The sequence below is a fragment of the Schistocerca americana genome, chromosome 7, assembly GCF_021461395.2.
Source record: "Schistocerca americana isolate TAMUIC-IGC-003095 chromosome 7, iqSchAmer2.1, whole genome shotgun sequence".
NCBI lineage: Eukaryota > Metazoa > Arthropoda > Insecta > Orthoptera > Acrididae > Schistocerca > Schistocerca americana.
The window spans coordinates 101,096,482-101,168,570 of NC_060125.1; the positions used below are offsets into that span (position 1 = coordinate 101,096,482).

The window sequence follows — 72,089 nt, forward strand, 5'->3', positions numbered from 1 at the left end:
ATTCTCAAATGTCAGCTGTAATCACAAAACTTACAACATGAGAATTCTTTTCTTACATGCTGCATCAAAACCACCAATACGGCACTTTCATCAGCAAATGACCACCTGTGGTCCTTATCCTCACAGCACTTGGTTACATCAAATGGGCCATCAGCCAGCAACACTTATGACAAAGGAGCTGCCCTGCCACAATCAACATCACGGGACATCACGGGACAACAGTAACATAGTACAAGACAATGTGCAATGCTGACAAACAGCGCTTCCACTACCTGCACCTCCTGTTATCTAGCACATGCAGGTGTGGTTAAATATGATACAATGCAGTGCATAATTATGAGAGAATGTCTGCACAGCTTTCACAAACCACACTGTCTCTGTATAGCAGATCTGGAGATCATAAAGAACGCTACTGATGCTCTGTTAAAAGTGAGGATCTTGCGATTTTTGGACAGTATGTGGGCCTCCAGGATCAAAGTTGTCCCAAAAAAGATGGTACCATGAGGCTCTGTGCTAATTACAGGGTACTTAATTCCAGAACAATTCACGACAGTTACCTGATTCCTAACATGCAACATTTTACTCATCTTTGCAGGTGCCACAGTGTTCACTATCATTGACTGTAAAGGGTCCAATGCACCCAGACGATATTGTGAAAACTGCCATTATTTCTCCATTTGGTATCTTTAAGTACCTAAATACGCCATACAGCCTGAAGAATGCCGCCCAAAAGTGGCAATGATTCATTGATAGGCTTCTGTTGTGCCTCCCCCACTGTTACATGTATTTACATGAAACTGAGGTCTATTCCAATAACCTTGAAAACCCTTAGCTCATTTGGAGCAGATCTTCTTTGTCTTCTGGAAGAGGGGTCTATCATTATGAAGCCTAAATATCGATTTAAACAACCTGAGGTCATGCTCCTGGGCCACACCCTGATGCAGATGGCATCCACCCCGTAGCAAAGCACGTACCTACAGTCTCAAATCTGCCTCTACTGGACATGTACCACAGCTTACATCATTTCTTCAGCAGACTGAATTTTTACAGGCCAAAACTCACCACATATTGCTGCTTCATGATCATGACAGACATGCTGGCTGGAAAGGGCAAAGACAGTAAGAAAAAGGTCGAATGGACTGTAAGCATGAAAGAAGCATACCAGATATTGAAACAATCACTAGTTAACACTGTCGCCCTAGCCCACCCTGACCCTTATGTATGACTCATGCTTAAAACAGATGCTAGCAACACTGCACTAGAGCCTTTCTGCAGCAAATTGTTGATGATATATCACAGTCACTTAGATTCTTCTCCAAGAAGCTGATGCCTCCCAAGTCTAAGTTGTGTACCTTTGACTGTGAGCTGCTTATGAGCTACACTGGAATCAAACATTTTCGAGAGAACATAGAAGAGTGAACTTAATGGTTCACAAAGACAATAAACCACCTGTGGACATAATCAAGAACCTGCCTCTATAAGTCAGTCATCACTGATCCACCACCTAGACTCATTTTGCAATACGCTACTGACATACATCATGTTAAAGGGGCAGACAATGTAATCACAGATTACCTCCTGCAGAGTGGTGCAATTTCTTTCCAATAGAACCATGAACTTATGCACACAGGGCAAGCCAATGATCCTTCCATTTACAAAATCATGACAGATCAGATGACCAATCTTCAAACTGAACACCAAACCTTACCCAATACTGACATAACAATGCTGTGCTATGTGTCATGTCACTCAGTATGCAATGGAAGTGTTCAACAGACAACATAACTTGAGCCACCCAGGAATCAGAAAACCAACAACAACAACAACAACACACCTGGTCCTAGATAGGTTTGTGTTGCACAGGTTTAATCAAAACTACAGAAGCTGGGCTCAGGGCTGGCTAGCCTGTCAATGAAGTAAAAACAGCTGATGTGCAGCCACAGCTCAGATACTTTCCAATACCCAAAGCACATTTCTAACATGTACTTATTGACCTTTCCTTAAACAAAATGCTTTTTCAGACATTGATTTAGATGGGCTGAGGCAGTACTCATCCCCAATATTATAGTGGAAATTACAGCACACACATTTGTAGAATTGTGAATCACATGCTTCAGAACTCCAGAACAGATTGCTACAGACAGGGCTGGCAGTCTGAATCATCCTTTTTCACATCCATATGCTGCCTGTGCAGTATCAGTCACATGTGCACCATATCTTATCACCCTCAAAAGCAACATGCTGGTCAGGAGGCGGCACTGGATTATGAAGGTGACTCTGATGTGCCACAGTATGTCGTGATCCAAGGCACTGCCCTGGGTGCTCCTTGGCATTTGGCCAGCATACAGGATGACGTCCATGCATCACTTTGCTGAGGTCCTATACAGCGAAACCCTATGACTTCCTGTGGACTTGACACAGCTTACGCTCAACACAGCACACTCTGACCTGCCAACATCAGTGGACCAAGTTTGCACACACATTCAGAACATGCCACAATCACCACATATGCAGCTGTAAGTCTTCAGCCACAAGGACCTTTGCCAGTGTGAGTTTGTAATAAGTGATGATACCATATGTCCAGCCCTCCAGCTGCCACACACAGAGCATCACAAGGTGCTGTGCTTCAGCAAACATACATTTGACATACTAGCACACAGTATACCATCAACAGTGTTGCTCACAAGACTCAGACCTGCATGGGTTCTGCAGGACGAACACACTATGCCGCTCCCAATTACAGGTTATACCGACACCTACAATCTCACCCCTGTTACCAGCACCACCTAGTCAGACACTCACGGAGCTACCGTCACTGTCACCTGCACCAGATGCCAGTTCCATATTGGGTTACAGCTGTGTCAGATGGCCACCTCAACAACTCGTGCAAAATCACCTGCACGCTGTTCACCAATATTCCCCTCACCCCTCCGCAGCAGACAACAAATACCTACACAAGCCAAAAGCATCAAACAAGCTCACCACCATTGTATGGCAGTTATCTAACATACTTCTCAATGACAAATGGTCGGAAAGGGTCTTTCTTGTCAACTAGTCAAAGTAGGGTCAGTTTGGCAATCTCGTCCATCACTCACTGTCTATGCAACCCACAGAGCTCTGCACTCCCCACAGGGGCCTCTGTTGGAACATCAAGAGCTTCAAGAGGTTGAAACCTCAGTGATGTCCCAGAGAGAGGATCTTCGGTGGAGAAAAAAAGGGGGACTAGCAGTGGGTTTTTGAAGTTGTAAAGGTGTGGAAATCCTGTAAATTCACTCTGTGCAATAAAATTATTTATGGATAACTGTGTCTTACATCATTCAGTAGTGGTTCTAGTACACTGTAGAACCATACCTCTACTCATCTTTCTCCATCCCATCTTCTCTTTCTGTTATCTAGATTTGTTTCCCAGTCTCTATCTTTTCCATTACCATTGTGATCCCTTGTGTTACCACCATGATCTTCATGTCCAATGTTCTCATGATCTCCTCTTCTAAAATTCTCCTCACTGAACCCAAAAATTTCATCCCCTATGGTGATATTTCTCTTGGCTAAAGTTTTGTTAATTGTTTCTCTCTGTAGCTCTATCTAATTTGTCTACATATTTTAGAAACTGATCCAGCAGATCATCTGGCCCATAAACTAAGCCCCTCTGTAGTCATTCAAGCAATATCCTTTTCAGAGCATCTGTCCAAGACATTTCATCAAACAGTTTATCTAAATGTATTAATTTCTTTAATTGGTTTCTGCAAAAATCTTTCAGTGTTCCATTTCTCACTCTAAAAATGGGCCCATTTAAAAATTCACCCTTCCAAAATTTGTTTAAAAATCTTTTCTCAAAATAGCTAATGTTTACCCACTGGTCAAAATTTTGATTGACTAATGACAATGTCTCCCATTCAAGAAACTTTTTGATAACTTAGTCTTCAAATTTTCTGGAATTTATCTTTGAGGCATTGCAAGAAATCAACAGGATATAAGTTGTCACAAGGAAAATTTTTCACTTGTAAACTGGACTGCATGGTACCATTTTTCATCCAAAAATTTCTGGATACAATGTTTTCCTAAATTGCATTTACCTTTTTATCTAACACATTCACATCTTTCATGACAGTCTGTTCTACCTCAATTATTTTTGCATTTAATTCAGTTATTTTTCCCTGTGTTTCTGTACCTAAATTACTTTCTCCTCTATTGGTTTTTGCACAGTTTTTGACTCTTCAGTATCGTTTCCCTGCTTCAAATTTTGAAAAGAAAACTCATTTTCAGAAACTATTACTCTATTTTCAGCTGCACTTACTGTGTAATCCACACTCTCTGAGTCAGTTTCCACATTATCTTCTAATTCTGATATTTTGTTGGTTATTTGCTGATTATGTCATCCTTGAAACTTACTTATTTTAGATTCCAGTCCAGATTTCAAACAGGTCACTCTTTAATTTTGTTGTAGATTCTATTCCCCCCCCGAATTCTAGATTCCACGTTCTATAATTTGGAGCCTATTTCCCCCATCTGACCTAAAATTGCTCTCAACAAATCACTCTGATCTCCAGAATGAGATTTTCACTCTGCAGCAGAGTGTGCACTGATATGAAACTTTCTGGCAGATTAAAACTGTGTGCCGGACCGAGACTCGAACTCGGGACCTTTGCCTTTCGCGGGCAAGTGCTCTGATCTGGTTTTCTTTCAACCTGTGAATGGTCTGTGTCCTGATTCACATCTGATACTCCTGCTCCATAACTGCCTGTTAACTGTAGGTGCATTTATTGTCATTTTTGTTTTTGTGTTCATGAAACACTTGAGTCAAAAAATGAAGATATAAACTTTATGTACTTATCTTATCTTTTCCTCTGGTACACTTGTTGAAAACCTTCCGTTGGTCTTTTTACTTTCATTCATTGTTAACAGTTGGTCTCATAACAAACTCAACCCATAATGTTCATGTTTAGTTTAAGTGTGAAATATATGCATCCTCTTGCAGCAAATTTCTTTTTTAAAATCATATTTCAGAACAAATTTGTTATAACCTTTAATCACTAATAAATTGCGTGGATATACAAAAGTAGAAACACTAGCGGGTTACATGTTACTAACTCCGTATCTGTCATTCGACTGCCATGCCGTGACATGCAGCCGGCGCCGTTCATAGCCAGGTGGCGCTCCCATGCTCGGCCGAGCTGCGGAGCGCCTCTATCGCAGTGTTTGCGTACTAACGTAGCGGCACTTTTGAATGTCGTGGCACTGTCACAACAAAATTACTTTTCTTTAACTGGAACACAAGATGAAATTAATATCTTCACAACAGCAGAAGGATCCTGGTAAGAGAACAAACTTCTAACACTGTCATTTCCTAAGCCCAAAGTCTTTCTTACAAAATGGTTGGTGATGTTTTTGCATTTTTTCATCAGGACAGACTGACATGTAACTGTTTTGTTGAACAGAACGGGAAACAGCTGTGTAGAAAACCAGATCTAAAATTATTGCTGCAATCAGTAGAAATATTGTTTGATATATTGTTTTGTCATAATATTTGCAGTTCTAGTCATCACCATGACAACGTTTAGGGAATGATTTTCGGGTCCTAGTGAATATACTTACTCATGATGTTAAGATCTTGTGGTTTATGTCCACCTCACATGTGAAAAATAATCAGCTTCACATTTCAGCATTTCGCACTTTGCTAAAGAGTCTTTCACATGACAAAATTATAAATTTTTTCAGATATATATTCAGTTACAAATCACAGCTTTACTTTAAAAAATGTACATGGCACAAGTTTAATTTACAGTACCCAGGCCAAATATACTATGCAACTCTAAAAACACATACTGTTCTGCTCCAGTTGTGAACAAAAACTTGCTTACTACTGTTCCAAACCAATACTGTTCTACTCATACATGGCAGTAAATCAAAGACTGTGTAAACTCTTTGGTTTGGAACACTAATGATATTTATTAATGGTGAAATCTAAATATTTGTAAAAGACAGAATTTTTGTAAAGTATACGAAGCATATTAAAATAACAAATATCTTACACTTTCTTCCATGTGACTTATTTTTTTATGAATAATTATAAATGTTCTTTGTTTAATGGATAGTGAAATGTTATGAGAAATTTTCATAACAAAACATTCCAAAATGTGAAACATGTGCCACTATGGCCAAATGAAACAAACGGAATTTATAGGATCATTAACTTCTTTAAATTCAGAGACAAAAATGGATTTCCAAAATATTACAAAAAATACGAAAAAGAATGAAATTTAAATAAGTGTTTCCACACAATAAATCAAACCCATAGGTTCCCTATTGTAATATCAGATTTTCAATTTCAAATAAAACAAAGGTGAAAAAAGAATGGAATTGAAAATCTGGTCAGTCAAGATAATATTGTCACACAAGAAGCTGAGTAGCACAGTCGCTATAGTGTAGTAGTTATGATACTAGACTGTTGCGTGGATGGTCGTGAGTTCAAAACTCACCTGAACTGTAAAATTTTAGTTTCTATATTCGGCTTGAGTACATTCTAGAAGCATTCACAAATGGCAAGAATCATTGTACTGGAATGTTCTGTAGCTGTATATACGTGTTCTGGCCGGGGGCAGTTCGCTCTGCGCTCTTGTATGTGCGAGTGCTGAATAAGCCTTCGTTAAGTGAAGTTAGTGTTTGTCATTCATCTAATTACACCCTCTTCTACGTGACATTATTCTGGTGGAGACGCTGGGTATTGGAACTTGTGATAGCACACATTATCGACGACACAGTGGCTCCCATCAGGCCACGACAGAGCCGCCGTTTACGTGGCGAGAAACCCGAGTTCGAGCCATATTCAACAGATCACAATCTGTCAGAGACAGAAGAAGAAGACGTTACGATGAGAGCTGTTATATCCTAGCCAGTAATGCCACCCGAGCCCGCTGCCAAAAGGTTGGCAGCATCAAAGTCCGGACGCTGTCCGCATAAGCAGCGCCAGCGAGACAGGAAATCGCCACAAGTCTGCGCGCACCACCGCTGGCTTCTGGTTTCTTAAGTGCTGGAGTCGCGAGAGCTAGGACAGTTCTGTATTCGCCGCTCAGTTGTATACTCGCCACCGAATTGTGTACTTGCTAGTCAGTTGTGTGTTCATCGCAGCAGAGTTGTTGTTTGTCGTCAGCCGACGCTGACCTAGCCGCTCCGACTCGAACTAGACAGATTTCTGTAGACACGGAGTTCACTACTGTGTTGCTGTATCTTCGTTAATAAAGATAAGTACCGAATTTTATTTAATCAGAGTGTTTGGGTTTTCCTCTTTCTGTTCACTGTTCCAGCGGACCGGTCGGCCTGCTACTAAAAGTGTGGCGGTGACTTCGTAAGCCGTTTCTACAGCGAATTGCTTGTCGCTACGAACGCCGCCACAAAACTGGCGACGAGGACTTCCGAACTCGTGTGCAGGGCTGGTTCAACTTGTTTCTTGTTATACTAGTTATAGAGATAAAATTTTGGGGGCTGGTTTACTTTGTGTTCGCTATGTCTGCCGAATTACAACAGTTGATCTTTTTACAGAGTCAGCAAATACAAAGTCTGGTGGAAGCAATCGCCAAACAAGCGGCTAACCCTCCAACACAAAAGGAACAAGCACAGGCAGCACCACCTTTCCGTGCTTTTGATGCATCCAGAGAAGAATGGCGAGAATATTTCGCGCAGTTGCAGGCGCACATGGCAGTCTACAAAATCACAGGTACTGAGCGGCAGCTTTATTTAATTTCCACTGCAGGCGTGGAAATCTATCGACTACTTTGTAAGTTGTTCCCGGAATCCAAGCCAGAAGCTTTAGACTATGACGTTGTTGTTAACAAGCTTGCTGAGTATTTCGAGTCGCGAGTTCATGTGGCAGCAGCCAGATTCAAGTTCTTCAGATTAAAGAAACTGCCACATCAATCTAATAAACAGTGGTTAACAGATTTACGGGGCCTCACCCGTCAGTGCCGATTTAATTGTGTGTGTGGAGCTTCCTACAGTGATGTCATGTTACGAGACGCTATTACTCAAAACATTGCAGATTCTCGTATTCGTGCTGCTATCTTAAAGTTGCCTGACCCGTCATTAGAGACTGTGATGAACATCATTGAAGCCCAAGATACTTTTGACTATGCTGAGTGTGAGTTAGATCAGCCATGCATTTCTCAAATTGCCTGTGCTAAGCAAGTTATGTCACGCCCGCGGCCCCACCGGCAGAGTCAGACTGTAAACACTAGCCGGCCGCGTCATGTTAAACACATTCGTCAGCCGCGTGTGCAAAATGATAGAGTTAAGTCTTGCCCTAAGTGTGTTCTTGCTCATCCTCGTGAACGTTTCCTGTTAAGAAACGCGGTTTGTCACTTTTGTCAAAGGAAAGGACACATCCAGACTGTTTGTTTGCGTAAACGCAAGAACAATTCTAGTGCTGCCCAGCCCATGGATATTCATGTTCTTCAAAGCCAGCCCGCCCAGAAGGTCGCGTTTAAAGACTCTTCCACGGTTCGTGTGGGTAATAAACTTGTTCGCAATAAGCCACCCACCCAGCCCTCTGCTATGCGACCCAAGCGTAATTCAAACGCTGTAAAACGTAATGTACAGACTGCAAGTGAAGCGGGAGTTGTTGTTCCACCCGTCCAACCCACGAGTTGTCGTAAGCAGCGAACACGCGCTAAACGCGCTGATTTTGTGTCTTCCGCCTCCACTGCACCGATCCAGAGACAGTGTAATAAACTATTTGTGAAGCTCCGCATCCAGGATAAGACCTTCAATTTTCAATTAGACACTGGTGCGTCTGTGACTCTCATAAATAGTGCTACGTATGCGGCTATCGGCCGCCCTAAACTTTCAGCGGCAAAACATTCTTTGGCTACTTATAGTGGAGAACAAATTCCTGTGTTAGGTGTATGTAGCGTGCCAGCCACATTCCGTGGCAATACAAAAACAGTTTCATTCACAGTGCTCCGCGCTACAGACAGTGTAAACATTTTCGGATTAGACTGTTTTGACTTGTTTGGCCTGTCTATCCAAGACAATGTGCTGCAAATTAATTCTGTTGTTGTTCCTCAAGACAGCATAACCGATTTGTGTAAACAATACAGTGACATATTTAAAGACGAACTAGGTTGTGCTGCGAACTTTGCCGCTCATATTACGTTAAAAGATAATGCTCAGCCTCGATTTTTTCGTGCTCGTCCAGTGCCTCACGCCCTCCGGGCACCTGTAGCAGATGAACTTCGTCGTTGGCAAAACAACGGTGTTATTCAACCCGTTTCCGCGAGCCAGTGGGCTTCTCCCTTAGTTATTATAAAGAAACCGTCTGGCAAGTTAAGTTTGTGTGCTGATTTTAAGTCGACAGTTAATCCTCAGACTGTCATTGATTCTTTTCCTTTGCCTAGACCGGACGAGCTGATGGATAAGTTAGGGGAAGCTCGTTTCTTTTCCAAAATTGATCTCCGTGAAGCATATTTGCAATTGCCCCTCGACGAGCAATCACAACAGTATTTTGTCATAAACACGTCGTTGGGGTTGTTCCGTTTTCTGCGTTTGCCTTTTGGTTGTGCGTCAGCTCCAGCTGTTTTTCAGCGTTTTTTGTCACAACTTCTGGCTAATGTGCCATCGTGTTGCAACTATTTAGACGATATTGTTGTGTCCGGTCGGACGCCTGCTGAACATTTCCGTAATTTGGAGTGTTTGTTTACAGTGTTGTCTCAGGCAGGCCTACGTTGCAACATCGATAAATCTTCATTTTTCCTTATGGAGATGGAGTATCTGGGACATGTTATTAATGCTCAAGGCATTCATCCCTCCCAGTCACATTTAGCAGCTATTCGTGATTTGCCCGCCCCTCGCAATCTGCAGGAATTGCAAGCAGTTCTTGGCAAATTACATATTATATTAGGTTTATACCTAATGCATCACAGATTGCTGCACCGTTGCATTGTCTCCGCCGTAAGAATGTTCCGTTTGTGTGGTCAGCTGATTGCCAATCAGCCTTTCAGCAGCTTAAAGAGGCTTTACTGAATGATCGTTGTCTGGTCCATTACGACCCTAACAAGCCTCTGGTGTTAGCTTGTGATGCCTCTTCTTTCGGCCTCGGTGCTGTGTTGTCTCACCGAGTCGGTAACACCGAACGTCCTATTGCGTTCGCATCTAAATTGCTAAACAAAGCTCAGTGTAATTATAGCCAATTGGACAAGGAAGCGTTGGCTATTGTGTTCGGTGTCACAAAATTCCATAACTACCTCTATGGTAGACCATTCTATTTAGTAACAGATCACAAGCCCCTGACGTCACTGTTTCATCCGTCTAAACCAGTTCCTCAGTGGACAGCTCAGAGACTACAACGTTGGGCTCTTTTGTTATCACAATACCAGTATGAGATACTGTATCGCCCTACAGCTCAGCATGCAAACGCTGACGCGCTTTCTCGATTGCCGATTGCTGCAGATGATGTCTTCGATTCCTCTGAAGACTCTTGCCATCAGATTGACGCCGATGAGCATCAATCCCTCCGGGATTTTCCGATTGATTATCGTCAGGTGGCACGTGAGACAGCTACGGATCCTCATCTGAGTTTACTATTACGTTTTGTTCAACGTGGTTGGCCGTCCAAGGCAAAGGACATATCGGATCCTGTGGTTCGTCGCTGTTATCCGCAACGTCATCTGTTGTCTGTTTCGCACGGAGTTTTGCTGTTACGCACCGAGAATGACCAGCTTCGTGTCGTGGTTCCCCAAGTGCTCCAATCCAAGGTCCTCGACTTGTTGCATCAAGGTCATTGGGGAGTGGTCCACACCAAGCAGCTTGCCCGCCGTCATTGTACATGGATCGGCATTGATAAGCAGATTACGCAGATGTCTACAGATTGTTCGACGTGTGCCGAACACCAAGCTGCTCCGCCTCAACGCTATTTTGAGTGGGCACGCCCTGCCGGTCCCTGGCAGCGAGTACATATTGATTTCGCTCGTCCATATTGGAATTCTCGTTGGCTCATCGTGATAGATGCATTTAGTAATTTTCCGTTTGTTGTGCCCATGCAGTCTACAACGTCTGCACAAACTATACAGGCGTTGACTTCAATTTTTTGTATTGAGTGTCTTCCAGAAGTTTTAGTGTCTGACAATGGTCCACAATTTACCTCTGCTGAATTTGAAAGTTTTTGTTCTGCCAATGGCATTCGCCATGTTCTTACTTCGCCGTTCCACCCTCAATCGAATGGTGCAGCGGAACATTTTGTACGCACATTCAAGGATCATATGGACCGCCTTCGTGCTACGCACTCTCGTCAGCAGGCCCTCATCACGTTCCTGTCGTCGTACCGGACCACGCCACGCGACGGCCCTTCGCCTGCGGAGCTTCTCCACGGCCGTCGTCATCGCACCCTACTACGGTTGTTGCACCCCCCGGATCGACCCGCCGCTTCTGAGCATCGCACGCGTTTTCAGCGCAACGACGCCGTTTTTTTCAGGGTTTATCACGGTCGCCGTCGTTGGGAACGAGGCACCGTGATAAGTGTCCAGGGTCGCGGTTTTTATACTGTCAAGGTGCTACTGGGGTGCACAGGAGGCATCAGAACCAGTTGCGCCGCGCTGGCCGCCCGGATTCTGCCGCTCGTTCTTTGTCCACAGATTTGGTCCGCGGCGGGTTCCAGCCGCGCCTTCCGACTTCGCTGCCGCCCCCAGGGCAGCAGCAGCAGCCGTCGCCGCTACCACGCCGACAGCCCGTCCCGTTGATGCCCCCCGCGCAGCTTCATCCGGGAGCGCCCCAGGTGGTCGCTCCGGCGCCTGCGGGCCCTCTTCAGTCGCCACCGCCTTCGGAGCTGATGGACGTCGACCACTCAGCCGGGCCGCCTTCCCAAACAGTGGCTGTGCAGCCTGTCCTGCAGCCGCTTTCCTTGGGCACCCCCAAGGAGTCTGACACCGCAGCGCCTTGTCCGGCGCCCACTCAGCAGCCGTCGACGCAGCGTCAGGAGACGCTGCCTCTCTTCGTGGGACCCGACGCCCCGTCGCGTCCAGTACCAGAAGCTGCGCCCGTGGTCACAGGCGTGCACCCTGACCTCGGTTTTCAGTCGGTGTTTCCCGAGGCCCCGCGCAGCCATTGCTGGGGTGCGGACCGGGGACTGCCACCGACAACAGTCTCCGCCCCGGTCTCTTCTGCTACGCCTGCGGCCAGACCCCTCCCCCGCCGGCGACGCTTGCCACGTCATTATTCAACGACGGTGCGGCGATTTGGGGGGGAGGAGTGTTATATCCTAGCCAGTAATGCCACCCAAGCCCGCTGCCAAAAGGCTGGCAGCATCAAAGTCCGACGCCGTCCACATAAGCAGCGCCAGCGAGACAGGAAATCGCCGCAAGTCTGCGCGCGCCACCGCTGGCTTCTGGTTTCTTAAGCGCTGGAGTCGCGAGCGCTAGGACAGTTCTGTATTCGCCGCTCAGTTGTATACTCGCCACCGAATTGTGTACTTGCTAGTCAGTTGTGTGTTCATCGCAGCAGAGTTGTTGTTTGTCGTCAGCCGACGCTGACCTAGCTGCTCCGACTCGAACTAGACAGATTTCTGTAGACACGGAGTTCACTACTGTGTTGCTGTATCTTCGTTAATAAAGATAAGTACCGACTTTTATTTAATCAGAGTGTTTGGGTTTTCATCTTTCTGTTCACTGTTCCAGCGGACCGGTCGGCCCGCTACTAAAAGTGTGGCGGTGACTTCGTAAGCTGTTTCTACAGCGAATTGCTTGTCGCTATGAACGCCGCCACAAAAAGAGCAACTGTGTGCCGCCACATGAGACATCTTTCTGGGGTCACTGGTGATGATGGCCAAGATCCAAACAAGTGGCTGAAGGTATATGAGCGTATAGCCAAATTTAACAAATGGGATGACACCGTGTGTTGGGCTAATGTATTTTTCTACTTGGAGGGCACTGCCAAGCAATGGTATGAGAACAACAAGGAAAAGTTCACAAGCTGGGAAGTATTCCAGGCAGAACTGCGCAAGTATTTCAGCAACACATGACAGAAGTGCAAGGCTGAAAATAAATTAAAGTGCAGGGCACAGCGCCAAGGAGAAACTACAGCATCCTCCATTCAAGACGTCTTGGAGCTGTGTAAAATAGTGGATCCTAGAATGGAGGAGGAAGATAAGATTGCAGATCTCATGAAGGGTGTTGCTGAGGACATGTACCAAGCCCTACTCCTGAAGGTTTTGACAGCAGATGACTTCATAAAATGGTGCCAGTATATCGAGACAATGCATCAAAAAAGAATTACACACAAGAAATTTGAATGGCTTCCAAACGTTGTACTGATGTCTGTGATGGAGGAAGGAACTGATTTCACAAGTGTTCTTCATCAGATAGTGAGAGAGGAAGTTCAGAAGGCACTTGGATCGCATGGCGAGCATAAAACCAAGACACTTCAAGGGAGGAAGTGGAACAGACATTGAACCCAATCTCTCGTCCTTCATTTCCATTTAAAACTGTGAAAAAGTCAAGACCCAGGTGAAGTTATGTTCCTACAATACCGCATGAGGAACCTGTTTGGGCACCAAGGAAGACTGATGTCTGGAGGACCCAGGATAACCGACCAGTATGTTTTCACTGCAGATGATCAGGACGTGTGGTGTGCTATTGTCGAGAAAGGTGGTGAATATTTGATGACACCCGTGACAGAAGACAGCAGACTGATCTTAGCCGGCCGCGGTGGTCTCGCGGTTCTAGGCGCGCAGTCCGGAACCGCGCAACTGCTACGGTCGCAGGTTCGAATCCTGCCTCGGGCATGGATGTGTGTGATGTCCTTAGGTTAGTTAGGTTTAAGTAGTTCTAAGTTCTAGGGGACTGATGACCACAGCTGTTAAGTCCCATAGTGCTCAGAGCCATTTGAACCATTTGAACTGATCTTAGCCAACACCAACTCTGGGACAACAAAGATGAACAAGATGATGTGGGTGCAGGACAATGCAGGTCACCGTCACCGCAAGCTAGCCGCTGGAGAGAATGCTCCCCAACACACCGAACAAGGTCTCCATCACTGTTTAGAAGCTCCACCCGATCACCTAGCCGCTGCAACTGGAAAACGAAAGGGTGCAACCTTCCTTGGAGGTGAGGACACCGAAGAGAGAGATCCTCTGCCATCAATCACTATAAAAATGAAACTATGTCGATATCCTCATGGATGGTTTATCAGCCCAAGCTCTTGTGGACTGTATAGCATCATATTCAGTCATTTCAGAGAAGTACCATCACCAGTTGCAGAAAACCATATTCGTCGACTACAAAACTTCTCTGCTGAAGGTGGCTAATGGGAAATATGTAAAACCTACAGGAAGATGTGCCATTCATTTGGGTATAAATGGTCATACACAGCCCTTAGAATTCATCATCTTGCAAGAGTGTAGTCATGATGTCATTCTCAGATGGAACTTTTTCTTAGGCAATTATAGATGGTGGTCACTCGAAGATTATGTTAGGCGAGATGAGATACTGTGGACAGGAAGATGTGTGGGGACTGTGTGCTGGATGAAGTGATCATTCCTGCAATCAGCGCTAGAAAAGTAACTGTCATGTGTAATAACATGCATTAAACCATGGATCTTGTAGTGGAATGTAAGAGAAGCATACCACTTAAGAATAACTTGGCCATCTCAGCCTCTGTCGTCTCGTTTAAGAATGGATTTGGTGAACTGTGGATAGTTAACTGGCCGGCCGAAGTGGCCGTGCGGTTAAAGGCGCTGCAGTCTGGAACCGCAAGACCGCTACGGTCGCAGGTTTGAATCCTGCCTCGGGCATGGATGTTTGTGATGTCCTTAGGTTAGTTAGGTTTAACTAGTTCTAAGTTCTAGGGGACTAATAACCTCAGCAGTTGAGTCCCATAGTGCTCAGAGCCATTTTTTTTATAGTTAACTGTCGCTGAGAATCGCAGCTCCTTCCAAAAGACATGTGTGTAGCAAATGCTGAGCCCTTAATTGCAGGACAGCTGAGCATCATAAAAACCTCCCATCCAAGTCTGTGGGCGAAATTAGCTCTCCCACTACAAGACAATATCTTCTCGCTCGACTCAGTTCCTCACTAAGGAACATCAGAAGAAGCTACTTGCCATTCATCAAGAGTTCTCTGAATGCTTCAGTCCACAGGTGAAGATCAAATTAGACAAATCGATGGTGAAGCACCGGAGTGGCACTGGAGACCATCACACCAGATTGGCACTGGAGACCATCAACCAATAAGCCAGAGAGCATACAATTTGTCAGCAACAGAATGTCGAATAATTCGTGACGAGGTAGAGAAAGTGATGAAGAATGACATCATTCAGCTTTCACAGAGCCCATGGCCACCACCAGTGGCTCTCGTCAGGAAGAAGGATGGCAGTTCGCACTTTTGAGTTGATTACAGGAAGCTTAATAAGATAACTAAAAAGAATGTTTATCCTCTTCCACGAATTGGTGATCCACTAGATTGTCTGAAGGGAGCTAAGTTTTTCTCAACCATCGACATGTACTCGGGATACTGGCAAATCGAAGCAGATGAGGCTGATTGTGAGAAAACTGCATTCATCACCCCTGAGGGCCTGTATGAGTTTAAGGTAATGCTATTTGGTTTGTCTAATGCACCAGCAACTTTTGAACGGGCGATGGATAATCTTCTAAGTCACCTGAAGTGGATGATGTGTCTTTGTTATTTAGATGACATTATAGTGTTCTCAGAGACATTTGATGAACACATAAAAAGACTGAGGGCCATTCTTAAGTGTCTACCACAAGCCAGACTGAAACTTAATCCAAGAAATTGTCTCTTTGGAGCAAAAGAAATCACAATAGTTGGACACCTTGTGTCAAACAAAGGTGTGCAGCGAGACCCAGAACCTACAGAACTACACACAGATGCCAGTGGCTATGGGATCAGTGCTGTTCTTGTGCAAATTTCGGATAGAAAAGAGAAGGTTATAGCCTATGCTTCTAGGACACTTACAAAAGCCGAGAAAAATTACTCAACTACAGAAAGAGAATGTCTTGCTGTGATCTGGGCCATGTCCAGATTTTGACAGTATCTCTATGGAAGGCTATTCACAGTTGTTACAGACCATCATTTAGTTTGTTGGCTGACAGGTCTTAAGGATCCAAAAGGATGACTCACCAGGTGGGCATTACGTCTTCATGAGTATGACATTACCATAGTGTACAAAAGTGGAAGAAAACACCAAACACCAAGATGTCAACTGTCTCTGTAGAAACCCTGTGCAAGACCACCAAGACTTTGATGAAGATAGTGACTGTCTCGCTGCACCCAGGATCTCTGCTGAGCAGATGAAGGGCGCCAAGATATCTCAAATTATGCATGCCTTAAATCAGTCAGAGGATGTGAAAGGACAATTTAAAAGTAGATAATGGATTACTTTGCAAGAAAAACTTTGATCTGTTTAGAAAGAGGTTCCTACCACTGATTCCTAAACACCTGCGCTTAGATGTTTTACATAAATTCCATGAGACCCCTATGGCCAGACGTTTAGGATTTATTAAGACATATGATAGGATCTGCAAGTGATTTTTCTGACCAGGTTTATTTAGGAGTGTCCGTCACTATGTGTTGCACTGTTGAGAGTGCCAGAGGAGAAAGGCAGTTCCTCAGAAACCAACTGGCCGACTCATACCAATTCCACCAGCCGAAACACCTTCCCAACATGTTGGGATTGACCTCCTTGGATGATTTCCAGTATCTGTTAGTTGCAATAGATGGATTATTGTTTGCACTGATTATCTGACATGCTATGCCATTACAGAAGCCATGAAAACAGCTGAAGCATTTGAGGTAGCCAAATTCATCGTGGAAGACATTGTATTAAAACATGGTGCCCCAAGGTTATTAATTATGGATTGAGGGAAAGCTTTTCAGTCGAATCTTGTGACAGAGATAAACTGTCGGTGCAACATTACTCATCACATGACTGTCCACCATCCGCAAACTATGGGGCTTACTGAATGCCTTAATAAGACCTTGGCTGAGATGCTATCAATGTTTGTCAACGTCAAGCAGAGAAACTGGAATGAGGTGCTACCTTTCGTGACATTTGCCTGCAACACCGCCAAAAAGACACCACTAGATTTACACCATTTTTCCTGGTGCATGGGCATGAGGCAACAACGACGATGGACACTGTGTTTCCATTAGATCCTGATGAAGTGGATGACGACTGCATCAGCCAGGTGTTAACCAGAGCTGAGGAAGCTCAGCAGTTAGCTCAACTCCACACACTGCAGGCTCAAGAAAACAATCGCCAGGGTATGAAGCGAGCCACCGTCCTGTTCTTTACCAGCCTGGTGACCTCGTCTGGATCTTCACTCCTGTTAAGAAAGTTGGGCTCCCTGAGAAGCTCCTCAAGCACTACTCTGGATCTTATAAGGTTGTAAGACAGTTGTGTGATGTTACTTATGAAGTTGAAGATTTCAATCCCAACAAAAGACAACAAAAGATCAGAGATACGGTCCATGTCCTACAAATGAAGCCCTATAAGGATCCTGCAAACCAGGGTAAATTCGAAGCTCCAGTGACAGGCAGCGGGCAGAAAGGTGATGAAGAATGTAGCAGAAAGGTCACCACCAGGGCTAACATCAGTAATTGGGAGTCAGATTATGCAGGATGGATGACTCATTCCCAGACTAGGAGGATGTTAACACTGGAACGCTGTTCTCTTACAGAGGGAGCAATGTCACAGAAAAAGCTGAGTAGCACAGTCGCTGTAGTGTAGTAGTTATGATACTAGACTGTTGCGTGGAGGGTCATGAGTTCAAAACTCACCTGAACTGTAAAATTTTAATTTGTATGTTCGGTTCGAGTATATTCTAGAAGTATCCACAAATGGCAAGAATCATTGTACTGGAATGTTCTGTGGCTGTATATATACCGTATGTGTTCTGGCCAGAGGGAGTTCACTCTGTGCTCTTGTATGTGCAAGTGCTGAACAAACCTTCATTACATGACATAGTGTTTGTCATTCATCTACTTACACCTTCTTCTACGTGACAATATTATATCATCTACTATTGAACGAAGGTCCCTGTAGAACAGAGTTGTTGTTGTTGTTGTTATGGTCTTCAGTCCAGATACTGGTTTGATGCAGCTCTCCATGCTACTCTATCCTGAGCAAGCCTCTTCATCTCCAAGTAAATGCTGCAACTTACATCCTTCTGTATCTACTTGCTGTATTCATCTCTTGACTTCCCTCTATGGTTTTTACCCCCCACACTTCCCTCCAGTACTAAACTGGTGATCCCTTGATGTCTCAGAATGGGTCTTGCCGACTGATCCCTTCTTCTACTCAGGTTGTACCACAAACTTCTCTTCTCCCCAATTCTATTAGTTATGTGATCTACCTATCTAATCTTGAGCATTCTTCTGTAGTGTAACATTTCAAAGCTCTATTCTGTTCTTGTCTAAACTGTTTTTTGCCCATGTTTCACTTCCACACATGTCTACACTCCATACAAATACTTTCAGGAAGGACTTCCTGATGCTTAAATCTACACTCAATGTTAACAAATCTCTCTTCTTCAGAAACACTTTTCTTGCCTTTGCCAGTCTACATTTTATATCCTCCCTCCTTCAACCATCATCGGTTATTTTGGTTCCCAAATAGCAAAACTCATCTACCAGTTTAAATGTCTCGTATCCTAATCTAATTCCCTCAGCATCACCTTATTTAATTTGACAACATTCCATTATCCTCATTTTGCTTTGTTGATGTTCATCTTATATTCTCTTTTCAAGACACTGTCCATTCCATTCAGCTGCTCTTCCAAGTCCTTTGCTGTCTCTGAGATAATTACAATGTCATCAGCAAACCTCAAGGTTTTTATTTCTTCTCTCTGAACTTTAATTCCTACACAAAATATTTCTTTTGGTTCCTTTACTGCTAGCTCATTGTACAGATTGAATAACATTGGGAATAGGCAACAATCCTGTCTCACCCCCCTCTCAACCACTGCTTCTCTTTCGTGCCCCTCAAATCTTATAATTGCCATCTGGTTTCTGTACAAATTGTAAATAGCCTTTTGCTCCCTGAATTTGAAAGAGGGTTCCAGTCAACATTGTCAAAAGCTTTCTCTAAGTCTACAAAGGTTATAAATGTAGGTTTGCCTTTCTTTAACCTATCTTCTATGAGAAGGTGTAGAGTCAGTATTGCCTCATGTGTTTCTCCTGAATCCAAATTGATCTTTTCTGAGGTCAGCTTCTACCAGTTTTTCCATTCTTCTTCTGTAAAGAATTCATGTTAGTATTTGCTACCTTGACTTATCAAACTGATAGTTTGGTAATTTTTACATCTGTCAGCACCTGCTTTCTTTGGAATTGAAACTATTATATTCTTCTTGAACTCCAAGGGTATTTCACCTGTCTCATACCTCTTGCTCACTAGATCGAAGAGTTTTGTCATGGCTGGATCTCCCAAGGTCATCAGTAACTCTAAAGGAATGTTGTCTACTCCTGGGATCTTGTTTTGACTTAAGTCTTTCAATGGTTTATCAAATTCTTCATGCAATATCATATCTCCCATCTCATCTTCATCTACGTCCTCTTGCATTTCCGTTATTTTGCCCGCAAGTACATCTTCCTTGTAGAAACCCTCTATATACTCCTTCCATCTTTTTGCTTTCCCTTCTTTGCCCAGGACTGGTTTTCCATCTGAGCTCTTGATTTTCATACACGTGGTTCTCCTTTCTCCAATGGTCTCTTTAATTTTCTTGTAGGCAGCATCTATCATGATATATGCTTCTACATCCTTAGATTTGTCCTGTAGCCATTCCTGCTTAGCCATTTTGCGCTTCCTGTCAGTCTCATTTTTTATACATTTGTATTCTCTTTCACGTGCTTCATTTATTGTGTTTTTATATTTTATTCTTTCATCAATTGATTTCAATACTCTTGTGTTACACAAGGATTTCTACTAGCCCTCGTCTTTTCATCTACTTGATCCTCTGCTGCCTTCACTATTTCATCTCTCAAAGCTACCCATTCTTCTTCTACTGTATTCCTTTCCCCTGTTCTTGTCAATTGTTCCCTAATGCTATCTCTGAAACTCTCAACAGCCTCTGGTTCTTTCAGTTTATCCAGGTCTCATCTCTGTAAAATCCTGCCTTTTTGCAGTTTCTTCGGTTTTAATCTGCAGCACATAATCAGTAAATTGTAGTCAGAGTCCACAACCCTCAAAATGTCTTACAATTTAAAACCTGGTTCCAAAATCTCAGTCTCACCATTATATAATCTATCTGAAATCTTTCAGTGTCTACAGGTCTCTTCCACATATACAGCCTTCTTCCATGATTCTTAAACAGTGTTAGTTATGATTAAATTGTACTCTGAGCAAAACTCTACCAGTTGGCTTCCTCTTTCATTCCTTTCCCCCAGTCCATATTCACCCATTACTTTTCCTTCTCTTCCTTTTTCTACCATTGAATTCCAGTTCCCCTTGACTATTACAGTTTCATCTCCCTTAACTATCTGAAAATTTTTTATATCTCATCATACATTTCCTCAATCTCTTCCTCATCTGCAGAGCTAGTTGGCATATAAACTTGTACTACTGTGGTGGCTGTGGGATCGGCTACAACAATGTGTTCACTATGCTGTTCATAGTACCTTATCTGCGTTCCTATTTTTTATTCATTATTAAACCTACTCCTGCATTACCCCTATAACCCTGTATTCACCTGACCAGAAGTGCTGTTCCTTCTGCCACCAAACTTCACCAATTCCTGCTATATCTAGCTTCAACCTATCCATTTCCCTTTTTAAATTTTCTAACCTACCTGCTTGATTAAGGGATCTGACACTCCATGCTCCGATCCATAGAATACCAGTTTTGTTTCTCCTGATAACGACATACTCCAAGGTAGTCCCCGCCCAGAGATCCAAATTGGGGACCATTTTATCTCCAGAATATTTTACCCAAGAGGATGCCATTATCATTTAACAATACAGTAAAGCCGCAAGCCCTTGGCCAAAACTATGGCTTCGTTTCCCATTCAGTCGTTCACATCACCAGTACAGCAAGGTTATTTTGGTTGATGTTACAAGGCCAGATCAGTCAATCACCCAGATTGTTGCCCCTGCAACTACCGTATTTACTCGAATCTAAGCCGCACTTTTTTTCCGATTTTTGTAATCCAAAAAACCGCCTGCGGCTTAGAATCGAGTGCAAAGCAAGCGGAAGTTCTGAAAAATGTTGGTAGGTGCCGCCACAACGAACTGCCGTCGAATATATGTAGCGCTACACAGGCATGGTTTGTAGGCACAAAGATAAATACTGGCACCAAAACCTCTGAGTCAGTAAATAAATTTTAAAAAAAAGGTGGAAGACAAGCTTTTTTTCTCCACCCCGAGTTTCAACCACTGCATTTTCATACATTATCCAACAAAGTAAATACAAACTCCGTATTGTGCATCTTCGAATGTAGCAGAATTTCAATGTACTACATCACATGCAGTATTCTCTTCACCATAAGAATAATACGAATATAAACATTTTGCCATGTTTTCTTTCGTGTTTGCTGCTATCTCATTTAAATCCTGCCTGCCTAATTAACTACGAAACTAGAGTGAGACAACAGCAAATGCGGAAGAATATACATATCGTGTCATGTTTATATTCATATTAAGTGATACAGTCAGAAGTGAAGCACGGCAGCTGACTAGATTTTCAAATCTAAGATGATTCTAATTTCTGTGCAGAATTTGATGTACTAAAGAAGCGGCCGCGAAGATTTTCAAACGGAGAAAAATTTTCGCCTAACTCTCATTCAGAACATGTTCTATCATACGCAGTCTATTATTTGGTTCTTGTTGATCTTTATCAAAGAAAGCAGCAGTGTAAGTAACAACAAATAGTAGTCTCTTGCCATTGTTTCACTAATGAGACGATTCCTCTCTCTTTTTTTTTTACTGTTAGCGGCAGTAGCGCGCACAAAAGCAAGCCATGCCGCGAGCGGTGACAGACCGTAAACACGCACTATCAGAATGCAACAAACAATGCATGACACAGTACAGTAATGCATTTTCAGCTTAGAGTGACGTAAACACCTATAACAAAGAAAACGGCACTTATGAAATCGAAGCACAATAAGCAATAGATTCAAAGCAGACAAAGCACGTGAAAAAGGAAGGGTACCCGTATAAATACGGACGGAGCGCCTGACGCATAGCCATGGCTACCTGGTAAAGCTTAACTGCTAAGCTTATGACTCGAACCAAACTACTACAGCTGTATCATCATTCATTCAATCTAAATTGTGTCTCATATTACAATGGACCAACTTTGATTCGATTTGGAGGTGCGGTCTAAGACTTTTCTCTCCCCTTGAATTTTGAGTCTCAAATTTCAGGTGCGGCTTAGATTCAGGAATTTTTTTTTCCTTTATTTTGAGTCTCATTTTTCAGGTGCGGCTTAGATTCGAGTGCGGCTTAGATTCGAGTAAATATGGTATTGAAAAGGCTGCTGCCCCTCTTGGGGAACCACGTGTTTGTCTGACCTCTCAACTGATTATAGATTATTATTATTATTATTATTATTATTAGATCTCAGTCATATATTGTATAGAAAAGGTTCTTAATCATCTTCTGCAGCTTTCCACAAGCAAAAATTAATTTATGCGTCAGTTTACTGATATCTGCTTCTAATTAAGGAATGTTTCCAAGAAAGGTTAATGGCTACTAAATACAAACAACATAAAATAGTTGTTACATGTGGTAGTAAGGAAGATACAAGAAAAAAGAGAAAACAAGTATTTAACTCATAAATAACATAAGATTTGTAACTTATACTGTTAAAACGAATACCAGTCAGGCTAGAGACACACCTTAACAACATTATAACCGGCATACACAGAGATTAAGTAGATTACGGTGTCATCAAAGTAGGAATATCTGATCATGATGGTATGTGACTCAAAACTGACATCATAACTTATGAGAGATTCAAAAGGCTAGCTAACTATGCACCGAGCTAAAAGAACAATGATTGGAAGAATGAGCAACAAACTGAAATTAATCAAATGGCAGAATATACAGACCAATGAGAAAAGTATGAGGGTTGAATGAAAAGTAATGCCTCCACCTTCATTAATTGGGTTTGGATGGGAATATTTTAATAAATCAAATGCATAAATAATCCTTAGAATGTGATCTTTAATTACCAATATTACTTTGCCATATTATCACCAGCCAGTTGGACACATTTCTGCCAAAGATGAACAAGTTCTCTGAAGCTGTCATGGAAGAAGTTGACACTCTGTTTTGCGCAACCACAGTCTCACAGTTCTCTCCACGTCTTCATCAGAAGCATAATGATGTCCCCACAGGTTGTCTTTCATTATCAGGAACAGATGGAAGTCAGACAGTGCTAAATCTGGACTGTGTGGAGGATGCCATACTGTTGTGGCATGTGAAGTGTGTGATCTGGCATTGTCATGCTGCAGGAAAACATTTCCCTTTTCCTTTCAAACCCTTGTTAGCTGTCATTTCAGAATGAGATTTTCACTCTGCAGTGGAGTGTGCGCTCAGGAGTTCGAGTCTCGGTCTGGCGCACAGTTTTAATCTGCCAGGAAGTTTCATATCAGTGCACACTCGGCTGCAGAGTGAAAATCTAATTCTGGAAACATCCCCCAGGCTGTGGCCAAGCCATGTCTCCACAATAGCCTTTCTTTCAGGAGTGCTAGTTCTGCAACATTTGCAGGAGAGCTTCTGTAAAGTTTGGAAAGTAGGGGACGAGGTACTGGCAGAAGTGAAGCTGTGAGGATGAGGCATGAGTCATGCTTAGGTAGCTCAGTTGGTAGAGCACTTGCCCGCGAAAGGCAAAGGTCTCGAGTTCGAGTCTCAGTCTGGCACACAGTTTTAATCTGCCAGGAAGTTTCATGTCATTTCAGAGTTTGCAGCATTGTGATGTAATGCTCTGAATTTTTTGTTGTACCACAATCAAGGAAATCAACATGGATAACACCATCTGTGTCCCAGAACACTGTGTCCATAATTTTTCCAGCTGAGGGCTGCGTCTTGAATTTCTTTTTCTAAGGTGAGTCTTTGTGTCGATATTCCATAGACTGGTGTTTCGTCTCCAGGTTTTAATGGTGTACCCACATTTCGTCTTCTGTCACAATTGAACGGAGAGAGGTGTCACCTTCATTCTCATAATGTGAGAGGAGTTCCTGGCAAATTTCAAGTCTGTGCACTTTCATTTCAGGAGTCAGCATCCAGGGTACCCATCATGCACAGGTATTCCAATAGCCTAGCAAAGCAATAATGTGACCCAGAAGTTCTTGTGAAATGCTGATTGTGCTTGCAATTTCTCTCTGAGTGATACGACAATTGTCCTGAATCAATCTGTCAACATTTTGTTTGTGAAACAGGACATCCAAATCTTTGTTTGTCATGCAGGTCAGATGTTCCCACCTCAATGTCTTTGAATGTACTTGCCCAATGATACACAGTACTCACATTACACAATCACCATAAACTGCTTTCATTCTTTGATGAATCTCCTTTGGGATGACACCTTCTGCTGTCAAGAATTCAATGACTGCACTTTGCTTAAATCACATTGACCAACCGTCTGCAAAGGGTTCCATACTTTACATAGTAACAACACAACTGTTCAATGCTAAGGCTTCCCGCCAACTGGAGCTGTATAGAAGAGGCTACGGAACAAGCCAGTACCTGCCACATACCAATGCTGCCAACTGTTGAAGAGTTACGAAGGTGGAGGCATTACTTTTCAGTCAACCCTCATATTAATGAATACGTCTCTACATGTTTATTTACCTTCAAACTTAATTTGCACAGTAACTGCCCCCTTGTTGCTAAACATTGCAAGACTACCAATACATACAAACCACAACAGACAAAAAGTTGATATTCATTCATTAATTCATCATGTTGCATAGACCCCATCAATGAAGAGAACTTTCAGGCACATGGAATGAGTCTTCGTATACATAACACAAGGCAATAAAATCATACAAGTTTCATGTTTATATTACATTAACAATAAACTGCTCATTGCTATTGGCATTCATGTCACCTACATTTAATCAAGTAAGCTAGATGAGTAGCCCCAACTTTGAAAAAAAAGAAAAAGAAAAAGAGCTGCTGCCTCCTCATTTGTACAATATAGCTGCTGTGTACCTAATATTAATAGCTTAATATTTATTTGATGATATAATCTAAATGGATAAATAAAAAATCTGCTCACCAAGCAGCAGCAGGAAAACACACACACACACACAAATGTTTAATTTTTACAAGCTTTCGGAGCCAGTGGCTTCTTCTTCTGGCAGAAGAATTGATGGGGAAGGAAGAGGGGTGAAGGAAAAGAACTGGAGTGGTTTAGGAAAAGGGGTACAATTCAGAAAAGTCATCCAGAACCCCAGGTCAGGAGAGACTACCGGACAGAATGAGAAGGGAGACTGATTGTTGGGAACTGCACTGGACAAGATTTGAAAACGTGAGAGCTTGATGGTGGAAGACAGGGTAGTATGCAAGATGGAGATGACTACTATACATTCAGCATGAGTTAATAAGAGTGAAAAGCTAAGAGCATTGTATGTAACAGAGTTGGGACGGGGTACGGCAAAAAATAGACAGGTCAGGATATGACAGATGTAGAAAACTGAAATGGAGTGAAGAAAGGAGGAGCTACTGTGAATAAATGCTGAGACAGAAGGAATTAATGTAAACTAAGGCCAGGTGGGTGGCAAGAACCAAGGACAGGTTGTAGTGCTAGTTCTCAAATGGGAGTTCAGGGAAACCAGGTTCTGGGGAAATAATACAGATGGCATGTGTGGTGAAATGGGCACCAAGGTCGTGACTCTCATGTTGTGCTCCATGCTCTGAAACAGGATATTTTGTGTTGCTGGTAAACACCCTCTGCCTATACCCATTCATCTTGACTGATAGCTGGGTGGTAGTCATGCTGATGTAAAAGGCCAAATAGTGTTTACATAACAGCTGATATGACACGTTGTTTCACAGATAGCTCTCCCTTTGATAGTGTATGTTTTAGCAATTACAGGAATGGAATAGATAGTGGTAGGAGGGTGCATAGGGCAATCTTGCAGTGGGGACGGTGTAATCTTACCCTCCCACACATCACTATTAAAATTCTCATTCTTTGCACATATTTTGACGGCTTCGAGAAGCATAAGATATACGGAAGAATAACTTTTTATCTATCTTCTTTATCTCATTGTTGTTGTCGATGGCTCAACATCTTGTCTAGGGGTACATTCTTGCGGCTGAAATTTTTATTTTGTGGGTTCTTGATGACTAAATAACTATGAAGATTTGCCTGTATTATTCTTGAATTTTATTCTTTGTTACATCTTGCAACATCACACCATTTTTACATTTTCCACATTAAAAAAAAAATTACATTGTTGGTGACAAACTTGGGAAACGTCTTCTTCCATCAGAGGCATGCCCACCACTACTTAGATTCTGCGATAGTCTTATAATTCCATAAAGTTTACAAAGGAAAAGAGTTGACAAACTTTCTATTTTACCAAAGAAGAAGCTTCGATAAAATATATCATTATTTTTTAAATCAATCTAGAAATAAATTGAATAGTTAGTATGAGATTGTGCAATCAAAAATATGAATTTTGTAATTTCAATTATTTTTAAAAGAAGAGTAATTTTAACTGTTAGTACATATCAAATGTAACACATTAATTTCTTTTTTATACATTTTAGCAAGAACTATAATATATCATATACAAAATCATTTGAATTCTTTTAGTGGAACAGCTGAGATAATTTTAACCTATGCAAGAATCAATAGTATATATGGTATCAGTTATCTCCATATTAAAAAAAAAAAGGCTAATGTTAGAGGAGGGTGATTCGTTGTAACAGTCACAGGGGTAAGAGCCAAAGAGTAGGGAGATGCATGCAGAAGGAGCACAGGGTCTGACAAGGACATTGCGGAGATTGGGAGGGGAGCAAACAGCTATTCTAGGTGTGGTGGGCACAATCTCAGATAGAATGGATCTCATTTCAGGACATGGTTTTAGGAAGTCATGGGCTTGTTGAAGTAGCTAATTAATACATTCAAGACCAGGATAATACTGAGTGACAGGTGGTGTGCTCTGATGTTGTTTTTTGAAGGGTTCAGAAGAACCAGGATTGGATGTGATGCCTGGGAAATTTACTTTGGAACTAGGCTTTTTGGGTAATTTCATCCAGTGAAGGCAGTGGTGAGAATGGTAGTGTACTGCTGTAAAAAGTCTGCATCCAAACAACTATGTTTACCTGAAATGCCAAGGCTGTGTGGGAGGGAACATCTGACATGGAAAGGATGGTAACTGTTAAAATGTAAGTATTGTTGTTTGTTAGTAGTTTTATGTGGATGGAAGTGTGTAGCTGGCCTTGGGTGAGAGTGAGATCAACATCAAGGAATGTGGAATCAGATTCAGAATAGGACAATGTGAAATATAACTGGGAGAAATATTTAAAAATTTCACGAATTTTAACAGGTCAGCCTGACCATGAGTCCATATGGCAAAGATGTTATCCATGTATCTAAACTAAACTAGGGGCTGAAGGCTTATGGATTGCAGGAAAGCCCCCTCCCAGATAGCTATGAAAAGGATGGCATAGGAAGGAGCCATCCTGATTCCCATGGCCGTATCCCTCATCTGTTTGTATGTCTGCCCCTCAAAGGTGAAGTAATTGTTGGTAAGTATAGAGTTGATTAAGGTGATCAAAAAGTATGTCACAGGTTTGGAATCAGTGGTTATTGACTGAGGAAATGTTTGGCAGCATATATGATTATAATGGTATTTTTCAGAGAAAGTATTTTCTTGTATCGGTAAATAATGAGTCCTGTTTACAGTACAATATCACTTAAGCTTCATAACAAACACTGCTACTCATGACTGTAGATACCCAGACAGTTAGTAGAAAGAGTGGCTAGTGAGACATGTTTTTAATTTTCTTCTGAATTTGTTCAGGTTTCCAACAACTTGGTTTATGGTTTGACACTCACACAATCAGCATATTTATGTTAATGTCTTGTTGTATTATATTCTTAAAATAAGTTTAAAGTGTTTAAGAAGATGCTAATTGTACTTGGGGGAAAAATGAAATTCTTCATGAAAGCCCATGTATTATAATGCGTTATCAGCTTATTGGTTGCACATGGCAACTATATACTTTTTTTTAATTTTATGAAGTCATGTTGAGCCTCCTGCTCCTGTAAAATAATACATTTTTTATCTGAGAAATTGACTTCTCAACATCTAAAGAAGTAGTGGGAGCTAATCTAAAGCATTGAGCTATTGTAATGTTCATTTCTACTGCAATAGAACTGTCACCTTGTAGAGCTTTTGAAATATTTGAGTCTGTAAAGATCAGGATTTTTCAATAACACCATTTCACACTTTTCCCTAAATAAGGAACCTCATTTCCCTTGCACACTCTTCAGTCTTTGCACTGCATCATCCATAATGGGGTTGGGTTGTTTGGGGAAGGAGACCAGACAGCAAGGTCATCCGTCTCATCAGATTAGGGAAGGATGGGGAAGGAAGTCGGCCGTGCCCTTTCAAAGGAACCATCCCGGCATTTACCTGGAGCGATTTAGGGAAATCACGGAAAACCTAAATCAGGATGGCCGGACGCGGGATTGAACCGTCGTCCTCCCAAATGCACATCCATAATGTTCACTGATTTCACCAAAGGCTGCCCTGTTTCGTGAGGCTGGCAGATCAGTTGTGGAAGGAAACCAAACACAGCCCTAATGAAATTTAAACCATTTGTCACTTCTAAAAATTTGAGAAGTTTCTTTGCTGTTACAACTGAAGATGATTCACCCCCCAACGTGATGACTGCCATAGTTATACTCATGAAATCAGAAGCATAGTACACTGTTGCTGAAATACACATCTCTCATCTTTTTATGATAATATTACGAAAAGGAAAGTTGCCACTCACAGTATAGTGGAGCTGCTGAATCACAGATAGGCACAACCAAAAGACTGTCACAAGTAATCTTTCAGCCAACAAGGCCTCTATCAAAAATAGACCACACACACACACACACACACACACACACACACACACAAAGGCACTTTGAAAGTGTCCCAGCCTTTTTCATGTATGGTACAGATCTAAGATGAAAAATTATACATTGTTGTACTGAATTTCTTCAGGCCACAGTAACTGTAATAAATTGGTAAATAATTGTGTGACAGTTGAATTATTAAATTTTTCTAGACATTGTTGTAAGAAGATCCATCTTCTTAAGGATTAAGGATCTAATGGTTCAACAATGATACTGACAAACAAACCGACCCATAGGGTCAAATGACTCATCAACTGAAGTCCAGATCTCTTTATTTTTTTTTTTTTTTTGCTTCAGCTTTAATGATTTTCATTACTTCATAACAACATTCACTTAAGTAGTTCGAGGAACTTGACTCACTAAGTACAAATTTGTCCACATACTTTTTCAAAATCTGTCTTAACATGGGATTCTGTAGTTTCCACAAAGTGATTCTGCCATAAATAACAGTTTTACATAAGCCAAATGCAAATTGCAATTTTCAATTCAATGTTGCAATTGTCACTGGAAGCAGAGAACTCTTCTTCCCATTACCCTTTACAAGTGCATTTTTGTGTTTGGTTGTACTGACATGTTAAGGAATGAAATAATTATTTTTATTGTTCATTGATAGCTCACATTTTTTGCACAGAAGTATTTTACAGCCAGTAAAAAATATGTCAGATCCAAAATTATTAACGTAACTTTACAATTTACTAAATAAAGAAACACTTTATTTTGGTATGTTGGTACCTATCTTTTACAACAAGGTCAGAATGAAAACTGATAGAAAGAGAAATTTAGAACAATAACAAAACCCCATTTTAGCTCTGCCATTCATTCTTGCTCTTGAAGAAGGTATGAACTGATAGGAAGCCAAGTAAACACAAGCCAATACTGAAACCCTTACCTACTGCTACCTTTCTTTATAGGAACACTCATTATTACTTTGAATAACAATGGAATTAATAATAATGAATGTGGCAAAAAGGCATTTCTTTTAGAAACTAGGTGTTTATATAAAAAAGATAGAGAAAGGCAAAATTGAGCTATGGCATTTCTCTCACAAAGATGTATAGGGCTACTACAGTTGATTCATTTATTTTCAAAACTCTATATTTACCAAAATATTACATGTAAAAATATGACTGAAGCTTAAATAGAGACATAAATGCAAGGAGTTTGCATCTGGTACTCTACAAATGTTCTATAAGGGTCCCTCTGGTCACACAACAAACATTGTGATGTAGCAGAATGGGATGGTATAAGAAACAAAGAACAATATTGTATGTTTCAGAGGTATGAAAGACAGCCATCCCTACGGTTACACTGAATTGAAAAATCCCTTTACCAATGTAAGGATGTTCATAAAGGAATATTTTGTACTTAGTGATTAAATATTTTCCTCTTTTCTTGCTCGATAATGATACATAATGGTTCTTTAAACAAAAGTTCTTCAACTTGTCAACAAATTTGAAAATAAATCCCTGGTTCACTTCATTGACATGAAATTTGGGGCTTGTTCTTCTGATAATGCAAGCATAGTCCACTGGAAAAAAAATTCTTTCCATCTTCCTCAAACACTTTTATATATTTCTGAACACTCTGTTGCATGGCATAAAGCTGTGGCCCAGTTCTGGGAATCAATGAACGATCTTCGTAAGGTGGCCACTTTGCACAAGGTAAAACAGGTACTGTGTTAATGAATGATATTTATTTTGTGAGACACAGTTATCAGAAAATAGGTAAGGTATTTTGATATCATGTATTACAACGTGGTTGATGTACTGATGTATATTGACTCATTGGGCATGTTTCTTACTGGTGGTTTCATCACAGAGTTAAAAATCATGTTTCCCAGTCTTACCAGATGAAATCATAAAGTTATAGACCCACAACTAACGTTTATAAAATTCCTCCCCAGAAGGAACTTTGGGGAGGGGCGTATTTTGTTGTTAGTCACAGCACAACAGCTCAGTGTCATTATTACATTGTACAGGTGCCATATTTCATATCTTGATAAAATGAATCTGCCCAACTTCAATGAAGTTGCTTGGCATCATGGAGCTCCTTCATCTCTCATCTGAGATAGAAGAGGCACTGAGTTCATTTTGTATGTAGTCACACTTTTGACACGTGTGTGATCTTGGGTGCCCAAATCTGTTGTTTAAGTGTGTGCTCTTGCACTGCTTTTCATCAACCTTCTGCTGTTATCTTATGTTCCGTTCCCATTGGTCCTTATGCGATTCTTTTTTCCTCTTCAGGGGTCCAACAACTGCATCTCTGCTCCTTGAATCTTCTTCTGAATCAGTAGACATCTCATCTTCACCTGGCTCATAGTTTTCTGAAAAGTCACAACTAAACAGTCCTTCCTCTTCTGATTCACTCATGACAGAAATTGTGAAATCAAAAGATGATGAAGTCACAAAACAGATCGTAAACCTGATAAAAAATATCTCTCACAGAGAACATGCAATGTCTGTCTGCTGAACACTACAAAACATAACCTCCTTCCTGCTATAGTTTGGGGGAAGAACAAGGTAGCTGCCTCTGTTTTCACACAAACTCAGAGTACAGGCAGCTCCATCTATTGGATTTCTCTGGAACTAGAAGATGGAGCTGCCTCCTCCTTGCACAAAATGAAGCAGCCCCTCCCTCCCCCCCTTTTTTAATGTGATAGAATTTTCAACTCAGTAGAGGAAACAGTGGAGCTGCCCCCCCCCCCCCCCCCCCCTCCTTCTTGCAGTCAGTCCCACATCAGCAATTCGTAAGTTTTTGGTCAGTTTTTAGTAAAACATTACATCAATATTGTGTTAATCCTAACGTGATTTTGTTGTATGTCTTTGTAGAATTAAATAGGTAAAACATTAACTCCAACATGTTGATTACATCATTTTAATAGTTACTATACCACAAAAACTGTGTTGATGCACCAAATGAGATACCTTACATGATCCATAAAGATTGATTATTTAACTACTGGAAAGTTAGCCACCCATTCTACAAGAAACAAATATGAAAGTTAACTATTCAAGATTTATCCCAGAAGCACTGAAACATTACAGTGTGGTCAAGATGAGCTGGGATGTAACATCATTATGTCCAAGTTGTTGTCAGGTTCATTCTACACCTCATGTAGCAACATCTTGCTAATGGTAACCGCAGCAGCACTGATACATTCTCTGAGCTGTTTCAGTATTCTTGGCAGAGAATGTATGTAAACACAAGCCTTAATGTACCCACAAAGGAAAAAGTCACAAGGCTTAGGTCATGTGATCTGGGATGTCAAGCAAACATAACCACATCACCTTCACAACTATGCCCAATCCAGCGATGCAGAAGTTTATCATTTATATTTTGACAAAAGTTCAATCTTGATCACACCATTTATGTTTTAATGATATAGGTAACCGGTTTTGGTTATTTTTACATAACCATCATCAGACCCATGGCTCTCTTAGGATGGTAGGCAGAGCTCTCCTCGCTGCTACGCAGAAACCGGTTACCTATATCATTAAAACATAAATGGTGTGATCAAGACTGAACTTTAGTCAAAATATAATAATCAATTGATCACTGTTTTCCAAAAATGTTTACCAAGATTTATCATTTAGGTAGTGACAAACATAGCTGTTCCAATGAGGAGGTGCCCTGTCTTGTTGGAAGATGATATTCTTGGAATTAGAAGTCAGTTAATGAACCAACAACAACAGCAGCAGCAGCAGGTACCCATCGCAGTCTTCTCACAGGAGAAGAGGAGCAAATACAACTTCATCTGTAACGCTGTACAGTAAACATTAACCTTCACTGAATCTCATTCATGTGCCACAATTTCAGAGGATTCTCATAGCATCACACTCTCCTTTGTGGCGATTAGCCTTTAAAGATAAATGGGAAGTCTCACATATTCACATTTTTTCAAGGCACTGCACTTGTAACACCACTGGTGGGCACAATGCAAACTCATTAAGTTTATGACTTTGTTCATATATCAGTCATATTTGCACATGTAATACCTTGGAAAATATAGAACTTCAAAAAAATTAATCATTTACAGCAGCTCTGTAAATCATACAGATTCATATTTAAGTTGAAGATAGGTTAAACACATTTAAAAAGGTGTTCTGCCAAAATTCCAGTCTTTGGTTACATGCTCGGTGAGCACAAGGTCCTGAGCCATGTAGCACTATTTTTTAATTTTGGTTTTCTATGCTGCATCATTCTTCATATATTCTGTTACTATTTCAAAGTTATCACCTTCTGCCATTTGTATTCTCTCTTTACAAGGTAGTAGTATAAATGATATGGAAATTCCATTATTTAACTTCATCTTCGCATTTGTTAAGTTCTAAATACAATCCCCTCATACCATGTGAAATTTTTCTGTAGTTTCTACAAACTGAAACCACTTTTTTGTTTTTATTTATTTATTTATTTATTTATTTATTTTTTTTTTTTTTTTTTTTTTTTTTTTTTTTTTTTTTTTTTTTTTTTTTTTTTTTACCAATATGCTTGCAGTTTGATTGAAGCATAATATGCATTATGATTATGTTTTGTAATAGACTAACGGTAATGTATGCTAATGCTTTAGACCTTTTTGAATAATAATTATATCATGCTTGAAGGGCTTGTATTTTTGTTGAATTAGTTACTGGAAAATGGGGGTCATATTTATTATTTTCATAGCCATTAGTGCAATCAGTGAGCAATCATCTATCTTGTGTTGTTAAGTTTATTGTTAGTATAAAGAGATAGGTAGAATAATATTATGTAGAGCGCATTATATTAATTATCCCATTCATAACACTGTTAAACAGTGGAAGAGGAGAAAAATTTCGTGCTAAGTCAGGCCATATAAAGGAACAAAAATCTTGAAAGAAGTAAGTAATATTTACTCTTGTCTTGATCTGGATGAATTAATGCTAATAAATGCATTAGGTCGAGAATGTTTTGACTAGTGATTCCCAATTTGGGAGTAATTACAACCAGAAGGGATATTTGTGTATGGAGGGCGGGGGAGGGGGGGGGGGGGGGGGCAAGGGGTGAGTAGGTGGCAGGGATGGGGTGGAAAACATATTTACAATTCAGTCATGAAACCAAATTGTTTTAACAAATCAGTATCACTACGTTCAAACAATGGAAACTCCAGGTAGGAATATCTACAATGTAGGAAAAGAAGACACATCAAGTCACAGACAGGTATGAGTACAATTAAAAGACCCTCACATAAATCTTTCAGCCACAGCATTCATCAGCAAAAACACATACACACACACACACACTCACACACACACATACACACACACACACACAATTCACACGCACACATCACACACACATGACCGCCAACTCCAGCATCTCGGGCCGGAATGCAGCTATCATGTGGAGGAGGGGGTAGGGAAGGGGAAGAGATAGTAGCACACTGGTGGGTGGTGAGGGAGAGATGAACATTGTCTGGTGAAGTATGCAGGGACTAGACCACCAACAGGCATAGTGTCAGGAGATTGTGAGGCAGGGACGTGGGCCAAAAATAGGAGCAAAAAAAGGAGAGGAGTGGGGAAAGACAAGCAGGTATGTTGGCAGAGGGCTGCAAATAAACAGGGTGGGAGATGACAATGGGGAGGAGATGATAGGATAGATGGAGTGGAAACTGTTGGGTGGAGGGTGTGGGAACAGTATGTTACCATAGGTTGAGGTCGGGATAAGTACGAGAAAGGAAAATGATGTAAGGATAACTCCTATTTGTGCAGTTCAGAAAAGCTAGTGGTGGAAGGAAGGATCCAGTTGGCTCGGGTAGTGAAGCCTCCATTGAAAGCAAATGTGTTATATTCAGCTGCATGTTGTGCCACAGGGTGGTCTACTTTGCTCTTGGCCACAGTTTGGTGGTGGCTGTTCATCCTGGTGGACATCTGGTTGGTGGTCACACTAATATAAAAAGCTGTGCAATAAAATGCAGCAGATCTGGTAAATGACATGGCTGCTTTCACAGGCGGCCCAGCCCTTGATGGGGTAGAATAAACCTGTGACAGGACTGGAATTGGAAGTGCTGGGTGGATGGATTGGGCAGGTTTTGCATCTGGGTCTTTCACAGAGATACGATCCTTGTGGCGAGGGGTTGGGACTGGGAGTGGCATAGGAATGGACTGGGATGTTGTGGACATTGGGTGTGTGATGGAACACCACATTAGGAGGGGTTGGAAGTATCTTGGGTAGGACACCCTCATTTCAGGACACAATGATAGGTAATCAAGCTCTGACAAAGGATGTGATTCAATTGTTCCAGTCCAGGCTGGTGATGGGTGATGAAGGGGACACTACTTTGTGGCTGGTTCTTGTGGGTGTTGGGAGGATTGGAGTGTGAGGGGAAATGGCATGGGAAATGTGTTTGTGAATGAGGGTGATATTGCATGACTGTGAAGGCCAGCACACTGACCAAGGGAGTTTTTGTCACTGCAGATACACCATCCCCAGGTGGTCAGGCTATATGGGAGGGTTTTCTTGGTGTGGAAGGGATGACAGCTGCCAAAAAGCAGGTACTGTTGGTGGGTTTAATGTGGAAAGAGGTGCGGATGGAGCCATCAGAGAGGAGGAGATCAGCATCTAGGGAGGTGGCACGCTGGGTTGAGTAGGACCACGTGCAGCAGATAGCAGAGAAGGTGTTGAGGTTATGAAGGATTGGCGACAAAGAAGTGCTTCCACTGCAAAGATTGGGAGAAGAAGAGTAGGTCTTTGACAAGTACAGCATAGTTAAATTTAGGTGTAGGGCTAAAGATGAGGCCTTTGGATAGAATGGAAACTTCTGTGGAGCTGGTGGTTTTGGTGGAGAGGATAACAACAGTGTTACAGGAATGTTTTGGTTCTGGATTTCACGGAAAGTTGGTAGGGAGTTTTGGGAGAGGTAGCAAGTTTAAAAGGTCGGATAGGCAGGGTTTAGCTACTATGATGGGTGGATGAGGAGGAACGCTGTGTGGGTACGATACGAGTTGAATAGCGGTGCCCTGAGGTGGCAGTAGGATGTCAGTAGGTTGTCAGCACTTATGGTGGTGGTGTCTGGAATGCTCCTCCAGGTGTTGGAGAGCAAGGGATTCAATTTCAGAGATGGGATGTATGGAGTAGGGACTGCAGAATAGCAGTTTCATATGGAGGGAGCAGAGGTGGCTCTGGGACAAGGAAACGTGGTTTTGCAGTACCAGGTTTGTAAGGGCCAGGGATTGGCAGAATCTGAAAAAGTGTAGGTCCTTGTGAAAGGAGGATGGGACCCAGAGGAAGGAATCTTTATAATTAGGCCATTTGGGGGTTTTCCATGGTTTAGGCAGCATTTGAGAGACAGGATGTGGGACTGGGTTTTAGCCGAGGAAAGGGATACTTTTCTGAACTGGTGCAGAAAGATGGAGCAAGGGTCCACTGTGGCAGTAATAGTATACAGGAAATAAGAATGATTCAGAGATGGGCAAAATCAGTGTTTATGGTTGTGAAAGGAGCTGGTTAAGCAAAAACATACTTAAAGATGTGTAAAAAACGTGAAGACACACAGAAACACACACATATACATGAAACTATGCATAGATATGTAAAAATATGCACAAATACACTCCTGGAAAATTGAAATAAGAACACCGTGAATTCATTGTCCCAGGAAGGGGAAACTTTATTGACACATTCCTGGGGTCAGATACATCACATGATCACACTGACAGAACCACAGGCACATAGACACAGGCAACAGAGCATGCACAATGTCGGCACTAGTACAGTGTATATCCACCTTTCGCAGCAATGCAGGCTGCTATTCTCCCATGGAGACGATCGTAGAGATGCTGGATGTAGTCCTGTGGAACGGCTTGCCATGCCATTTCCACCTGGGGCCTCAGTTGGACCAGCGTTCGTGCTGGACGTGCAGACCGCGTGAGACGACGCTTCATCCAGTCCCAAACATGCTCAATGGGGGACAGATCCAGAGATCTTGCTGGCCAGGGTAGTTGACTTACACCTTCTAGAGCACGTTGGGTGGCACGGGATACATGCGGACGTGCATTGTCCTGTTGGAACAGCAAGTTCCCTTGCCGGTCTAGGAATGGTAGAACGATGGGTTCGATGACGGTTTGGATGTACCGTGCACTATTCAGTGTCCCCTCGACGATCACCAGTGGTGTACGGCCAGTGTAGGAGATCGCTCCCCACACCATGATGCCGGGTGTTGGCCCTGTGTGTCTCGGTCGTATGCAGTCTTGATTGTGGCACTCACCTGCACGGCGCAAACACGCACACGACCATCATTGGCACCAAGGCAGAAGCGACTCTCATCGCTGAAGACGACACGTCTCCATTCGTCCCTCCATTCACGCCTGTCGCGACACCACTGGAGGCGGGCTGCACGATGTTGGGGTGTGAGCGGAAGACGGCCTAACGGTGTGCGGGACCGTAGCCCAGCTTCATGGAGACGGTTGCGAATGGTCCTCGCCGATACCCCAGGAGCATTAGTGTCCCTAATTTGCTGGGAAGTGGCGGTGCGGTCCCCTACGGCACTGCGTAGGATCCTACGGTCTTGGCGTGCATCCGTGCGTCGCTGCGGTCCGGTCCCAGGTCGACGGGCACGTGCACCTTCCGCCGACCACTGGCGACAACATCGATGTACTGTGGAGACCCCACGCCCCACATGTTGAGCTATTTGGCGGTACGTCCACCCGGCCTCCCGCATGCCCACTATACGCCCTCGCTCAAAGTCCGTCAACTGCACATACGGTTCACGTCCATGCTGTCGCGGCATGCTACCAGTGTTAAAGACTGCGATGGAGCTCCGTATGCCACGGCAAACTGGCTGACACTGACGGCGGCGGTGCACAAATGCTGCGCAGCTAGCACCATTCGATGGCCAACACCGCGGTTCCTGGTGTGTCCGCTGTGCCGTGCGTGTGATCATTGCTTGTACAGCCCTCTCGCAGTGTCCGGAGCAAGTATGGTGGGTCTGACACACCGGTGTCAATGTGTTCTTTTTTCCATTTCCAGGAGTGTATGTAAAAATGAGTGAAACCTGATACAAATATGCAAAAATAAGTTATGAACGTCCATCATAAACGTGGCAGGAAAGGAACAATGAGGTATGGGGGAGGTGGGGGGGGGGGGGGGGGTAGGAGAGAGAGAGAGAGAGAGAGAGAGAGAGAGAGAGTGTTGCAATTAGTGAAGAGAGAGGGAAGGCGGTGGGTTAGGTCAGGATTAAAAGTTAGTGTGGTACAGGCAGGTGTGGAAAATAAAATGCTAAAGTACATCAGAATGAGGGATGAAGTGGGATCAATAGGAATAAATATAATTATAATTATGGGAGGAAAGAATCATGGGCATTAAATTCTGCATCGGCAATCCGGGCAATCACGAAGTCTATGTTGTGTGCGGATGATCTTTGATACAGCGTGGCTCGAAAGTAGATGTGCTTTGGAAGGTGGTGAATAAACACTGGAAAGAAGGGAAAGTATGTGCACTGGGAAGAGTAATGCTATAGAGAAGATTAACAGATGAAAATATCACAGGGTTGTAGGATGGAAGAAAGCAGTTCGGTAAAAATAAAAAATAATGGAAACTCCAGGTGGGAATATGAACAATGCCAGAAAAGACAAGATTATTACTTACAGTAAATAAGACATGTCAAGTTGCAGACAGGCACAATTAAAAGACACTCACATAAAGCTTCCGGCCATAGCCTTCATCAGTGAAAGATACACACACACCCGACACACACACGACTGCCAACTCCAACATCTCAGGCCAGTATGCAGCTATTACATGGGATACAAGCAAAAATCTGGAGGGGGCAGGGAAGGGGAAGGGATATTAGTGTACAGGTGGGGAGGGGGACGAACACTGTGTGGCAGAGTGTGCAGGCACTAGACGGCCAACAGGCACAGCATAGGAGGTTGTGGGGCAGGGAGGTGGGCAAAAAAGGAGAGGAGAGGGGAAAGATGAGCAGATACAATGGCAGAGGGCTGCAAATATACAGGTGAGAAATGAGAATGGGGAATAGATGATAGGACAGACGGGGTGGAAACTATTGGGTGGAGGGTGTGGAGACAGTGTGCAACCATAGATTGAGGCCGGAATAATTACAGGAGCAGAGAAAGTGATGTAAGGATAACTCCCATCTGCACAGTTCAGAAACGCTGGTGGAAAAGGGAAGGATTCATACAGCTTGGGTAGTGAAGCAGCCATTGAAATCAAGTGTGTAATGTTCAGCTGCTTGTTGTGTGAGAGGTTGGCCTACTTTGCTCTTGGCCACAGTTTGGTGGTGGCTGTTCATCTTGGTTGGTAGTCATACCAATATAAAAATCTGTGCAATGATTGCAACAGAATTGGTAAATGACATGGCTGCTCTCACAGGTGGCCTGGCCCCTGATGGGGTAGGATAAACCTGTGACAGGACTGGCATGAGAAGTACTGGGTGGATGGGTCTTTCTCAGGGATATGATCCTCATGACAAGGGGTTGGGATTGGGATGGCACAGTGATGGACTAAGATGTTGTGGAGGTTGGGTGTGTGATGGAACACCACTTTAGGAAGGGGTGGAAACCATCTTTGTTAGGATTATCCTCATTTCAGGACATGATGATAGGTAATCAACATCCTGGCAAAGTATGTGGTTCAGTTCTTCCAGTCCAGTGTGGTACTGAGTGATGATGGGGATGCTCCTTTGTGGAAGGATCTGGGGGGGGGGGGGGGGGGGGGAGGTGACGGGAGCATCAGGGGTGGGAGGGGGACTAACATGGCAGATATGTTTGCAGACTAGGTCTGGGGGACAGTGTCTATCTGTGAAGGCCTTGGTGAGTCCCTCTGCATACAGAGCAAGGGAGTTTTTGTCACTGCAGATATAGTGAACCCGAGTGGCCGGGCTATATGGGAGGGATTTTGTGTGTGAAAGAGATGACAGCTGTAAAAACACAGGTACTGTTAGTGGTTGGTGGGTTTAATGTGGACAGAGGTGCAGATGGAGCTATCAGACAGGAGGAAATCAACATTTAGGAAGGTGGCAAACTGAGTTGAGGAGGATTATGTGACGTGGATGGGAGAGGTGTTGAGGTTGTGAAGGGACAAAGATAAGGTGTCTTGGCTCTGAGTCCAGATCATGAAGATATCATCAATGAACCTGAACGAGACTAGGGTCTGAAGTTTTGGGAGGCTTGGAAGGTCTTGTCTAGATAGCCCTTAAAAAGGTTGGCATAAGAGGTGCCATGTTGGTGAACACAGCTGTTCTGCACATTTGTTTATATACTTTTCCTTCAAATGAGAAGTATTTGTGTGTTAGGATAAAGCTATCAGACTGTATGAGGAATGAGGTAGTGGGTTTGGAGTCTGGAGGACGTTGGGAAAACACAGTGGTTAGATCATGGGCATGAGGGATGTTGGTGTATAGGGAGGTGGCACCAACAGTGATGAGTAGCGATCTAGGAGGTAAAGGTTTGGGGATGGTGGTTGGTATCTTTGACATGGGATGCTGCATTATGGGCAATTGGTTGGAGGTGTTTATCAATGAGCACTGATATTCTTTCGGTGGGGTCACAATAACCAGCCACAATTGGACATGCAGGATTGTTTGTTTGTCGGATGGCACCCCCCTAAGCTCCCTTTTATGGGGCTTCTAGAGGAGACCACCCTACCTCCCAAAGCACCAAACCCCTATTCTGGATCAAATTCATTGATGGTATCTCCATGGCCTGGACTCACAGCCAAGACACCCCATCTTTGTTCCTTCTCAACCTCAACACAATCTCTCCTATCCACTTCACATGGTCCTCCTGAACCTAGTGGGCGACATTCCTAGATGTTGACCTCCTCCCCTCTGATGACTCCATTCCTAGATGTTGACCTCTCCCCTCTGATGGCTCCATCTGCACCTTTGTCACATTAAATGCGTCAGCCACCAACATTACCTGTATTTTGACAGCTGTCATCCATACCACACCAAAAAATCTCTCCCATATAGCCTGGCCACCTGGAGATGGCATATCTGCAGTGCCAAAGCTCCCTTGCATAGTATGCTGATGGTTTCACTAAGGTCTTCACAGACAAACCTAGTCCGCAAACAGATCTTGCATGCTATTTCCCCCCACACCCCCAATCCTCCCACCACCCCCAAGAACCAGCCACAAAGAAGTGTCCCCTTCATCACCTAGTACCACCCCAGACAGGGACAAATGAACCACATCCTTTGCCAGGGCTTTCATTACCTGTCATTAAGCCCTAAAATAAATGACATCCTACCCAAGATACTTCTCACCCCTCCTAAAGTGGTGTTCTGACACACTCACAACCTCAACACTATCCTAGTTCATCCCTGTGCCACTCTCAATCCCAATCCCTTGCCACAAGGACCATATCCCTGTGGAAGTCCCCCACACGAAACCTGCCCAGTCAATCCGCCCAGTACTTCTCATGCCAGTCCTGTCACAGGTTTATTCTACCCCATCACGGGCTGGGCCACCTGTGAAAGCAGCCATGTCATTTACCAGCTCTGGTGCAATGATTGCATAGCTTTTTATATTAGTATGACTATTAATCAGCTGTCCACCAGCATTAATAGCCACCAGCAAACAGTGGTCTAGAGCAAAGTAGACTACCCCACTGCACAACATGCAGCTGGATATAACTTCACCACCTGGGCCATCTGGAACCTTCCCTGCAGCTCCAGCTCTTCTGAGCTGCACAGATGGGAGTTATCCTTATAACACATTTTCCGCTCCTATAATTATCCCAGCCTCAACCTACAGTAACATATTGTCCCCCCACCTTCCGCCCAACAGTTTCCACTCCATCTATCCTCTCATCTCCTCCCCATTCTCATCTTCCACCCTGTTTATTTGCAGCCCTCTGCCAATGCACCTGCCTGCCTGTCTTTCCCCACTCCTCTCCTTCTTTGCTCCTATTTTTCTCTCACCTCTATTGCCCCACAACCTCCTGATGCTGCGTCTGTTGGCAGTCTAGTCCCTGCACACTCCACCACACAGTGTTCGTCCCTCTCCCCACCTGTACACTACTATCTACTCCTTTTCCCCACCTCCTCCAGATTGCTGCTTACATCCCAGGTGAGCCGGCCAGAGTGGCGGAGCAGTTCTAAGCACTTCAGTCTGGAACCGCGCGACCCCTACGGTCGCAGGTTTGAATCCTGCCTCGGGCATGGATGTGTGTGATGTCCTTAGGTTAGTTAGGTTTGAGTAATTCTAAAGTTCTAGGGGACTGATGACCTCAGAAGTTAAGTCCCATAGTTCTCAGAGTCACTTGAACCATCCCAGGTGACAGCTGCATTCCGGCCCGAGATGCTGGAGTCAGCAGCTGTGTGTGTGTGGTGTGCGCTTGCTTGTGTGTGTGTGAATGATATGTGTGTGTGTGTGTGTGTGTGTGTGTGTTTGTTTTTCACTGATGATGGCTGTGGTCAAAAGCTTTGTGTGAGTGTCTTTTAATTGTCCCTGTCTGCTACTTGATGGTTGTTTTTTTTTTTTTTTACCACAAGTCAGTATCACTACCTTGCTAGACTCATAATTTGTAGATACGTAACTAATTAGAAAATTGTCAAATATGAGCATTAAGGCATGGTATGATGTTGCGAGGCCTTAGCAAATGCAATGAGTTTATTTAAAATTTGCACACAGTCAATGATAACAGCCACTTGCTTGGTGCAGCATGTCCATTATTGGCTGAATTAAGTTATCACCACGCTCATTGTTTTTCTTTTGTTAGTCTTTTGCTCACCAACATAGCCAACAGATGTGTGAAGTAAATGCATTATGTGGCTCTGATTTCACTACTTCCTTGATGTATTTCAGGCTTTTAGACAAGAAACAGAATCAGGTGAGTGAATTTTTTCCTATTCAAGTGCCAACTACCGGGTAAGAAATTGCTAAATTGCAGCACTGTGTTCCATTTACTACTGTATGTAAATATCTCAGTGGATAAGATGTAAGTAGATGTGTAACTTTTTTCTTATTTGTAGATGTGATGCCATTGAGCAGTAACCATGAAAAGATTACCATAAAATTACTTCACAGTAAGGCCAGAACTGAATTCTGAATATGTGTCTAGCCACATTTTCACTACGAATAAAAATTACGCACATGATTTCAAACATGGACATCATCATAGTTGCAAGCTTGTACAGTAAAGGAAATTTGCAATGATGAAAATCCTTATAGAAATCTGAGACAAAATTAGTTACAATATTACCATTAACATAAAAGAAAAAAACTATAGCTCTACCAGTCGACAAGGACAACGCTCCAGCCCTAATGTCACCTATGAACTATAATAAAAAGACTTTCAGTCTTTTGAATTACATTGGCTCCAGACAGATGTCGATCCTGTGAATAAAATTAAGAGGAAGATGATGACTCTTCTCAATGAATCGGGCTTGCTACGTAATTCTTAGTAACTAGAATGTGTTGTTCTAGCACTGGGAATGTGTGTAGTTTATGTGGTGCCTAACTTTACAAGATATATGCTAATTAAATTTATTATTAATTAGACAACGGAAAATCTATGATGGAATGTAACAGTATTATGAAAAGGAAAGTTTCCACTCACCATATAGTGGAGACTCTAAGTCACAGTTAGGCAGAACAAAAACACTCACAAATAAAGCTTTCGGCCATATAGGCCTTCAACAATAGACTTAGTCACACACACACACACACACACACACACACACGCAACTCCCACACTCAACTGTAGTCTTGGGCAATTGAAACCACACAGCAAGCAGCTGCACCAGTGCATGATGGGAGTGGCGACTGAGTGGGAGTAAGGAGTAGGCTGGGGCAGGGAGGGGGAGGGATAGTATGGTGGGTGGCAGACAGCAAACTGCTGCAGGTTAGATGGTGGGCAGGTGGAGGGGGGGGGGGGGGCGGTAGTGGAAAAGGAGAGAAGTAAAAAGACTGAGTGTGATGATGGAATGACAGCTGTGTAGTGCTGGAATGAGAACAGGGAAGGACTGGATGAGTGAGGATAGTGACTAACGGAGGTTGAGGCCAGGAAGGTTATGGGAACATAAGATGTAACGCAGGGAAAGTTCCCACCTCTGCAATTTAGAAAAGCTGGTGTTGGTGCAAAGAATCCACATGGCACAGGCTGTGAAGCAGTCATTGGAATGAAGGAGGTCATGTTTGGCAGCGTGTTCAGCAACATGCTGGTCCACTTGTTTCTTGGCTACAGTTTGTCGGTGGCCATTCATGAGGACATACAGCTTGTTGGTTGTCATGCTTACATAGGGTGCAGCACAGTGGTTGCAGCTTGGCTTGTAGACCACATGACCGGTTTCACAGGCAGCCCTGCCTTTGATGGGATAGGTGATATTTGTGACCGGACTGGAGTAGATGGTGGTGGGAGGATATATGGGACAGGTCTTGCATCTACGTCTATTACAGGGGTATGAGCCATGATGTAAGGGGTTGGGAGCAGGGGTTGTGTAGGTTCGATGGATGGTGGAATACCACTGTGGGAGGGGTGGGAAGGATATTTCTACTCAAAGAGTGCCCAAAAAATTTCAAAGTGCAGGAGAACATCTTAACTAGACAACACATCCTTCAGTCATAGCAATGTGAAGTTCCTTTGTGTAAGAATGTTTCAAAATTTCTCTGATTTAACCAACTGGATGCAAACTTCGTTTCAAAATTGTATGGGAATTTTGAATGAATAATGAATGAACTTCTCATTAGTACTGCCGTGTAACTACACTTGAAATATACTAGAATATGTACACCTAGTAACTGTTGAAGAAAGTTGTTGACAAACATCCATTACTGGCAACCCTTCCACATTAAAAATTACATTTTCCAAAACTTCTGACCATATTTCATTTTCTAGACTACAAACATAGGCATCCCCCTGGGGTTGGTTGGGGGGGGGGGGGGGGGGGGGTTGGGGAGGGGGATTAAATAAGAGGCATGTGCCTCCTCCTTGAATTTAGATGCAGTCATTATGAAACTCTCACATATTTCTTCTAACAGTTATTATCTGCTACCCTTCAGAATGCCAGGTTTAACACTATCAAGCCTGATGGGAAATTCTGTGACTGGAAATCAATGCACATACCTTGGAATTTTTTGTTATCACACTGTTCATGGGAAATAACACCAGTTCCTATATGTTCTCTCCAGGCCATTGGGAACATTTTAAACTCTATGGGGTTCAAACCAGTGACAAGAGCAGTCGTATAGCTACTAATTCTGTAGACCAAGTGGCCTGAATGAACAACAAAGTGATGAGGGCTCACTTGGTTCAGCCTTAGGCTGTTAAAAGTTGGTTCTACCATCCAATCTCAGGCTGGCATTGGGAAATTTCAAACATTTATCCAGTCAATTCCTGGTCCTGTATTATGATTGCTCCAACGAATATAAAAATGTAACCTTCAAAATAAATTTTATATAATAATTTTTTGTGAATATTAGCTTCCCTGGATGTAACCATTTGATGATGCAATTTTAGGTTGTTGAATATAAAAAGACTGAAATACAGTACACTATGTGATCAAAAGTATCCAGACACCCCCAAAAATATACGTTTTTCAAATTAGTGATCTAAATGATTAATGGAAAATCTCATATAAAGATGTGAAACAAATACTATCAAAGAGGTAGAGGGGCTGGCCAGTACTTACCTCAGCTCAGTACAGCCGATAGATACACAAAACAGAACAGATTTTTACATTCCTAGCTTTCGGAACTTTGTTCCTTCATCGGGGAGGAGAGAGGGGAAAGAAAGGGAAGAAGGGAAAGTGGATTCAGTTACTCACAACCCAGGTTATGAAGCAACAGGGAAAGGAAAACAGGGAGGTTGGCAAGGATGGAAGCATGGTTGTCAGAGGGAAGCCAAAGATATTCTACTGTAAGTACTATACCAGCTTCAAACCAAAGAGGCTGCATACAGAAGTAAAGAGGTATACCTCAGTGCAGCACTATGTGAAGAATGGGCTGACATTCCCCAAGAAACCTTCCAGCACCTGATTGAACATATGCCTGTGAGAGTGGAAGCTGTCATCAAGGGTGGCCAACATCATATTGAATTCCAGCAATACCGATGGTGGTTACCACGAACTTGTAAATCGTTTTCAGCCAGGTGTCCAGATATTTTTGATCACATAGTGTATGTAGATCATTTAGATATTGAAATAGTCTGCCTTAAAAGCACTAAGTGAATAATTGTCAATCATTTGAGATAAATTAGTTTTATACACTTCTCGTCAACATTCCACCCTTGAGGCATGAGATGTTTTCAAACTCAAAATAAGTTATATTGATAACAGAAATTTTGGAATCTTGGCCCCTCTTGGATAAAATTCTGTGGATGCCCATCCATACAAGTGTTCTGAATATCATTTAGCTGGTGTAATTCTATACTTACAATATTATTTCTCATAATTTTCACTTCATCCATTGTAACATCATGTTTAGTGCTTAATTCACTTTTTAATGCATCGATTGTACAGTCTAGCCCATTATTTAAATCTTTTTGACGCTTTTTTTTTATTCTATGTCCTCCCAATTTTGTTATTTATTTCCTCAAAATTGTTATCTTGCTTCTTAAACTGTTCCTGCATAAATGCCATTATCTGTTCAAAAGCATTAATGTTCAATCCTGAAAGTACCCCATGATCAAAGCCTAGGAATGTACTGCAAACACTACAGACGTTCATTCCTCTGATTAATTTTTTCACACAATCTTTCACTACAGTAATGAAGAAGGAAAAACAAAATTCAAAGCACTTATGCTTTTTTATGTTTCCTGATATCCCAAAACTTAATTTCCATTCATTCGATTTGTAACTTTCTGTGTCCATGCATTTGTTTCACTTTTGATCAATAATACTGTCAGTACCATCCTTGTGCATAATTTTGAATTTTGCTTGATATTTTGTTTTTGTGATATATAGACACCTGAAATATAAAATTTAACTAACATAACAGTCCTGACATTTTCCCATATCTCATTGCATTTTTGTTGAGTTAATCAATTAAACAACATAGCCAAAACAGTCAAAATACCTTTAAAACATGTTTATAGCATTACAACACAGATACAACTGACACAGGTTTTGTGCCTAAAACATGATATACGACTGACCCAAAAAATGAAGCAGTATGAGCTTGATTCAGTTACCAACAATGCTCCTTGTATAGTTTTCAACAATTTCAGTTACATTATACATCGCTTCAATCAAACTTATTGGAATTTATGATTATGATTTCAATGCTCATTACAACTGGTTATGGATTTTTTTACAATTCATTGTGATGTTTCTGAAACAATTAGCATATCAAAATATTACAGTTCTCGTATCAAAATTATATGAAATGTATATCCATAACAAATTATTAATTATTTTTGTTATTTTTTTACAAATACAGTTTGTTTTTATTACCTAATATAAATCCTGTGTCTTTCCAGATATTAATACCACTTTTGTATATATGAATGATAAATGGGGCTTTTGTTTACATTATTTTTGGCACTTTTTTCATTTGTAGTTCAACATCTTTATAAATTAATTACAGTTCATCTTAAGCTGACTTATCCTCACTGATATATTACTCCAATGGCATTACAATACAAGCTCTTGCATTTGTGTAGTTTCAAGTAAACTTTATGGGAGCCTTTATATTTTATGAAGTAACAGCTTTTTCATGAGATGAGAAAACATTTTATTTTCCAAGCACAGATCAAAAACTCACAAGAATAAACAACTCGTAACCAAGCCGAGTACGGCCAAAGATAAATATCTATCAGCTGCAGCTTTCACCCGCTGTTTTTGGCACAGTGGATAAATGATGTCGCCACATCAGCCCCCCTCCTTTTGAAACCAGGTGCACCAGGTATGTGGGGAAACTTGCACTTGATTTTTCTACCAGCTCTCGTGAAAACATCTGGTGCAGGCAATGGCTGCTCCTGTTCTGCACTTGCTGCTTCGTTGTCCTCTTCTGAAACCAAGGGCTCAGCGAGACTCTCTGCTGTTTCTTTGGCCTCCACGTTTGAGGGTGATTTTGCAGACCAAGGAAGGAGTGTACCCTCTTCGGTGTAAGCAAGTTTAAGCCGCTCAATTGAGACTGTCTCTTCTTTACCATCCTTATCGATTTTGAAGCTGTGGCTTCCTCTTGTGATTACCTTGTATGGTCTAGAATAAGGCGAAACAAGTGGCGGGCGCACCGTATCATCCCTAAGCCACACATGGGATGTTGCTTGCACGTCTTTAAGTACAAACACTTTCCAGTCTCCATGTCTGACAGGGTTAGTGGGTTTGATGTTTCTCATTCTAATGCTGAGTTGTCTCGTGAATTGCGTGCATAGCTCAGGGGCAAACGGCTGTGTAGATGCTGGAACGATAAATTCTCCAGGAACCCTCAATTGCTTGCCATAAACCAATTCTGTGGAAGAGCATTGTAAGTCCTCCTTCATGGCCGTTCTCGATCCGAGTAGGACCAGCGGTAGTGCTTCAGGCCATGAAGTGAAACTACACATTAATGCAGCTTTGAGCGTGCGATGTAATCATTCCGCCATTCCATTACTAGATGGATGATAGCTTGTGGTGCATAGGTGGTTGCAGCCGCACAGTAGTAAAAGTTCATTGAAAAGTTGGCTTTCAAACTGCCTTCCGCGATCTGTTGTTATGATTTGCGGAACACCAAACCTGGAGAACCATGAATGCAACAGTGCTTTTGCAACCGACTCCGCAGAAATGTCTTGTATTACAACTACTTCTGGCCACCTGGTAAAACGATCAATGATTGTGAGCAAATAGCATTGTTCTGAAGAGCATGATAGCAGGCCCAGAATGTCCACACGTATATGTGATAATCTTGCAGATGGTGTCGGGAAGTCAGCAATAGGTGCAAAGACATGTCTGCTGATTTATTACGCTGGCATGTTAGGCGTGCACGCGCCCATGCACGACAATCTTTTTGTATTCCAGGCCACACTACTTTGGAGGAAACTAACTCTTCTGTAGCTCATACTCCTGGATGTGATAGGTTATGTAGTGCACTATAAATCTCGCGACGATATTGTTCTGGTATGTAAGGTCACTCCTTTCCATTTGCTACATCACACCAAATTCCATCTGAAACATTTGGGACAGACACACGTCTGAGCTGCAGCGCAGTTCTCTGTTCCTCTATTAGACGGTGCAAGAAAGGATCTTCTCGTTGTTTAGACGCTAACTCAGTCCAACAAATTGAATTTAAACTGGCACAATTCCTTGACAGGCAATCTGCGACCAGGTTGTCTTTTCCTGAAATGTGACGCACATCAGTTGTGAACTGTGCAATGTACTTGACTTGCCTGCACTGACGTGGTGAATTGAGCTCTGTGTCTCGTTGAAATATAGCTACTAACGGCTTGTGATCGGTAAAAATTGCAAAGTGCCTCCCTTCGACAGATGTGCGAAAATGCTTTATGGCTAAGTAAATAGCAAGCAACTCACGGTCAATAGCACTCCATTTTTGCTGCTGTCGAGTCAGGTTTTTAGAGAAAAATGCGAGCGGCTGCCATCTGCCATCAACTTCTTGCTGTAGCGCTGCGCCCACTGCTGTTTGGCTCGCATCAACCATGAGCGCTAAAGGAGCGCTCAGTCTTGGATGTACCAGTAGTGTTGCCCGAGAAAGACATTTCTTTGAGTCATGGAAAGCTGCTTCAGCATCTGGACTCCATGGAATTTTACGATTTCCTGTTGTATTTTTACCTGCAAGTAACGTTGTGAGTGGCTCTTGGGTGGCAGCTAATTTAGGTAAGTGACGTATGTAATAGTTGAGCATGCCTAAAAATCTGCAGAGTCCTTTGTAAGTTGTGGGAAGGGGCATCTGTTGTACTGCTTCAACCCGCTCAGGCAAAGGTGACAGGCCTGCTGCTGAAACCAAATATCCCAGGAACTTAACCTCGCGTTTTCCAAACGTGCACTTTGTTTCGTTAATAATAATGCCATACTCTGTCAGACAGCGGAAAAGCTGCCACAGATGTTCGACATGCTGATATACAGAACCAGAGAATACTAAAATGACGTCCATATAACAAAATACGAATGGTAATTCTTGAAGCACCTCATGCATGAATCTTTGCCATGTTTGGGCAGCGTTTCTGAGGCCAAATGGCATAAAATTGTACTCAAACAAACTGAATGGTGTGATAACTGCTGTTTTTTTAATGTCAGATGGAGCCATGGGAATCTGGGAAAATGCTTTGGTGCAATCAATCACACTAAATATTTTGGCATTGCTAATCGTACTGTTAAAATCGGTCACATTGGGTACTGGGTAGTGGTCGGGAATTGTGCAGGCATTGAGCACCCTGTAGTCTCCACATACTCTCCATAAATTGTCTTTTTTATGGACCATGTGAATTGGAGATGCCCATGAACTTCAGACCTACTTACATTACCTGTTTTTAGAAGTCTGTTGAACTCAGCTCACGCCGCGAGCAGCTTCTCTGGAGGCAGACGCCGTGGGCGGAAGGCAACGGTTTGACCTAGTGTCGTGCTGATGTGATGTTGAGTATTGTGTCTGCATTTCCTGGTTGCGTTGACAGGTTCGGTAAGTGCTGGAAAGTCTTGAAGCAGTTTACAAAAAAGTGATTCCTCCGACAGTGCTCTGATATTGCCTACAGTATACGAATCGTTATGACTGTCGGGTGTCTTCCTGCGTGACGCACATGTGTGCGCCCCGCTTAGTTGCGGATACGAAATCGTATCACAATATCCCGATGCGGATGACGCGGTAGAGGAGCCGAAAATCTTCGTGCGGATAGACACGGGCACATCGTACTGCACTTGAACCGACGCGGAAGACGCAGTAGGCGATATCCCTTCTGTGGGAACTGTCACCAAACGACAGTTAACCAGGTCGGGCATAAGTCGGTAGTTCCGTAAAAAGTCCGCTCCAATTATAGGACTTGGCACATCAGCAACCACAAAAGTCCATTTTGGATGGAAGTTGGAATTTAGATGTAATACCAACTGTTTCTCACCATAGGTAGATATTCTGGAATTGTTTGCCGCAGTCAGCACATGTTGCGTTGTTGTCCTGAGTATATCACCTCTCTTTCTTGGATAAACACTGACTTCAGAACCTGTGTCAATCACAAACTTCTCACCTGAAGAGAGGTCCAACACAAACAATCGGTGTGATTGGTTGACTGCAGATACCGTGGCGTTTTCACCTCTTTGAATCATGCTATGACTCGGGCGCCTATGTTGTTGTTGACGAACGTTAGCGCCCTTTAACGCCCGCCTTTTAAGTTTGGGTAGCTGCAAGGTTGAATACATTGATGGGCAGTGTTACCGAAGCGTCTGTGGTACCAGCACCATTGATCTGTCAAATCCTGTTGGATAGCATTTCTTTGTCTTTTCCAACTGCAACTTCGTAGCTGCTGGTGGTGTGAAGTTACTTGCACGTTGAGTTTTGCCACTTGTGCTGCCAGTTGCTGTATGGTTGGTTCGGTCGATGAGCACTGCTGTTGGGAAGTATTATTGCATGTTCCTGGCTCACTGATGTCAGATTCCATCACACTACACGTTCTTGGGCCTCTATCCTGGCTGCAGTTGAATTCAGAACACGCAGAAACTTCGGTTAAGGTGTTTGCGATGGTGTCTGCCTTTTCTGCTAAAACTTGCAATGGTAAGTCTGTTTCTGCTGCAATGATGGCACGGATGTTGGCAGGAAGTTTACGAAGCCATATTAGATGTAAAGACTCTTCAGGTAGGAGTTCCGGGCTGGCTAATGTACGTAAGGCTTTGAGTACTTGTGATGGAGTCTTGTCGTCCAAATCTTCGTATGCGAAAATTTTTTGTAGTCGCAAATCTGGTGACAACGTATAATGCTGTATGAGAGCTTCCTTTAGCACAAAGTAATTTTGTTGTGACAAGGTTTCTTCTACTTGCTCTATCACTTCTAAATTTAGATGTGAAACCACTATATTAAATTTGTCAATGCTGTTAGACACCCCACGCTGCCGAAATATGCATTCAGCCTGCGTAAACCAAAGCTGCGAGCGCGTCGGCCAGAACGCGGAAAGCTTAACATTTCCGTGTCGCGCATAGGTACTCCTATCTTTTGCGTTAACATCTGTCATTCCGTTTTGTGGCAAATCAAAGGGCATGGACCGCGATCCTTGGTCGAACAGACTGTAGTCTTCAATCTTGATTCCACTGCCCCATGCTTTTGTCTCTGAATTCATTATTCTCGTCGTATATATATTTTCTTTATGCTTCTGCTACGATTTTTCGGGGTCACCACTATAGGAGCCTTTATATTTTATGAAGTAACAGCTTTTTCATGAGATGAGAAAACATTTTATTTTCCAAGCACAGATCAAAAACTCACAAGAATAAACAACTCATAACCAAGCCGACTACAGCTAAAGATAAATATCTATCAGCTGCAGCTTTCACCCGCTGTTTTTGGTGCAGTGGATAAATGATGTCGCCACAACTTGATGAGGTAGTGTCACATTCTTTATTATGATCATAGTTTATATTTTGACATACCATTATTTCTCAAACTAAAATCACAAAAGTAGGGGAGATGGGGGCAAGTTGATGAATGGGGCAAGATGACTTATCACACAGTTTGCATCTATTCTACTAGGTAGCACCACATTACAAATACTACTAGTGCTCCTCACAACAGTATACTAGAAACTCAAAAAATTGAGCTGCTCCTGCCAGTTCAGTGTGTGTTAGATGCTTGGTGTCCGTATTACCTGAAATGTTATATTTTTCAAGACATTGGACATAAACTCTTGTGGCCTAACAGTTATGATATTTGGTTATTCTTTGCTATATATTAAGATCTCAGACAATATGTCTTTCACAGCCACTGCTCATTCATGTCTTAGTCTTGCTAACCCTACATTAAATTTAAGATAACTGGGGCATTATTTTGGGGTCAAGTTGCCCCAATTGCCCTCTACTGCTTTCTTTTGGTGATTATATGCTCTTCTTATTTGGAATTGTGCTCTTCTGAGCTTTATGAACCACAAACTGTGCTATAATAGTTTGTAAGGGGTTCTGCAACAGAATATTTTGTAGCTCTGCCATCTGCCTCATTAATTTATGGCACATGCCTTTTGAAATGTGGTGAGCAATTATGAAAAAAATGTCCACTAGTGAAGAATGAGATAAAAATAACATGGCTACTGCTGTGTTAGACATCAAAGAGGAAAGAATGAGTTGCTCAGGTGCAGCAAATGTTTATGGTATTCCCGAAGCAACACTTAGTTTCCATCTGAAGAAAAGTGATAACATAAGAATTGTTTGCACTTATATATATAAGGAGAGGGGAAGACGAAAGGAAGTGGGTTTTAAGGGAGAGGGTAAGGAGTCATTCCAATCCCGGGAGCGGAAAGACTTACCTTAGGGGGAAAAAAGGACAGGTATACACTCGCACACACGCACATATCCATCCACACATACAGACACAAGCTTCCCCTCTCCTTCCCTCTTTCCTGATGAGGCAACAGTCTGTTGCGAAAGCTTGAATTTTGTGTGTATGTTTGTGTTTGTTTGTGTGTCTATCGACCTGCCAGCGCTTTTGTTCGGTAAGTCACCTCATCTTTGTTTTTATATATAATTTTTCCCACGTGGAATGTTTCCTTCCATTTTATATATATATATATATATATATATATATATATATATATATATATATATATATATATATATATATATATATATATCTCTCTCTGTGTGTGTGTGTGTGTGTGTGTGTGCGTGTGTGTGTGTGCTTTATTTATGTAGGCCATCTAAGACCTCAAGATATAAAATTTAAATTCAAACAACATTTATAGGAGATGCCTACACATGGGGGAAGACAGGAAGATTCAGCGAAGTATTCAACACAGGAAACTAGATGATTTGAAGACCTATTTAACAGCCATGGACAAAACGTTTTTTGGTGCGACGAAGAAAACTTTTGTCTGAATAAATTGCAGAATGATGTGAGATTTCTCCTCAGTTAAACAGCATCACATGGTGGCAGGAAAGGACTGGCTAGCAAATTTTATGAAAACACTGAAGTTCAGTATGTGGAAACCAGAGCCAACATCTGTTGCCAGATCAATGGGTTTTGAATTTCCTGCATCTGCCATTTGTAATGTAACTGAATCTGGATTGTCCACTGTGCCTACTAAACTACCAAATGTCATTTCACCCTCAGGAACCAAGAGAGTGCCTAGTGTTGTATCAGCTGAGAGAGGGAGAAATATTACTGTTATTTGTTGCATTAATGCTATGGATGCTAATTGCCCCTTTTCTCATTTCTGCACAGAAACAGATGCTACCTGAACTTGTGGAAAAAGCATCACCAGGAACCATTGGATATATTGCACTGATAATGGGAGGAGCAATTGAACAATATTTGTCTTATTTTTGAAACATTTGAATCTTCATGTAGACTTACCAGTGTATCCTCTCTACTGCTGCTTGTTGACAGTAATAAAATATACATAACACAGGAGGCTATCAACTTTTGCAGGGGAAATCATATTGTCATGGCTGGATTTCCACTGCTCACTACCCACTGGCTGCTACATTTATTTGTCCCCTAAAGGTCTCTTACAGTCAAGCTTGTGATAACTTCATGACTTGCCAAGGACAAGCCTCTACTGACAAAAAGATTGTTGAGCTATTGAGCACTGCTTATTTCAAATCAGCTACAGTTGGTAATGCAGTTAAAGGATTCACAGTATGTGGATCGAACCTGGTGACTCCCTTGTCTTCAGTGAGGATGATTTTGTTGCAGTAAAATCCACAGATTGTGTTCTTGTTATAAACAATACTGAAACTGAAAGTGCTCCTGCTCAGGCTGCAGCATGCGAAGGCCAGCTCACAGAAACTTCTAATGAATCTCTCGATGAACATCAGACAGAACAAAATGAAAATCCAATACCATGAATGAGTGTTGCTTCAGTAAGTCAAAACAATGCTTAAGTATTTGCAATTTTAAACCATTGCATGCACAAAGATCAAGTGTGACAAAACACAAAGATCACTTTATGCCAAATGCAACCATTTTAACAAACTCAGCAATGAAACAGGTATTAGCTGATAAGAAATCACATAAGATGGAACAAGAAAACTAAAGAACAAAGAAAAGAGGCTCAGTATGCAAAGAAAGGCATTGGTACCATGGACTCTAAATATGGTATCTGCAACGAAAAAGCTATGCTGTCTGAAAGTTCTACACCCATGATGTCAACTCACACTTCCAAAGATAGTATAGTGCAGTGTCCTCCATGTAATGAGATCTACACTGATGCTCTATCAGAAGACTGGATAGAGTGTTGCAAATGCCATACATGATGGCATGAGGACTGCTCACACATTTCTGTGTGATTTTTACTAGTAAAAATATAGTTTCTGAGATGTTAATTTTCAACACTATAATCCTCTCATTACATACTATCAGTAAGACCTAATTAGTTATGTTTAATTAACTGATGTACTATCTTTCACCTTCTGAGAACAAAAATGTATTCAGTTAGTAACCAATTGTCACCTTGTCCCATTATCAAAGTCATCTTGCCCCAGTACTGGGACAAAATGACACTTTTCCACTACTGTTTAAAATGGCAAATTAATTGTGATTATAATTATATAAAAATATAATAGAGGGAAACATTCCACATGGGAAAAATATATCTAAAAACAAAGATGATGTAACTTACCAAACGAAAGCACTAGCATGTTGATAGACACACAAACAAACACAAACATACACACAAAATGCAAGCTTTCGCAACCAACGGTTGCTTCATCAGGAAAGAGGGAAGGAGAGGGAAAGATGAAAGGATGTGGGTTTTAAGGGAGAGGGTAAGGAGTCATTCCAATCCCGGGAGCGGAAAGACTTACCTTAGGGGGGAAAAAAGGACAGGTATACACTCGCGCGCACACACACATATCCATCTGCATGTACACAGACACAAGCAGACATTTGTAAAGGCAAAAATATAAAAATATAATAGAGGGAAACATTCCACGTGGGAAAAAGATATCTAAAAACAAAGATGATGTGACTTACCAAACAAAAGTGCTGGCAGGTCGATAGACACACAAACAAACACAAACATACACACAAAATTCAAGCTTTTGCAACAAACTGTTGCCTCATCAGAAAAAGAGGGAAGGAGAGCGAAAGACGAAAGGATGTGGGTTTTAAGGGAGAGGGTAAGGAGTCATTCCAATCCCGGGAGCAGAAAGACTTACCTTAGGGGGAAAAAAGGACGGGTATACACTCGCACACACACACACATATCCATCCACACATATACAGACACCTCAAGATGTATCAAAACCAATTACAATGAACTGTAATTATTTATAAAGAATCAAACCATAAAATGAAAATATGTCAGAATCAACGTAAACAAATGTCTAATTTATCATTCGCAAAATGCATACATGAAAAAATAAAAATAAGTATGATAGAGCTAACTGTAAATTCACAGGATCTATGTTAAAACTATCAACAAAAATAATATTTCACATACTTTCGTCTGTATATGTGTGGATGGATATGTGTGTGTGTGCGAGTGTATACCCGTTTTTTTTCCCCCTAAGGTAAGTCTTTCCGCTCCCGGGATTGGAATGACTCCTTACCCTCTCCCTTAAAACCCACATCCTTTCGTCTTTCCCTCTCCTTCCAAAAATATAAAAAATTATACAACAACATACAGTACAAATTATGGTCATTCTATTAATGTATAGAAAGAAAAATATTTCCCCAAAGATTGTTGTTGCTGTTGTGGTCTTCAGTCCTGAGACTGGTTTGATGCAGCTCTCCATGCTACTCTATCCTGTGCAAGCTTCTTCATCTCCCAGTATATTGCAATGTATTACAAATGGCTAACATCAACATTGTCACCTTGGCCCAGTCTCGCCTACATAGATTTTAATTGTAAGTTTAATCATGTACAATTCAAAAAGTACACAAAAACCTTTGTAATTGTTGCATGTTGCATAAACACCAGCAGCGGTAGCCATATTGCCCCAGTCTTGAATCAGTTTAGTGAACAGTTAATTCATGTCAGTTTTATTCATGATATGGTATAATAACCATACCTTAAAGATATTTTCCTGCATTTTTTATGATGTTATTTGTTGGTGAACACATCACAAAATGTAGCATAACAGAACTACATTTAACTAAAACTACAATTCCAACAACAACGAAATATCTGATAAGGCTACTAAGTCACAAAGTTATGTGAATGAAATATCTTGTATCGTAACATTAATGGATTATTGTATTGATGAAATTAAATCAACTCAAGATGTATCAAAACCAATTACAATGAAGTGTAATTATTTATAAAGAATCAAACCATAAACTGAAAATATGTCAGAACCAATGTAAACAAATGTCTAATTTATCATTCGCAAAATGCATACATGAAAAAATAAAAATAAGTATGATAGAGCTAACTGTAAAGTCACAGGATCTATGTTAAAACTATCAACAAAAATAATATTTCACATACTTTCCTCATGAACATTGTAATATTTCAACATGCTAACTTACTCAAAAACAAGTAAAGAGTACAGAAACAACCAAGCATCTATGGGTAGGCATGAAAGAAAAACCTTTAATCCTAACCATGACAATGTCAATGGAAAAAGATTTGAGCATCAGTAAGCTAATGGAAGCCTGCAGAATGGAACTGTTCACCCACAATTTAACCATAAACGAAGATATGATAATAGATTTAATCCCAGTTAGTGGTGCAATAGTTGAAACCAATGGCCCAATAACTATGCTCCATGGTGCAACCCAAACGCAGGGCCATTACCTTACAATAAAAATGCATATCAAAATTATTATAGAAATTCAGAGCAGACGTAAACAGAAATAAACCACACTGGCCTGAATCAAACCAGAATGTGCAAATAGTGGAGGTAATGGGTGAACACCATCCACGCCCCTCACAGCCAACAAACCACAATATGCTCCCCATTGTTGGTTGATGGGCAGAGAGAAGGCACATCTCCCGGCACCATGAAAACATAGACATGCTGCTGTACAATGACAGTTTCACTATGCAGAAAGAACTGTTAACAGAACCACGCAAATGCAAAAGCACTGAAACTGAGTTGAAACAAGTGGTGATACAAGCAAAAATATGTAGCATAATTGTGAGTGTGTGCTTAGACAGAGGAGCAACAGCCAGTGTCCTAAGCTATGACCTATTCAAAGCAATAAATCAGGCACAGAAACTACCCGCATATCCAGTACAAAACGTAAGGTAACTGGATCGATTGTTTCACAGTCTCAAGTTATTATGCATCAAATGGAGTAGGAAATGAGAAGGGGAGAATAAACCATAAAATGCTCTTTTCTTGTGGCAAAAGGATTGTCAGCAGCCCACATTCTGGGATGTGATTTACTTGAGAAAAAAAGACTAGAACTGACCATTTGAATGGGGAACTTAGTATAGAAAACAGTGGGAGAATAAATGAACTGGATATGATGCACAATAGAGAGATACATGCAAATACTGTCTGAGTATCTGGACAAAGATTACATGGGGCTGTAAATACCAACTTATCAGGCAAAGAATATTATTATTCAGACGCTGAAGGAGAGGATACTCTTGGTAGACTGAAATTAATTGGCTCCAAGGAAAAGGAATCTTATTCTTGAATAGCAATCAGGAGAAAGATCTAACTCAGCTATTAACAGAACATCTAGATGTCTTTTCTGAAAATACAGGTACAATTAAAGGATACACCTGTAATATTGATATTATGCCTCATGAAACATTTTGTCACACCACATATTCAGTCTCATGGCCTAAGAAAGAAGCTGTTACTAAGGAAATATGAAAAATCATAGAGCCATCTTTTTCACCTTTGCCTAGACTTGCAAGAATGGTTAAGTCTAGAGAGTAGAAAGTAATTGAAGTTCTAGTAAATTTAACAAGATATGGACAAAATAGAAAGGCTAAAGATGACTAGCATATGCAAAAGACTGTAAATTACCTATAGGAGATTTATTATTGTTAAAAAAACCTTCTAAGTCATCATTCTTAATTAAAAGGAAAAAGAAGTGGCAAATGATCTATTCAGGACCTTATAAGATAGCAGACATACCACATAGTTGTAGTTATGTTTTGGCAGATGTGGAAACTAATAAAATAAAGAGATTGTACCCTTCTAAAGATTCGAAGATGTATATTCAGTTACACACCCAGGAACAGTAGATATAGGACCTTCCTTGCTTTATTATGTCATGTTTGTGTTTAATATGCAAGTGTCTGAAGAATGGTAGTTGTAAATGTTTAGTAATAACTTCATTGCTTATGAATTACCTAGCAAGAATGCAAAATGCACATGTGCACATAAGTCTGTACTTGACAGAGGATTACTTATTTTAAGCAAATTAAGAGAAAGTAACTTCATATTTCTGTTTTGAGTTAGTGGACTGAAGTCAAAGGAAAAGAATTAAATAATGAAAGAGACCTTATTTTTAACAGAATTTTTCATTTATCTTTCAGTTTTATTTTGGCAGTCATTACTTAAAAGAACAGATTTGTGAGCATTTTTAAGTCTTTATTACTGCTAACTGTATGAGAAAAGAAGGGTGGGATACAATTATGGAGAAGGATGATCATGTGTGTGTGGCTTAGCAGCACATGAAAAGCACCATGAGTCATCTCTGATGCTATCTGGAATTCAAGTATAAAAGAGAACTCCAATTTAGATGAAGTCATGCCACTTGAGTGCATGCTTTTGCTCAGATTTTTTCATTTTTTTCATTTCATTTATTATCATCCTTTTCATCATTTACATGATATAGCAATTGTCATAATACTGTCCAGAATATGCACAGCAGAATATTACAAATTTCTATAAAACACACAAAATTAACATTATGTTGAAAATTAAAACATTGAATTAAAACACATAAAATTAACATTATATAATATGTTGAAAAATAAAACATTGAATTAATGTGTTGTTCTTTTACATGCTCCTTTAACATGTACCATATGTGATGGATTAACATTCCACGTGGGAAAAATATATCTAAAAACAAAGATTCTGTAACTTACCAAACAAAAGCGTTGGTACGTTGATAGAGACAATAACAAACACAAACACACACACAAATTTCAAGCTTTCGCAACCCACGGTTGCTTCGTCAGGAAAGAGGGAAGGAGAGTGAAAGACGAAAGGATGTGGGTTTTAAGGGAGAGGGTAAGGAGTCATTCCAATCCCGGGAGCAGAAAGACTTACCTTGGGGGGAAAAAGGGACAGGTATACACTCGTGCAGATGGATATGTGTGTGTGTGCTTTTTAATATATACAAAGATGGTACTGTAAGTATGTTTAGCTGCATGAACAAGGGCTTGCAGTGTGTTTGTGGGGAGCTGTGTGTAATAATTCTAATGGCCCTTTTCTGTAATTTAAAAACCTCTCTCAAGCGACATTTAGTTGCACCCCAGAATGTTATTCCATAGGATATAATAGAATCAAAATAAGTCATATACACTAATCTTGTACATTCTGCACTGCAAACTCTAGAAATTATTCTCAGTGCAAAACATGCTGAATTGAGTTTTTTGGATATGTATGTGACGTGGTCTTTCCAGCTCAAGTGCTGATCAATGTACATGCCCAAAAATTTTGTAGGCCAGACTTTCTCTATTTCATGGGCACTTAATGATAAATGGTGATCATCCTTCTCATTTACTTTACCATACTGTATGTAATTTGTTTTATTTAAATCGAGTGTTAACTTATTTGCGTAAAACCACTGTTGCACACTCTTCAGAACTTTTTCAGCTGTCATGAATAAGGATTTGCTGTCATCACTTATAATTATGTTTGTATCATCTGCAAATAACATAATTTTTGATGATCTGTTGGGCCTTTCAGTGTCATTTATATGTACACCTATTGCCACTTTCTTAGCATCAGAAATCCACTTTATTTTTTGCTTATTCTGAGATTAGGTGAGTTCCATAACCTGAGTTCTATCTTGGAGATAGGATTCAAACCATTTCCTCCCAATTTCTCTAATGCCTATTGCCTCCAGTTTGTCAAGGAGAATTTGATGGTCTGCTGTATCGAAGCCTTGGAAAGATCTAGGTTGATTCCTACCACACATTTGTTTCTGTCTATATTTCTACTAATTTCTTCCATATAGGTCTGTATAGCTGTTTCTGTGCTGCAACCTGTACGAAAACCATGTTGATTACAATTTAGAAGATTGGAGGTGTCAAGGTAGCTTATGATTCTAATTTTCATCAGTTTTTCAAAAATTTTTGATAAAGATGGAAGGAGGGATATAGGTCTATAGTTTTCTACCTTATGTATATCCCCATTTTTGAATAATGGTTTAACCTTAGAAATTTTCAGCCTTTGGGGGAAAACACCTTCACTGAATGACAAATGTGCAATATATACCAGTTGTTCCAAGATTTGTGTGACGACTTTTTTTATTATTGTCACTGGCACTTCGTCCAGTCCTGCAGACATTTTGGGTTTCATACTGTTAATTACTTTCAGTATTTCATATTTATTAGTGGAAATTATTATCATGCTATTGACCACTTTTGGAGCTGTTGTTTTCTCTTCATTGGTAAAGCTCTTGCTTAATTTATCAGGTACACTTAAAAAGTAATTGTTAATGTAATTGGGAAAGACTTCCTTCTTTATTTCAATGTTATCACTAGATTTAAGTACAATGTCCTGGTCTTTAAAGCTTTTAACAATTCCCCATGTGGTCCTAAATTTATTATCTGAATTCCTTATTAGTCTATTGTTACTTAATACTTTTGCTAGATTAATTACCCTTCTACATACCTTTTTGTAGTTACTAACATGTTTTTTGAAATTAGGGTCAGTATTGGTTTTCATTTCAGAGTTTAGTCTTTTCATAGTCTTGGAAGAGTTTTTAATGCCAGATGTGATCCAAGAATTTGTGTGTCTATGGCTAGATGAGTTGATTTTAACTAATCTCTTGGAAAGCACATTTCAAAATTTGTCATGAAGAGAGAGGAGAAAACATTGTATGCTGCATCTGTATCAGTTTGTGACAATACTTCTGCCCAAGATTGGTTAGTCAGTGTGATACCAAATTGTTTACAGTTTTCGGGAGAGAAAATTCTCTTATACATACAATGTACTGTTTTTGCATGTATTAGAACTGTGAGCACTTTAATAATAAGTGCATTATGATCAGATATTCCTAGGTCAATATTGAAAACTTCTGTATCTGGGCTTTCTATATTTGAAAATATATTATCTATAAGACTTTCTGAAATGTTTGTTACCCTTGTAGGACTGTTTATATCAGAATATAGGTTGAAACTGTGTAGAAAATTGAGGAATTTAATTTTAAATGGACTATCTACCAACATATTGACATTAAAGTCCCCACATACAATTATTGATGACTTCTCATCATGCATGATGCTCAGTAGTTCTTCAATCTTATTTTTAAAAAAATTCTGCATCTCCACATGGTGATCTATACACTGACATGACTGTTATTTTCCTATTTTTTACATTCATTTGCACTGCTGTTGCCTCAAAATGTTTTTCTATGCTCAGAAGTTCAACTTCAGGCCTGTTTTTCACTTTAATATCTGATTTTACATAAATGCAGACACCTCCATTCTTGGCTTCCTTCCTAGAAAAGTGACTAACCAAGGTATATGGGGGAATATTAATGTTTTCTAATTCATAATTTTTGCACCAATGCTCTTGAATACAAATACAATCAACACAATATTCACTGCCCTCAATCATGAGATCTAGAATTTTATTTTTGAGATACTGTATACTGAGGCTAAGTAATTTTAAGCTGTTGCAACTCAGTTTACAGGAACTCTTACTTGCAAATTCTGGTGTCAACAGTTTCTTCGTGTTGAGGCTGGGTACCAAAAATCCTTTAGGGATTAGATGTGGCACTTATGTCAAAATTTAACTTCATGTAGGAATTGAGGTTGGCACTTTTTTTTTAAATACATACCAAGAACACTCATGGCGGTCCTAGGGAGTAATAATAAATGAGAGCATGTTATTATCTTAATCAACAAATTACAAGAGAGAATTATTGTAAAGTCAGGGCAGAATTTCGATACCAGTCCAGAGGATCAGTTGATCAGAAAACCTTGACATTGAGTGCTAAGATGTGAAAAGAAATATAAGTAAATACTTACCCTGATGCTCATGCACAGATAACTGTATCAAAATGTGAACTATTTCATATAAATGAAAATGAGTCTGAACAAATATTGTAAATTGCTAATCTATGTTAACACAAACTTTGCAAGTAAAGTGTGTCAGTGTCAGTAATCAGGATTAATGGTTTTCTGCTAACTGTGACTGCAGATTAATAGTAATTAATGGCAGAATGAAGTGTAATATTCAGTGTTAGCAAGCACAGTGTAGACATAAGTATGTATGCAGAAAAAGACAGCAGAGACTGGTGATACTTTTATCTCTCTTGACAACATAGAGAACACAATGTAAGTGCTATACAAAAACAGTGGTACTTTACTATAGTCGAAATGTGGTGCCTATGTGTTTGGAATGGGCAGAACGTATTCCAGGACAACAACGTGTCTTCGTGTCATGCACTGGATGCTGAATGAATGAGTGACATGCGTTTGTGGGGGGAAAAATGTTTTTGTGACAATGTGTAGTGCACACAGAGCACTGTAGCTGAACACTTACAATCTGCCAATGCTGTGACGACCAAACCTTAACAAAATATTCGTGGATTCTTTAATGAATGAAGTAAGCAAAGCAACCATGTTACGAACTGTGAGGACTCTCATAATTACACAGATGCCATGTGATAGTGACTGTAACTGGTTCTGCACTTAACAATAATAGTGAATAATCATTGTATGATGTCCTATCCCACAGCAAAATTAATGTCTGCTTCTAGTCAGAATGTAATAAGGAGATGCGAATTTAATTTCAGGCACACATTCCTGATGGCCCGAACACCGCAGTGGGGGCCCGCGCCAACACGACTCCTGCTGACAGAGGTCCAGCCATGTAACTACACAACTGTGAATCCAGGTGTCATGACCTGACAGTGTGTTCTGACCAGTCAACAGCAATGAGTTCCAGCCGCCAAAGCTCCACTCCATGACGACCTCCAACAGCGTTTGATGAAAGCCCACGACACTTCAAGATGACGGCAGTCAACAAAAATTAATAATTCAAACACTATTATAATTAACCTATGAGGAATATTTTGTATTTATTCAAGCCATTAACAAACATTTTGAAGATTATAACAAAATCACTAATTTGAAAATTGTATCATGAGTATGTGCCAACATTTTTTAAATTTGTGTAACCAGTTAATATCAAAAAATATCTAAATAATCAAAAGACTAAACTATAAAGCTTTTAAATTGATAAAACTCCACTTTTTCCAAAAAATGCACTACAAAGAATGTTTGTAGTGACATTAACTGCAAAAATTTCAATTTTTTTTTGTGAACGCTATTCAAATTTTGTTCTATAATAACTAAAATAGATGAAGTATGAGAATTTTATGGGATAGTCAGTCTGCTCTGGTGGGGTTTTTTGGGGTTTTCCTACAGCCCTTGTCCAAATGGAGGAGCATAAAATGCAAATAGTCTGCTGCATACCATAGAACACAGGCTATCCCCAACATTGTATCGAATTGTACAAAAACCTGTAAACAATTGTAAAGTTTTGTACCTATACAATGTTAAGGAACCATAATATAAAATTAAAGATGAAAGTGTTATGAAAAGATGATTAAATGTCTCTACATATGAACACTGCATCAAGCATGAAAATATGAAAATGTAACTTTATAACTGTGATAGAGAAAAATTTTATGTGCTAAAGTGAAAGAGATGCTTAGGTGGAATGCTTAGCAGACATTTGACAAGTATGCTGCTAATGTTCCAGGGGGCATTACAGCACCCCCAAACGAAAGGACAGTATATGTGATTTTACAATTTTTCATGATTTTTTTTCCTTGTGATAAACATTGCACAGCAAAATGAAAGGTTAATACAAAATCAAAGAATGGTCAAACACAAGTAAAAGATCTGTGCACTGAAAATTATAACTGTGTGTATGAAGTATTATTCAGGAAATAGCATTATGTAATATTTTCTTTTTCTTTTTGATATAAAGAAGCATGATCAGTAGTTGCCATTTCTCTCTTATGTTTTGTTTAATGTCAAATGCAGTCGCTGTATCTGATGAAGTGAGAGTAAATATTTCTAGCATTTTCTAAGTGCAGCACCACCAGTTAACGTAACATCACTGGTGGACAACAATATGCTGCCATTACATGGAAAATTCAACTATTGCTTTTCGCCTTTTTCAGTAACAGCAGGAAATTATCTAAAATTATTGTACTTAACAATATTATGAAAAGGAAAGTTGCTACTCACCATATAGCGTATATGCTGAGTTGCAGACAGGCACAACAAAAAGACTGTCACAAATAGTCTTCAGCCAATAAGGCCTTTGTCAAAAATACACACACACACACACACACACACACACACACACACACACACACACGCACACGCACGCACGCACACAAAACTGCAGTCTCAGGCAACTGAAACCACACTGCCTGAGACCACGAAACCACGGTTGTCTGAGACTGCAGTCGTGTGTGTGTGTGTGTGTGTGTGTGTGTGTGTGTGTGTGTGTGTCTATTTTTGATGAAGGCCTTACTGGCTGCAAGCTTTATTTGTGATAGTCTTTCTGATGTGCCTATCTGCGTCACAGCATCTCCACTACATGGTGAGTATCAACTTTCCGTTTCATAATATTGTTACATTCCATCCTGGATTTTCCATTGTTTGATTATATTGGAATTTGCACAGCTGAATAAGTATTAAGGAGAAAAAAAGGACATTTTACTAATAACTATATTTGCACATTCAAGAACAAAAAAAATTACATTGAACACAACAGAATAATTAGCGCACACAAAGAGTGTTAGACAATGCCAAAGAGGTCTATTTTACACAGTGCACTTTGCGCCGTCACACGCGAAATATATTGTTCACACAATTCCAACACCCCTTCTTGAACTTATATTTTGTGTGTTGCTTCCACAAGATAAACCAAATAGTCCCACAAACTTCTCCCTTTCCAAGGGTTTGGTCAGAAGGTCAGCTAACATGTCTTCTGTGCGCAGATAGTCCACAGCAATGTTCTGTTGCTCTATGTGGTCCCGAATGAAATGGTGCCGTATATCAATATGCTTTGTCCTAACACTAGTAACATCATTTTTAGCTAGGTTTATGGCTCCCTTATTGTCACAGAGGATGGTTGTAGGTTCCTCAATTAAATTGGGTTCTATTTCACTTATTAATGTTCGTAGCCATAATGCTTCCTGTGTGGTGTAAGATAGTGCCGTATACTCGGCCTCTACGGTGCTCAATGCAACAGTTTTTTGTTTTGACAGGACCATGATGTGAGGCCCCCCATTAATTTAAAACAGCAGCCAGTGGTGGAGTATCTGTCTCCCAATTCACTCCCCCAGTCCGCATCGCTATATCCCTCTAGTTTTGCGTTACCATCTCTATGGTATTTTAACTCATAGTTTGAGGTTCCTCTTAGGTATCGGAATATCCTCTTTACAGCTTTCCAGTGCTTTTCCTTTGGGTCTCTGTAATATCTGCTCACTGCATTGGTGGCAAAAGCAATGTCAGGTCGTGACGTTTGAGACAAATATAACAGACTCCCTACTGCTTCTAAATAAGGAACATTCTTGTCACATTCCACATCAGTCTCATTTACACTTAACTTCACTCCTACTTCCATTGGAGTACTTATGGGTTTGCAATCACTCATGCCAAATTTCTTTAATATTTTTTCCGTGTATGATGATTGACTTATGCTCAATTCTTGTCTTTCTTCATCCTTAGTAATCTGCATACCTAAATAACGTTTGACTTCTCCCAAATCATGCACCTTAAACTTGGTTTGCAGCTGTTTCTTGAAAATTCTCATTTGGCCTTCACTTTAGGATAAAGAAATCGTCCACCCATATGGCCATTATTATCATTTCTTCTTTTCTCCCTTTATAGTAAATGCTGAGATCTGCCTTGGATTGCTTCATATTCATATTTATTAGAGTTTCATGTAGACATTGATTCCAGCAACGCCCACTTTGTTTAAGTCCATAAATACTTTTTCTCAAACGCCAAATCTTTTTACTTTCTGATCTGGTTTTTATGGCTTCCCTTGGTGGAATGACATATATCTCCTCCTCCAATTTCCCATTTAAATATGCTGTATTAACATCCATATGATGAATTATTAAATTTCATTTTACTGCCAAGGCTAAAAGATATCTCAATGATGCATACTTGACTACAGGTGAAAAAGTTTCTTCATAATCTACCCCTTGTTTTTGTGAATATCCTTTTACCACAAGTCTTGCTTTGTATTTTGGTGATGAGCTTTCAGGATTCTTCAAATTGAATACCCATCTTGCCTGCAGTGGTTTCTTATCTCCTGGCATATCTACCCATTCAAAGGTTTCGTTCTGATATAAAGATTCTAATTCTCTCTTCATCGCTTCTTTCCATTCTTGAGAGTTTGGGCCACTCATTACTTCTTCTGCTGTTCTTGGCTCATCATTAAAAGACTGTGCTGTATACATCTCAAAATCTGGATATTCCTTCGGTTTTGGTACACGAGAAGAATGCCTTACATTGTTTTCTTCATTTTTTTCATCCTATAACTCATTGTCATCATAAATTGGATCCATTTGTCCTTGGCTGTCGTCTTCCTCTTCTTCACTTTCTATTTCCTCACACAAGGTTTCACCTTCTGAACTAGGTGCAGTTGACTTAGTGATTTTGCTCTCTTTTGAGTCCTCTCTATTTTCAAAGAATATTACATCTCTACTTGTGACAATCTTTTTAGTCAATAGATCCATTAATTGGTAGCCCTTTGAATTTTCACAATAGCCTACAAAAATATACTTTTTAGCTTTCGGATCCCATTTTCCTCTTAGCTGTTTTGGAATATGTGCCATTGCATCACACCCAAAAACCCTTATATTGCTTAGATCAGGTTTCTTTCCTATCCATATCTCATAAGGGGTTCTATTCTTTAATGCTTTTGTAGGTGATCTATTGTTCAAATATACAGCTGTTGACACTGCCTCTGCCCAAAAATCTTTGGACAATTCAGCATCAGTCATCATGCTCCTTGCTTTCTCAACAATGGTCCTATGAGCCCTCTCAGCAACCCCATTTTGAAATGGGCTGTACCTTATGGTAGTTTGACGCCTGATTCCCTTTTCTGCCAGAAGTTTCTTCAATTTCTGGTTAATATATTCTCTCCCATTATCAGACCTGATGATCTTGATCTTCTTTCCCGTCCACCTTTCAACCATATTGCAATATTCCTCAAAGATATCTCTCACTTGGTCTTGAGAACTAAGAAAATAAACGTGAGTATATTGTGAGTAATCATCAATAAACGTAAGAAAATAATTACTCCCACCTATGGATTCACACTCCATCGGGCCACATACATCTATGTGGATTAACTGTAAGACTTCTGTGGATTTACTCTTACTAGTCTTGAAGGGTAACCTTGCTTGTTTTCCCTTTATACATGTCTCACAAGGATCCTTGGACACACTAAAATTCTGTATTCCCTTTACCATATCCTTTATTATAGACATACTCTTTCTATTTAGATGTCCAAGCCTCCAGTGCCATAAAAAACCTTCTGCTGAATATACTGAATCACTAACATTTTTATGATTACTGTCAATGGTATCCAACTTAAAAATACCCCTTTTGTTACTTGCTGTAGCTATAACTTCACCACTCTCACTGATTACTCTTGCACCCTGCATGTCAAAAGTGACTGTATTTCCTTTCTCAACAATTTCCCCTACAGACAGCAGGTTAGTTGCCACATTTTTCACATAATGAACATTGTGTGCTGTAACCATATCTGATTCACCATTTACACTTACATGTAGATCTAGTTTCCCAGCCAGGTGACACTGGAGCTTGTTGCCATCAACAATAGATATTCCCATATGAGTCTTATCTTTGATGTCATAAAGAAGTGATTTATCTTTAACAATATGCACAGATGCACCTGAGTCTAAAATCCATTCCATATCACGATTACTCATCCCATCAAAAGAATAAAAACATGAGAGTGCCTTACCTTTCTTATTGGTCCTTCTCTCTGGGCTATCAGTTACATACCTCTTTTGCTGAGTGTCTGATCTTGGGCTTACTTTTTCTTTGCACTGAGACGCAATATGTCCCATCTTCTGACATTTATAGCACCTCACCAGTTTCTCCTTTTTGTTTTTTGAGTAGAGAGCAGACGCACCTTCCTTCTCCAATGTACAACAGCTTGGAGCACTCTTTACGTCCTGCAGGATCTTCACCTTAACACTGTCGCCTGTGATTGGTATACCCGAGCTTTCAAGTCCCATAATCATAGGTGCATACCTTTCGGGCAGTCCTGCCAACAGCAATGTTCCTATCCATTCGTCAGCAATCTTGAATCTGATGTTTCTCAGTCGGTTCGACGTGGTTATTATTTTGTTAATGTATTCGTCTACACTCTTACATTTGTCCAGACGAGTGGTAATTAACTCGTGTAATAATCCTACTTTTCTCGTAAGACCACCATCCTCGAATGCACTTCGTAAATTGTCCCAGACTTCTTTCGCTGTAGCAGCTTTTTCAACGTGAACATAATTCACCGAATCAATCAGTAATATCAATTTTGATTTTGCTTTCCTATCCTTATTTGAATAATTCTGATCTGTGGATTTCATTGTCCCATCTACCACGTCCCATAGGTCGTCTAAACGTAAATACACTTCTACTGCGAACTTCCGGGTTGCATAGTTTTCGCGACCTGTAAGTCTTTCAATCTGAGGAATTTGTGCCGCACTCATTCTTAACGGTAACTTGCTTTTTGTTGCCGTAAAGAACACTGAAAAATAATGCGGAAAAAAATTGTGATGGTCTTGTAAGGATAACTTGCACTTCACGTAAATTGGAACTTTTCCAATACTTTCTCCCTACTATTTTATTGATATATTTATTCTAAATGCAGCTTGGGCCCATAACCTATTGGAATTTGCATAGCTGAATAAGTATTAAGGAGAAAAAAAGGACATTTTACTAATAACTATATTTGTACATTCAAGAACAAAAAAATTTACAGCGAACACAACAGAATAATTAGCGCACACAAAGAGTGTTAGACAATGCCAAAGAGGTCAATTTTACACAGTGCACTTTGCGCTGTCACACACGAAATATATTGTTCACACAATTCCAACAGATTATCTCACTTAAGGGTGTCTATTAGAGCATCAAGATATCTCCCAGGATTTCTCAGTCTTTACAGTTTTTTATATCCAAGTTACAATTAGCAGCTTTTGTCCATACTACTCAGAGGAATTAAAATAATATAAATTACGTTCATCCCTGTGAAAGTTAGAAGTGATGTTAAGCAACTTTTCAAAGACTATATTTGGAATAATATTCACTCTTACAGTTATTTTGTTCTTGTCCTAAGGAAGCCAGACCACAAGAGTAAGTTGTTTTTCACAAACATTAGGCAGGTTTGCAGTCAGATTAATACTAAACTGACCCATATGACAAGAGACAAAATAAGATGTAACTTAATAATGATCATAAGTATGTGGAGTAGTGAATTAATGATGACTGAATGAGTAATTAATTAAGAAATTTAAGCAAGGATAGAAACACAGCAGTCAATCACAATCCCATTGGTTTTTCATTGTTTTTGTATATCCAGATTTAAACTATAAATAGCTGTCTTCAGTGAATTTGAATTAGCTACCATTCAACAAACCTGCAGCAGTACATGTCACCAAATGACTTTACTGATGTACAGGCAGAAGGACACTGAAGATGGCTATTTACAGCCAAAAACTAGATATGCAAGAATAATAAAAAAACTGATCAGAATGTGAATGATTGCTGTGTTCCTATCCTTCCTTAAATTAATTTACAGTCACTGCACACAACTGTTCCTTGTGGAATCGAAGTTGTTTGGCGAAGAAATATTGTCTGTACTGAATACCAATTGAAAGTTATGTAAACACAAATGATGGCAGATAAAAATTTTGACTGTAATTAAAATAAAGAAATGGGATTGGGAGGTTGCTACAAACGGAATGTTACAATTAATGGATAAGAAAAAATGTGGACTGCCAAACATAATACAGCATCACTAACAGCAAGAGCTGTAACATTACATCAACACATAAAAAAGGAACTTTATTACTGTTACAGAATTTAGTTACATACTTACTTATCATTTCTAGAGCCAGCTGTGCCAGGTCACTGATGATCAAATTTCTCTATATGTTTTCTTCATTATTAACATTGTTTGTGTCATTACTATAAAACAGTGGAAAATCGAAGATGGAATAATGACAATATTATCAAAAGATTAGATGGCTACTAACTATATAGCAAAGATGTTGATTTGCAGATAGGCACGACAAAAAGACTGTCTAAAAAGTAAGCTTTCCGTCAAAAGGCTTTCATCCAAATTAGACAGCTTACACACACACACACACACACACACACACACACACACACACACACACAGACACACACTCACTCACTCATTCACACATACTCACAGAAATGCAACTCACACACACATGAATGACCACTATCTTTGGCTGCCAAGGCCAGGTGAGACTTCTCCAGATCAGAGAGTGACAATGCATAACAGTCAATGAAATGAGCCAGACATAAGTTAAGTATAAAAATAAATGTTCATTTCGTACATAATACAGAAAACAAATATGAGAAACATTTTCACAGGATGTGAATTGCTTCTAAATAAAACTGGCAAGAACAGACTCTCATCAGACATAAGTAATGAAGCAATCTGCAAAAGCAAAAACTAAAGGAAGCAAGTGAATTATCCAACAAACAATTGGGAAAATTGGAGTTTCATAAGTGATGGGCAGGACAAGACATTCTGCTAAGCATTACTAAATGTC

The 72,089-nt window shown here is 40.8% G+C and overlaps 1 protein-coding gene across 1 annotated transcript; it reads left to right on the forward strand.

The window, feature by feature from the left end:
- The first annotated feature begins 2,831 nt into the window (after positions 1 to 2,831).
- Positions 2,832 to 54,967, forward strand: LOC124622743 (vegetative cell wall protein gp1-like). Its single transcript, XM_047148533.1, has 3 exons — positions 2,832 to 3,060; positions 11,622 to 12,035; positions 54,816 to 54,967. The coding sequence occupies exons 1-3, from the start codon at positions 2,832 to 2,834 to the stop codon at positions 54,965 to 54,967; spliced, it is 795 nt and encodes a 264-aa protein (XP_047004489.1).
- The last annotated feature ends 17,122 nt before the right edge of the window (positions 54,968 to 72,089 follow it).

Coding starts and splice junctions, on each gene's coding strand:
- LOC124622743 (XM_047148533.1), top strand. CDS start 2,832: ATGCCAGTTCCATATTGGGTTACAGCTGTGTCAGATGGCCACCTCAAC. Junction 3,061..11,621: donor TTTCTTGTCAACTAGTCAAA/GTAGGGTCAGTT, acceptor CTTTGTCCACAG/ATTTGGTCCGCGGCGGGTTC. Junction 12,036..54,815: donor AGCTGCGCCCGTGGTCACAG/GCGTGCACCCTG, acceptor ATTTTGTTGCAG/TAAAATCCACAGATTGTGTT.